The sequence below is a fragment of the Ceratotherium simum genome, chromosome 15 (assembly GCF_057802395.1).
Source record: "Ceratotherium simum simum isolate JZ-2026a chromosome 15, ASM5780239v1, whole genome shotgun sequence".
Classification (NCBI taxonomy): domain Eukaryota; kingdom Metazoa; phylum Chordata; class Mammalia; order Perissodactyla; family Rhinocerotidae; genus Ceratotherium; species Ceratotherium simum.
In genome coordinates, this window is record NC_141914.1 from 12,438,132 (window position 1) to 12,510,220 (window position 72,089).

General features: G+C 39.6%; 2 protein-coding genes and 1 long non-coding RNA gene across 10 annotated transcripts in view; 1 reads left to right on the forward strand and 2 right to left on the reverse strand.

The window, feature by feature from the left end:
* Positions 1-21,963: 21,963 nt before the first annotated feature.
* On the reverse strand, positions 21,964-32,089 carry DPPA2 (developmental pluripotency associated 2). Its single transcript, XM_014792192.2, has 7 exons — positions 31,986-32,089; positions 30,142-30,289; positions 28,317-28,477; positions 28,174-28,227; positions 27,200-27,458; positions 24,815-25,010; positions 21,964-22,876 (listed from the first exon to the last, which is right to left on the reverse strand). Exons 1-7 carry the CDS (start codon positions 32,016-32,018, stop codon positions 22,774-22,776), a joined length of 954 nt encoding a protein of 317 aa, XP_014647678.2. The 5' UTR covers positions 32,019-32,089; the 3' UTR covers positions 21,964-22,773.
* An 11,866-nt stretch (positions 32,090-43,955) lies between these two features.
* On the reverse strand, positions 43,956-53,833 carry DPPA4 (developmental pluripotency associated 4). Of its 8 annotated transcripts, none has more exons than XM_087439566.1 (9): positions 53,710-53,833; positions 53,135-53,287; positions 51,954-52,016; positions 51,717-51,876; positions 50,543-50,703; positions 50,406-50,456; positions 49,872-50,181; positions 48,359-48,554; positions 43,956-45,468 (listed from the first exon to the last, which is right to left on the reverse strand). In XM_087439566.1, exons 3-9 carry the CDS (start codon positions 52,014-52,016, stop codon positions 45,438-45,440), a joined length of 972 nt encoding a protein of 323 aa, XP_087295692.1. In that variant the 5' UTR covers positions 53,135-53,287; positions 53,710-53,833; the 3' UTR covers positions 43,956-45,437. The 8 variants fall into 8 exon arrangements, with proteins under 8 accessions (XP_087295692.1, XP_087295698.1, XP_087295696.1 ...); XM_087439572.1 differs by having other exon boundaries at positions 50,088-50,181; positions 53,090-53,287; XM_087439570.1 differs by lacking the exon at positions 51,954-52,016.
* Positions 53,834-61,742: 7,909 nt separating this feature from the next.
* The window catches only part of LOC147915122 (uncharacterized), a 16,185-nt gene continuing 5,838 nt past the window's right edge, over positions 61,743-72,089 (forward strand). The window contains exons 1-2 of the long non-coding RNA XR_015554429.1: positions 61,743-61,958; positions 64,413-64,464. This is a non-coding gene — a long non-coding RNA (uncharacterized LOC147915122). The remainder of the gene's footprint in view (positions 61,959-64,412; positions 64,465-72,089) is intronic.

Sequence of the window (72,089 nt, forward strand, 5' to 3'; positions counted from 1 at the left end):
ATACTATCCTCTAACTTGAAGGGCAAGTTCAATTTTTAAAAATAGGTATAGGGCCGGCCCCATGGCTTAGCGGTTAAGTGCACGCACTCCGCTACTGGCCACCTGGGTTCGAATCCCGGGCACGCACAGACCCACCGCTTCTCCGGCCATGCTGAGGCCGCATCCCACATACAGCAACTAGAAGGATGTGCAACTATGACATACAACTATCTACTGGGGCTTTGGGGAAAAAAAAAAAGGAGGAGGATTGTCAATAGATGTTAGCTCAGAGCCGGTCTTCCTCAGCAAAAAGAGGAGGATTAGCATGGATGTTAGCTCAGGGCTGATCTTCCTCACAAATAAATAAATAAATAAATAAATAAATAAATAAAAATAAATATAAACTTTAATTCTATGAAACATTTACTGCTTATATTTAGAGTTTCAGAAAGTACATTTTGCTAATTGGAAGGTGTCTGCGGGCTTTTTAGAAAGCCTCCTTTTTTTATTTTTTTTTAAACCTAAAATCACTTTTGAGTAATGTTAGGCAATTTATAATTTTGGCCATATATCCACTAATTTGCCGTCATAGAATAGATGATAAATAGCAGAAGGTCAGGTGTGTTTTCATAGAGTTGTTAATCTTCTTCCCTGACTTGTGCATGCTTAGTATTACAGATCAATAATACCACAACTCTGATACCACACTCATTTTCAATTACCTGTTAATTCATCTGTAACGCGTCAGAAGACATGGCACTTTGCTTTCTTTCTCTTGACTTCCTGAGAGGCTTACTGGGAACTAGCCTGGGAAGAATTCTAAGTCGTATTTGAAATGGAATGCATATAAATGTTCGCATGTATGTGCACAAAACATCTTTAGAAGGCCATTTAAGAGACTTCTAACATTGATCTCTCTGGGGAGAGGACCAGGCAGATAGAGGACAGAGGTGAAAAGCTTTTCACTCTTTGGTAACTTGAATTTTGAATTGAGTGAGTGAATTCTCTATTCAAAAAATAAAAATAAGACTAAAAAAGTCACACTTGTTGTACCTATTCTTACTTCCAGATTGAACTCCTGCTAAAACAGCCTTTGATTTTGGACAACGGTAGCACTAAATTTCTTTTGCCAAGATTCAAAGAGTCTCATTCTAATTATACAAAAGAAGAATTGCAGTCCACAAAAATGCAGTTCCTCAAAAGAAAAAAGAGTAAACTTCTCAAAGTTTAACCAATGGAAGCAAATGAATGAGTATTTTAAACTCCGTACTAGCAGTTAAGGCACATAAGATCTTTGTGGTATGTTGTTGTGATAATGGCCCTAATTTGTTCACATCTCTCTACATCCCTTGCTCGGGTAATCCCCTCCTTCTCTGAGGTTGTGCTTGGCTGTGTAACTAGCTCCGGCCAGTTGGACAACAGAAGGTGTGACTTAAGCAGAGGGTTGAAAAGTGCTTGTGCACTGAGACTTGCCTTCTCTTGCTGCAGGGAACACTTTGGCCACCATGGGAAGGAGCTTGGGCTACTCTGCTAGATGATGAAACTTAGGTGGCCATTGCCCGACTGACACGGAGCCAGCCTCAATATTTATGAGTGGGGGTTCCCTAGACCAACTAGCCTGTCATCTCCAGCATGTGAGTAAGGCATCCTGGACAACTCAGCTCAGTCTACACAGCCCAGACCAGAGAACTACCTAGGGATTGTTTTCAATGGCTATGTTTGGGGTGGTGGTTTATTAGGCAGCAAAAGCTAACCATTAAAGTCTACAATATGCATTAAGATTCATTTAGAAAATATAGTTAAGAAAATCTTGGAGCTATTTTAGAAGTTTCTCTTTTACTTACTACGCACCATATAGCTTTCATATCAGTAGAATTACCTCATTTTTTTTAATAGCCCATTATATTCCATGGTAACATGATTTGACATTCACTATTTGATGTATATGGATTTTATAACTTAAGAAGAATGATATTGTGTAAAATTTCCCCTAACCCACAAGCATCCCATATTAAGTTCTTTCCAGGGTAAGGAGGGAGCGCTAACAAGGATTAGCTCATGCCAGCTCTCCAGTAGTCTCAACTATGTCTGAATTTCTGGATCACATTTGCAAGCAACATATTCCCCATATCTCCCATGGAAGCCTCTGTCTCTTAAATTGATTTATTAAGATTTGTTTCCTCTTATATGCCTATATTATACTAGACTCTTTTTTTTCTTTTTTGTGAGGAAGATCAGCCCTGAGCTAACATCCGATGCCAATCCTCCTCTTTTTTGCTGAGGAAGATTGGCCCTGGGCTAACATCTGTGCCCATCTTCCTCTGCTTTATATAGGAAGCCGCCACAGCATGGCTTGACAAGTGGTGCATTGGTGTGCGCCCTGGATCCGGACCTGTGAATCCTGGGCTGCAGAAGCAGAGCGTGTGCACTTAACCGCTGTGCCACCGGCTGGCCCCTGTACCAGACTCTTTTTAACCCCAAGTGCTCTCCATCTTTCCTGAAATAGATATACATTCAAGATTCAACTTCAAGACTCAGGATTCTATCAAATAGCCAAATTCTAGCCACTGAGACTTATGATAGCTATAGAATTTAAAACAGGTATTTTCACATGAGACATACATCCACACCAATGTTATCAATTTGTGTTTCCTTGTTTGTTAAGCAAGAGAGACAGGATCTAATGATTCATCTACATGTCACCTGTTTCTTCAGCTGAGGATGTGCAGTTTATCAGTTTTGAGACAGAATTTATAGATTGATCACCTCTGTGTTGAAGGAAATAAAATTTTATTTTTTTAATCCCACTCTTGCGGGCCGGCCCCGTGGCTTGGGGGTTAAGTGCGCGCACTGTGCTGCCGGCGGCCCGGGTTCGGATCCCGGATGCACACCGACGCACCGCTCCTCTGGCCATGCTGGGGCCGCGTCCCACATACGGCAACTAGAAGGATGTGCAGCTATGACAGACAACTATCTGCTGGGGCTTTGGGGGAAAAATAAATAAATAAATAAAAATCTTTAATCCCACTCTTGCTTTATAGTTTTAAAAAGATTTATATCCTACTATTTGTATGAAATTTAAATATTATGTCTTAAAATTAGATTACTTCTAAACTTTATATTTAATTAAAATATAGCCAAATGGTTATAAATGCATTTATTTTATTTGGGTCAAAATTTTCAAACAGTAAATGGGAGAGGTACTCTCTCTTCACACAGAATCGTACATGAAATCCATTTAAATAAAGTATAGCTGCCTGATTTAAAAGGACCCATTTCTTGGCCACTGAGAAACAGCTTAAACTTTGCTGGTTCAGGTGGTGCCAGAGAATGTGTAAATATGGATTTTCAGGTCCCTTTTTCTCTTTTAACAAATTTCTCTACTTCTCCTGGAAATTTAGCTTCATAGTCATGAGGTCATGTGTCACTTTGGAAAGGAGAGCTTCTAAGTTCATCTCTCTTCTAGGAAAAAAGGAAGCAGCACAGAAGCTAGCTCTCCTTCCACCATGTGAGGATACCAGGAGAAGTCAGTTGTCTGCAACCTGGACGAGGGTCCTCATCAGAGCCCGACCACGCTGGCACCCTCATCTCAGACTCCCAGCCTCCAGAACTATGAGAAATACGTTTCTCTTTGTTTATAAACCACCCAGTCTCTGGTACTTTGTTATAGCAGCCCAAACTGACTAAGGCGAACCTACTCCCAGTTGATTGCAATGCCAAGTTCTCATCTCATCTCTAACTGACCATTTTCAGTCTCCTTTGCTCACCTGCTTCTAAAATACAGAGATCTTTAGCACTTTTTCCTTAAGACAAAACCTTCTCTCCGTGCATTCTAAGCAACCTCATCCATCCCATCAGTGTCAGCTACCAGTACTTGCTGGCGTCTCCCAGAAGGATCTCCAACAGAAATTTCTCCCCTGAGTTCCAGACCAAATTACCTCAAATAGATCTGAACTTGAACTCAGTGTTTTTCTCACCAATCTGGTTTGCTGCCTCTATTTCCTATCTCATAAATAGTAACTCTAATCACCTACATCACTTAAGCCAAGAAGCCTAGAACAGGGCCGTTTCATTCCTCAATGACACTACCCGTATTTCAAAAGTCCAGTGATTCTTTCTACCTTCCAAAGTTCTCTTGGGTTTGTCACTTTTTTATTCCCTCTACTACTTCCCTAGTTTGGGCCCTAAATTATTTCTCACTTAGATTCCTGACTAATTACTCAATAATTGATTCCTCCTAATCGATTTTCTTTTATCCTCTTCTGGTCTTTCTCTAGCATGCAAGTCAAATCAGTTCGCTCCTTTGTAATCACCTAACCTTTCAGCGCCTGTACCTGAGTGTTATGACGAGGGATGCATACAAGTTCTTTAGGAGCTGAAATTTTATACAAGAGTATGTATTTGCATTTTTTATTGCAAGGAGATTTATAAATTTTATCAGATTATCAAAAGGGGTTTAGGTCCCAGAAATGATTTAAAAATTGGCCCACAGGACAAAACATATGATTTTCTTAGTTCTTCCACTACCACGATACACCAGGTTCTAGTCTTATTAGAGTTGCTAAAATGGATCACATTCTTCTCACTTTCATGCTTTGTGTGTACTGTGCCCTGTATCAGACTACTTTCTATTTCTCTTTTCATCCAAAACACTATTTGGTTCCCGGACCTTCCTTCTGGGAGATTTCCTTCCTTTCTCTGGTACCTGAAGTACAGTTAGGTACATTCGTTGGATTCTCATAGTATCTGTGGCTGTTGTATTTTACATATGTATACACATATGTGTGTGTGTGTGTATATATATATATATATATATATATATCTGTCCTCTGAGACTGTGAGTTGCTTGAAGACAAGGATTTTATCTTGATGTGATACAGAGAATAACCAAAGATGCTTCACGTCCTATTCCCTGGAACCTGCAAAACTCTTACCTTACTTGGCAAAATTGATTTTACATATGTGATTAAGTTGAGGATCTTGAGACAGGAAAGTTATCCTGGATTATTCTGGTGGGCCTAATATAATCACAGGTTCCTTGTATGAGAAAGGGATGATGGTCAGAGTCATAAAAGGAGATATGACAATGGAAGCAGAGGTTGGAGTGATGAGAGGAAGAGGCCACAAGCCAAGGAATGCAGACAGTGTCTAGAAGCTCAAAAAGGCAAAGGAACAGATACTCCCTTAGAGCTTTAAGGTGCCCTGCTGACACTTTGATTTCAGGACTTTTGAATTCTGAAACCATAAGATAATTTGTTTTAAGCCATTAAATTTGTAGTAAATTTTTACAGTAGCAAATAGAAAGTAGTGCACTTGGTAACCTTTGTATTCTAGATGCTAGTAGAGTACCGAGTTTAGAATAAGTAAACAAGCTTTTCTGGAAGAATATCTCTCTCAAGCTGAGCGTGGCTGAAGTCCTGACCATGTTGGTTACTCACTTTAGGCCTAAATTAAGTAACTGCTTAACTGATTAATAATTTAATCAAACACTCTTTTTTGTCTACTTTTGTCTAATTAAGAACAATCTATCTTAACCCTCTTGACCCTCTTGGAGGAGGTAGGAAAACATTAAGGATTGATTAATTAAGAAAAGTGGTGAACTGTGGCCCTTTCTCTGAGAAAGTGAAGTTTGATTTAAGACCTGAACTGTAAGTAGCTTTTAACTAGGCAAAAGTTTGGGAAGAGTATCCAGTCATTGGAGATGAGAAGAAGGCTGATAAGTCAAAGGAATGAAAAGGAAATCCTTTTAGCTGAATGCCAGAGAGCCAGAAAGAGAGGGTGTGAGACACAAAAGATACAGAAGAGGAAGACTTTGTAGAGCCTTGTAAGGGGTTCCCATTGGCTAAGAACAATGGGAAAATGTTGAGGCAGGATTTTAGCAAAGGGTGAGGTGGGGATGGGGAATCACAATCCAGATTCAGCTTTTGAGAAGAGCTCTCTGGCCTCACTTTAGGAATCTGGGTATCGCATTAGGGCTGATGTGTGCTGAAGCAAGGAGATCAGAGGATTTGCTTCTTTGCTCTCCAGACAAATTTTTTTTTTTTCTTTTTGGTGAGGAATAAGGATCTGAGCTAACACCCGTGCCCATCTTCCTCTACTTTATATGGGATGCTGCCACAGCATGGCTCGACAAGCAGTGCGTTGGTCTGTGCCCAGGGTTCCTAACCTGCGAACCCTGGGCTGCTGAAGCAGAGCTCGCACTTAACTGCTATGCCACTGGGCTGGCTCACTCCAGACAAATGTTTTTAATTGAAAAAGATGAGCTCATCTAGAAATAATAATAAAAATTCTCCCTCACCACACCTTCGAATTCCTATCAAGGAACATCTAAAGCCATTTTATTAGCGCTCCCTGAAGAGAAACTATATTTACATCAAAGACTATATCCACTCAATTTTCAGGGCAAGTGGAGATGGTGGCTATAGTAGTGAGCCTAAGAAGTGACAAAATTAAGGTTAGAAGAGAAAGATAGCCAGCTCTGGTGGCCTAGAGGTTAAGTTCAGTGTGCTCCACTTCAGCTGCCTGGCTTTGTTTCCTGGGTGCAAATCTACATCACTCATCTATTAGTGGTCATGCCGTGGTGGTGGCTCACATACAAAAAGAGGAAGATTGGCAGTGGATGTTAGCTCAAGGCTAATCTTCCTCAGCAAAAAAAAAAAAAAAAAGGGGGAGAGAAAGGAAGATAAATCATATTACATGTTACAATAAATTGTTTACACTTGTCACCACCATTTAAAAAAATCCACATTACTTATTTTCTGGCTTAATTTATTGTCTTACCCCATGAAGCCTAATCAATGTATTGATCAACTGACTTATTTTTCTGATTTTCATTAAATTAGTTCCCACAAATTTTCCATGAAAAAAATTTTAAAAAATACTTTTTATTACAAATTTATTAACCTCTATTTATTTTCAAATGGTTTTTATTCATAAACATGATAAAATAACCAGTTACAAAATATATAGAAGAAAAAAATAAGCGATAGTTATGTGTGTATGTGCATATATATTTACAAACATACATATCTATAAAATACAACAAAAGAAACCCCACTTACAATGTGAACAATTTATATGAATAAATTTATAGAATACTCCTGAAAGCCATAAACGAAGATTTGAAAAAATGGAAAGGTGTAACATATTCTAGGAAGGCAAACTCCAAGACCTAAAAATGTCAAATCTCTTTCAATTTATCTGTAAATTTGATGCTGTTCCAATAAGAAATCTAAGGCATTTTTTATCCGGGGAGCTAAACAATTTTAAAGTTCATATGTAAAATAAACTAAGCAATTGCTGGGAAAAAAATTTCTTAAAAACAAGAAGGGTGGCATGAGCTGTAGGCACTTGAAAAACAACAAATGTAGGGAGAGACTTTCTCTGAACTCCGCTTATCTGCCTAAGGACAAAGGGAACTCAGTTGTCACAGATCCCCTGCCCAGGAGTTTCATCAGCCAGGGAGGGACTGACCCTTATCACAGGGGAGACTAGAAGTCAACACCACACCCAGACAAACTTTGTCACAAACTATCATACCTCCCATCTATTCTTCTAAGGGCCCATCCATCTTTCCTAAAAATCATTTACTCTCCCCTAAGAGACTTACATCTCCCTTCCCCTTTCCCTGTTAAGATGATATTTAATCCTGAATTCTAAGCCATTTCTCAGAGTTATTCATTTTTCTTGGGATATCTCTCATGTATACAGGAAGTATACAAGTTAACAAACTTGTTTTTCTCTCGTTACTCTGCCTTTTATTATGAGTCTCAACCAAGAACTCAGAAGAGTAGAGGGAAAACTATTTTTCCATCCCTACAATATTAAAATTAATTATAAATCTACATTTAAAGAATGCCAACCTAAGAATATCCATACGAATCAATAGGATGAATAGAAAACCTAGATATAGACCCAAATACATAGATGCATTTAGGATATGATAAAAATAACATTTCAACTCAGAGTTGAAAAGGTGGATTATTTAAAATGGTATTGGTAATTAGTCTTTAGGTGGTGAATATGATGTAATCTACACAGAAATCGAAATACAATGATGTACACTTAAAATTTATATAATGCTAAAAACCAATGTACTGCAATAAATAAACAAAGAAATAAATATCAATGGGAAAGGCAATAAATAAATAAATAAATAAATAAAATGGTATTGGTACATCTGGGAACCCATCTTAGAATTAAAAAAAAGTAATTGAATCCATAGCTCACACCTTACACCACAAAAAATTCCATATGGATCAAATATTTAAATATTTAAAATGAAACCTTAAAGGTAATCAGAATAAATCACAAATATTTGTATATTTGTGTGTGTGTATATATAAAATCCAGGAATGAGGAAAGGTTTTTCAAGTATGACGTAAAATACAGAAATCACTAAGAAAAAAACATTGATAAATTGGGCTACACAGAACCAAAAAGTTTTGTTATGGCAAACAAAACAAAAAGCCCAGATAACCTGATAGAAAATGGACAACAAATTTGAACAAACAGTTTAAAGAGAAAAGAAATAAAAATGACTCAAATTTATGAAAAAATGCTCAACCTTGGGCCAGCCCCGTGGCTTAGTGGTTAAGTGCTCACGCTCCGCTGCTGGCGGCCCGGGTTCAGATCCCGGGCGCGCACCGACGCACTGCTTCCCCAGCCATGCTGAGGCCACGTCCCACATACAGCAACTAGAAGGATGGGCAGCTATGACATACAACTATCTACTGGGGCTTTGGGGAAAAAATAAATAAATAAATAAAATTATTAAAAAAAAAAAGAAAAAAATGCTTAACCTCAATAATAATCAACAAATTAAAACTATACAGATAATCTCCCATGCAGAAGAATTCCAAATAGTGTCTTTTTTTTTTTTTTTTTAAAGATTTTATTTATTTATTTTTCCCCCCAAAGCCCCAGTAGATAGTTGTGTGTCACAGCTGCACATCCTTCTAGTTGCTGTATGTGGGACGCGGCCTCAGCATGGCCTGAGAAGCAGCACGTCGGTGCGAGCCCGGGATCCGAACCCGGGTCGCCAGCAGTGGAGCGTGCTCACTCAACCACCAAGCCACGGGGCCGGCCCCCAAATAGTGTCTTTTGATATTCCTTCCTCAAAAAGGTAGAGCATAGGGGCCGGCCGGTGGCGCAAGCGGTTAACTGCGCGTGCTCCACTGCGGCGGCCCGGGGTTTGCTGGTTCGGATCCCGGGCATGCACAGACGCACTACTTGGCAAGCCATGCTGTGGCGGCGTCCCATATGGAGTGGAGAAGGATGGGGAAGGATGTTAGCCCAGGGCCAGTCTTCCTCAGGGAAAGAAAGAGGAGGATTGGCAGATGTTAGCATAGGGCTGATCTCCTCACAAAAAAAAAAAAAGTGGAGCATAATTCCTCACTCCTTAAGGATGGCCTGTACATAGTGACTTCCTTCCCAAGAGTAAAGTTTGGAAAGAGGATAGAGGAAAACTAACTCTATGGTGGAGAGATCTAACAATTCTTTTAGTCAGGTGATCAAGGTCAACGTGAATAGTGATAAGTCATGTTGAGAGTAAACTCTTCACATGATGTGATGAGAATGGAAATTTACCTCTGTCGTCTTCCTCCCCAAAAAGCTTAATCCCAGTCAAGTCATGAGAAAAATATCAGACAAATCCAAATGGAAGGACATCCTACAAAATACTTAAGCAGTACTTCACAAAACTGTCAAGGTCATCAAAAATAAGGAAAGTCTGAGAAACTGTCATAGCCAAGAGAAGTCTAAGGAGACACGATAACTAAATGTAAAGTGATATCCCAGATGGAATCCAAAAACAGAAAAAGGACTTCAGTAAAAACTAAGGCTAGGGGCCAGCCTGGTGGCATAGTGGTTAAGCTCGGCGCACTCCACTTCGGCGGCCCGGGTTTGTGGGTTCGAATCCCAGGTGCAGACTTACACCTTACTCTTAAGCCATGCTGTGGAGGCATCCCACATACAAAATAGAGAAAGATGGGCACAGATGTTAGCTCAGGGCTACTCTTCCTCAAGCAAAAAAGGAAGATTGGCAACAGGTGTTAGCTCAGGGCCAATCTTCCTCACAAAAACACAACAAAAACACTTAAGGATATTTGACAAAAGTATGGACTTTAGTTAATAATAATGTACCAATGTTGGTTAATTAATTGTAATAAATGTACCATACTAATGTAAGATATTAATAATAAGAGAAATTGGCATCGAGTGTACAGAAATTCTCTATCTTCACAATTTTTCTGTAAATCTAAAACTGTAATAAAAAATAAAGTTTATTTTAAAGTAAAAAATCCTATACAGATATACCATTTTCAGTTATCAGATTGGCAATGCTTAAAATTAGATTTTACCTTCCGTTGGTGAGAGTGTGAAGAAAAAGACTTTCTTATACACTGTGGGATGAGTAGAAGAATACGCTGGACTCATCTCCATGGAGGGCAATTTGGTAATAAATTTTCAATTATTAGTACCCATACTTTTACTTAGCAATTCCATTTCTAGGAATTTATTATAAAAATAGACTCATGGTAGTACAAAATAACATATACACAAAATTATTTATTGCAGCATTTTTGTAAGAATGAAAGATTAGAAACAGTAAGTTTACCTGAATAAGCATTTAATATTTTGGAGAGATAAACAAAAAATTTTAAACCCTCATATCCTGTATGAAAAAAGGACAGAGACAGACAATGCCCTTTCTGCAACTTACGAGTTTTGAACTACAGTAATGTAACATACGCTATACACACGCACGCACACAAACATTTCTAATCCTTAAACGAAACAGTTCATTACAGAAAATTTTCTCATCTTTAAATTTTATTTTGATCTTTTTTCACTGTTTATTTTTAGTGTTATTTTATGTAATATGTTCTCTCTAAACATAATCCAAATGATGTGAATATTTATCCCTAATTCTCTTTCACCAATACTCTCATTTAATTATTTTATTTATTTATTTATTTTTTTTGGTAAGGAAGATTGGCCCTGCGCTAATATCTGTTGCCAATCTTTCTCTTTTTGCTGAGGAAGATTAGCCCTGAGCTAACATCTCGTGCCCATCTTCCTCTATTTTGTATGTGGGATGCTGCCACATCATGGCTTGATGAGCGGTGTGTAGGTCTGCGCCCCGGATTCGAACTTGCGAACCCCGGGCCGCTGAAGTGGAGCACGTGAACTTAACCACTATGCCACCGAGCCAGCCGCAATACTCTCATTTATTTATTTCCTTTCTAACACAAATTGTCTAGTACGTTTGTCAAAGATTTGAAAACTGGCCTCTCCCTCCTTCTGAAGCATGATTATCATAGTGCCTTTAATAGTGTACTCTTTTCACCTATAAAAGTCTCAATGTGTCAAATGCATTTATTCAATAATTCACTAAGTGCCTACTATGTGCTGGATGTAAGATAGAGTGATAAAAATACAGCTTCTGCTCTTGAGAAGTGTATTTTCTGGGGAAATGTTGAATCATTAAATAGCAATTACGATTTTGGGGCCAGACCAACTTGACTTGAATTCTGGATCCTAAAGGTACTACTTCTGTTTCCTTAGGCAAATTAATTAGCCTTTCTGAGGCTCAGTTTTCTGAATGGCTCCTTTTCCTTCTGTAGGTCCAGATGTGATTTATTTAAAAAGCCTTTCTCGGACAAAGTAATGATATAAGATCCCCTCTACTACTGACCCTTGTTCGCCCCTGGTCTCTTTCTTCATAAACGTTGGATCTCTATTTGTACATTGTATAATATCAGTCTTCCCTATCATACTCTGAGCTGTATAAGGGACGTTGCTTTTTTTTTCACTAGGGTCTACCCAGCTCCTAAGACAGCCCCTGGCACATAGAGGTCACAAATAGATACAAGCCATTCTTGTTCTTTTTACCCTGGTCTCCAGGATTAAGTTTGAACAGACCCATTTACTCTGTTTCTTCCTTGCTTGAGTCAGGCACCGCTCCCTCATCTGTCCCATGTGCAGTGTTATCTTGCATTGTCTGTGTCCCCAACCACAATGTCAGCACGGGCTGTGTTTCCAATCAGTTTGTACCATCAGAGACGAACAGAGTCTGGTTCCTTGAAGGATCATTAACACACATTAAAGGCACAAATATAAGACTGATTGCAGTGACTTTATTTTAGTGGCTTTTCAGGCCCTTAGGAAGGGTCTCTTTGGATGGGGTTGTGTCACTCAGGCAACCATCTACACTATGGAGTCCTAATCACTATGATTCTGTTTCATAGGTCACAAAGATTCATTAAAATGACCTTCTCTTCTATTCCTTCATTTTAGGTCACATGGTCTGAAAGTACATCCCTCTTTCTCTAGTAGCTAGAGGCAAATCTGAAATTGTAAATACAAATCAAGAGCAGCTTCTAGCTATACACATTGATTTTGAGGTCAAGAAGGTTAGGGTCTTTTGTGCACTGCAATAAGAAAAAAAATAGAGTGACTAGAGCTTTTAATGAAGAAAGAAAGATACACTGAAATAGTAGACATAGACTAACATATAGCCAGAGTTGGTTTTCTTTGGGTTATTGAATTAGACTCCTTCTTAGTTATTTCAAAGACTGATGATATCATGTATTTTAATCCTGTGCTGGTCTCCAGGCCAGAGTCTTTAGGCAAGAAATTTTTACACTAGAAGACAATTCATTCGTGACACTTTGCCCGAAGTCTATTTTGCTCTGAGAACCCAACTAAGCACTCTACTGGGAAGGCTTCCAAGTGATGTTTGATCTTTCTGTTCTAGTTTCCCTGCCAGTTCGGGCTTCCTCTAAAATGGATTGATTATTGGACAACTGTGCCATCAGCCATCAATAGCCTGAGTTCAGGATAGCCTCACTTTAATTCTACAAAATATGTTACAGGTTGCAAACACTCATATTCTCAAGCCTGCAGAGTTCTAAATGTAAGCAATAAAAGTGTATAGGGTGAAATTAAGTGCTTACTTGGGACTAGAACATCTTATTTCTCTGCCCTCTTCTCCTCCCCCCGCAGAGCTGAGGACAAATATGAGAAATTACAGGCAGCTAGCTTTAAAAGCGTAGGTATGAAATAGAAGCATTTGTAGAGAGTACAAAAACTAGAAGCCATTTGTTGTGTTGAAAGATTGGATATAAATATTGATGGAGAAGAAGAGCAAAGTAATTTGGAGATCATAGCTGAGATAGAGTAACCATAATATGTGCTGGCTTTTCTCCCACTTTGGGTGATCCTGGAGGTGGTGGGAATTTCACTGAGGGCAGAGCTACTGCCTTTCATGGTAGCATGAATTTATTCTGGGCATTTACATGGCTCATCTGACAGAAGACAGCGAAGAATCTGGGAACTTCTTGTTCAGGACTCCCTCCATTTGGCAGATGCTTATCAGTTGTGGTCTTCCAGACACAAACTCAAGAAAAAATTATGTAAGAAAAGTAAACTATATGAAGGAAGAGAGTTAACAATATTTAATAAGAGCCCTGGAAGAGGAGAAAAGAATAATACAGGGGAAAAAATGTTTTGCAAAAATGACTGAGAACTTCCCAGAATTAGAGAAAGCAGTTCTTATGAGGAAATTTCTGGCTTTAAAAATATAGATCAGAAAACAGGATTGAATACAAATGAGCTAATAATTTAACTCAAGGAAAATTACAACTCATGCTTGGAAAAAAAAAACACAAAAAGAATAAATTCAAAGAACTATGGAGGAAGGAAAAAAATAAAGATAATAACAGAAATTAAGAAAATTAGAAAGCAAAAAACAAGGCGGAGAATGATCAAAACCAGAAATTGATGGTAGTGGACTTGGACATGAGTTGTCCAGATTTCCCTTCAGTAAAGGAGGGCGTTGTCCAGGTGTCAGCCCTTGGGAGAGAGCCTTTGTGGCAGAAGAATGCCCTTGCCAAAGATCATGTCCTTCCCTGAGCAGCCCACAACCAGTGACTGACTTGACTAGAGCATAGGGCACAAATATTTGACCCAAAGTGGACCAACCCTGATGTTTTAGCTCCAGAACCTCCCCCAGGGGTTGACCAAGGCTTTGATTCTAGCTCTCATTGCAGTCTCATGTCTCCCTCTCCTCAATCCTACTTTCTTCCCTTCTCTTCTATGGGTGTCAATCCTGTACTCTACCCTGTCTCAGAGTCTGCTTCCTGAAGAACCCTACCAGGACATGGTTCTTTGGAAAGATTAATAAGATGAATAAATGTCTAATGAGACTGAAAAAAGAAAACATGAGAAAATTCAAATAAAATATAGGATCTGAAAGAGAAAATAACTACTGACAGCACACAAAAAATAGGATGATAATTTTGAAAACTTGGAAGACAAAGTTTTGGGAAAATATAAGATGAAACAAGTAGCATAAAAATAAATAGAAAACTTAAATAAAGCAATAATGATTAAAGAAATTGAAGTGATAATCTCATATACTTCCTCTCCTCATTACAAATCCTTGCCTAGGTGTATTTACTTGAGAATACCACAAACTTTCGAATACTAAATAATTTCCTTACTGTACAAGTTGTTCCAGAAAATAGAAAGGAGATAATATTTCCAAATTCTGTTAATGAAACCGGTATAATCTTTTCCAGTGAAATCAGTATGTGAAAAATATGATAAAGCTAATCACTCATGTAAAGCAACAATTTTAAATAAAATATAAGCTAATTGAATCCAGGAGTATTTTAATGCATCATAATAATCTTAGTTTGTCATAACACATAACTAAAAGTTAAATTTAAAAACAATTTTTTGTGTGTGTGTGTGAGGAAGATCAACCCTGAGCTAACATCCATGCTAATCCTCCTCTTTTTGCTGAGTAAGACCGGCCCTGAGCTAACATCTATTGCCAAGCCTCCTCCTTTTTTTTTTTTTCCTCTTTTTCTCTCCAAAGCCCCAGTAGATAGTTGTATGTGATAGTTGCACGTCTTTCTAGCTGCTGGATGTGGGACATGGCCCCAGCATGGCTGGACAAGTGGTGCGTCGGTGCGTACCCGGATCTGAACCCAGGCCGCACACTTAACCGCTAAGCCATGGGGCTGGCCCTAAAAACAATTTTTAAAATTAAAATAATAAATTAATTATAAAAGGATTTTTAGTCCATAAGGCCATAATGGTACTCAAAAAGGAGAGAGGGAGAGGAAAGGTCTTTTTTACAGTAGAATGCCAGCTGAAAAATGAATAAAGACTGATAAGATTTTGCAACCATCAGTGTAATAATTGATTCAGGCATGAATGACCATTGGATGCTAAAATTCATTGGTTGAAGAGTTGTTGAAAATGATCAAGATAGTCACATGGCGTCGAAGTATCACCCTACAGAGTATTTACAAATTCCAAAGTGAAAACTGCATGTAGACTGTGGAGAAATCTGGTGGTCATCACTTTAACAAAGTGATAACATTTTGAATATAATGGTGAAAGAATCAGAATTATGTACTTTCTCATGCAATGCAATATGAAGTTCCCAACCTCATGCATGAAACATTCTTGCTAAAAATGTTTTATCTGAATCTAATCAAACCTCCAGTCTTAATATTGAGTTTACAGGAAATACAGAGAATTAGTCAAAGAACACCATGAGAGAGCAAACAATCCAGAATATGGTATACTGTACAAGAAAATTGAACTTTTCTCTTCAAAAAGTCAATATCATGAAAAAATACAACAGATCTTTCTTGATTAAAAAGAACTAGACAGATATTACAATCAAATACAATGCCTGAAACTCTATTGAATCCTGGATTTTTAAAAGAAAAGTACATATTTTTGGGACAATTAAGCATATTTGAATATGAACTAGATATTGGATGCTATTATGGAATAACTTTATTTCTTAGGTTTGATAATGATACTGTGATTATTATTCTCATAGAAGAATGTCCTTATTCTGAGAAGGTGCATGCTGAAGTATTTAGGGGCAAAGAATGTGTCTGTTTACTCTATCTATCTGGCAGGGTAACCAATCAAAAATAAATGGAAAAAGAGGTTTAATGAATGTGGCAAAAATGTTGGCAAATGATGAGTTTTTCCTATTCTTTCAACTTATTTTGGTGCCAGATTTTCCAAATATAAAATATAATAATAAAGTTCATCATTAATGATAATCTAGCAGTGTTAAAAAAGTACAAGTGGGTTTCTACATTTGAAATTGATCAGTGTTTTTTACTACACTAACAAATGAAGTGGGAAAAGTAATTTCTTTTAGCAAGCTTTTGTAGTTTTCAGTGTATGAATCTTGTACCTTCTTAGTTAAGTTTATTCTTAGGTATTCTATGCTATTCTGGATGCTATCGTAAATGGAATCATTTTCTTAACTTTCTTTTTAGATCACCATTTTTAGTGTATAGAAATACAACTGATTTTTTTGTGTTCATTTTTGTATCCTGTAAATCTGCTGTATTTGTTCATTAGCTCTAACAGTTTTTTGAGGGATGATTTAGAGTTTTCTACATGTGATATTATGTCATCTGTGCATAGATATAGTTTTACTTTTGCTTTTCCAATTTAGATGACCTGTATTTCTTTTCCTTGCCTAATTGCTCTGGCTAGAACTTCAAGTTCCGTGTTGAATAAAAGTGGTGAAAATGTGCATCCCTGTCTTTTCCTGACTTTAGGGGAGAAACTTTCAGTCTTTCACCATTGAATGTGATGTTAGTTGTGGGCTTTTCATATATGACTTTTATCATGTTGAGGAAGTTCCCTTCTATTCCTTGCTTATTGAATGTTTTTATCGTGAAAGGGAGTTGCATATGTTAAATGCTTTTTTCTGCATTGGTTGAGTTGTGGTTTTTTTCCTTTACTCTATTAATGAGTATATTCCATTGATTTTCATATGTTGAACAACCTTGTATTACAAGGATAAATTCCACATGGTAATAGTGTATAATCCTTTTAACATGCTGTTTAATTCAGCTTGTTAACATTTTATTGAGGATTTTTGTATCTATATTCATAAGATATATTGGTCTATAGTTATCTTTTATTGTCTTTGACTTTGTTATCAGAGTAACACTAGCCTCATAAAATGAGTTAGACTTCATCAGACTAATGAGCTTCTGCAAGGCAAAGGAAACCAGGATCAAAATGAAAAGACAACCCATCAACTGGGAGAAAATATTTGCAAATCATATATCTGACAAGGGATTAATCTCCATAATATATAAAGAACTCACACAACTGAACAACAAAAAAAACAAATAACCCAATCAAAAAATGGGCAGAGGATATGAACAGACATTTTTCCAAGGAAGATATACAGATGGTCAATAGGCACATGAAAAGATGTTCAACATCACTAATCATCAGGGAAATGCAAATCAAAACTACACTAAGATATCACCATACAGCGGTTAGAATGGCTATAATCACCAAGACAAAAAATAACAAATGTTGGAGAGGTTGTGGAGAAATGGGAACCCTCGTTCACTGCTGGTAGGAATGGAAACTGGTGCAGCCTCTATGGAAAACAGTATGGAGATTCTTCAAAAAATTAAAACTAGAAATACCTTATGATCCAGCTATTCCACTACTGGGTATTTATCCAAAGAACTTGAAATCAACAATGCAAAGAGGCTTATGCACCCCTATGTTCATTGCAGCATTATTCACTATAGCCAAGAAGTGGAAGCAACCCAAGTGTCCACCCACAGATGATTGGATCAAGAAGACGTGAGATATATATATGTGTGTGTGTGTGTATGTGTGTGTGTGTACACACACACACACACACACACACACAATGGAATACTACTCAGCCATAAAAAAGACAAAATCGTCCAATTTGCAATAACATGGATGGATCTGGAGGGTATTAGGTTAAATGAAATAAGCCAAATAGAGAAAGATAAACACTGTATGATTTCACTCATATGTGGAAGAGAAACTAACACATGGACAGAGAGAACAGCTTAGTGGTTACCAGGGGGAAGAGGGTTAGAGGGTGGGCACAGGGAATTTATATGGTGACTGACAAATAATAATGTACAACTGAAATTTCTCAATGTTATAAACTATTATGACATCAATAAAAAAATGCAAACAAACAAAAAAATGAGTTAGGAAGTGTTTGAGATAGATTGGTGTTATTTCTTCTTTAGCTGTTGGGTCAACTTTAGCAGTGAGCCATCTAGTCCCCAGCTTTTCTTTGTTGGGGGGTTTTGATTACTGATTCAGCCTCCTTGTAATTGGTTCATTCAGATATTCTATTCCTTCTTGAGTCAATTTTGGTAGTTTTTGGGTTTCTATGAATTTTTCCATTTCATCTAGGTTATATTCAATTTGTTGGTATACAGCTCTTCATAATATTCTCTAATCCTTTCATATTTCTGCAAAGTTGATAGTAATGAACCCTTTTTCATTTCTGATTTTAGTAATTTGAGTCCTTTGCTTTTTTTCTAGCTATGTTTGTTAATTTTGTGGACATTTTCAAAGAACCAACTTCTGGTTTCCTTAATTTTATTGTTTTTCTGTTCTCTATTTAATTTTTATCCACTTTAATCCTTATTTCCTCCATCTCCCAACTTAAAGTTTAATTTGCGCTTCTTTTTATAGTTTTAGGTGTTCAGTTAGGTTATTGATTTGAGATCTTTCTTCTTTTTAAATGTAAGAGTTTACTACTATAAATTTCCCTGTGAGCACTGCTCTCACTACATCCCAAAAGGTTTGGTATGTTATATTTTCATTTTCATTAATCTCTCAGGTATTTTCTAATTTCCCTTGTGATATCTTTTTTGATCCATTGGTTATTTTAAACTGTGTTGCTTAATTTCCACATATATGTGAGTTTTCTAGTTTTCCTTCCTTTATTGATTTCCTCTATTATTGATTCTATTGATTTCTTCATTCCATTGCAGTCAGATAGTTTACATAATTTTGGTCTTTTTGAATTTCAGAGTTGTTTTTGGCCTAACATGTTGCCTGTCCTGGAGATTATTTCAAGTGCACCAAAGAATATGCATTCTGTTGTTGTTGGATGTTCTCCGAATGTCTCTTAGGTCTAATTGGTTTGTAGTATTATTAAGTTCTCCATTTCCTTACTGACCTTCTGTCTTCAATCCATTATCGAAAGTGGGGTATTGAAGTCTGTAACTATTGTAGAACTGTCTATTTTTCTCTTCAATTCTATGTTTGATTCATGTTTGAAGCCTCTTTTGTTGTCTTGATGAACTGACCCTTTTGTTAGTATATAATTCTTCACTGTCTCTTGGAACAATTTTGGATATATAAGTTTTACTTTCTAAACTTAATTTTTTTTCATGTAATGAGCCTGTGTTGATTTTATAATGGGAAAAAAGAACAAGGCAAAAGGGGGAATCTCTATGCTCATTCAGAACGCAGAACCTTCTACAAGACAACTAGCTTAGACACGTCAAAAAAATTGTCGTAGAGAAAATGGGGGAATTGATCTTGAAAAAGCTTTAATAACCAAATATAATGTGTAAACATCAACTGGATTGTGTTTATAAAAGATCTGGACAATTGTGAAAATTTGAAAAATGTCTGGTTATTAGGTATTATGGATATATTTTATTAAGTGTGCTAATGCTACTATGCTCATGCAAAGATTATTTTTCTTATGGAATACAAGCAGACTTTTTTTGGTGAAATACAAAGTAAGTTCTAAGTTTAAATAATTTAGTGAAAAAATATATTCGTGTTACAATACATATCAAATATAGAAAATATTAACACACTGAATTTAGGTGGAAGGTATACAGGTTTCATTGTACTGTTTTCAGCTCTTCTGTGCATTTTAGTAATTTCATAATAAAAAGTCTGGAGGATAAATGAGATATATGTCATGTCTTCAGAAAATATGCAAGCAAGAAGGAACTGGAGTAATATTTAAAGTGTTGAAATAGCAACAACAAAAAAACAGAATTTTGTGCCCAGCAAAATTATCCTTCAAAAGTGGAGAAATACTTTATCAAAGAAATAAAAACTGAGGGAATTGGTCACCAGTAGATCTGCCTTACGAGAGATGTTAGAAGTAATTCTTCATGGGGCCGGCCCCGTGGCTTGGCGGTTAAGTGCGAGCACTGTGCTGCCGGTGGCCCGGGTTCGGATCCCGAGTGCGCACCCACGCACCGCTCCTCTGGCCATGCTGAGGCCGCGTCCCACATACGGCAACTAGAAGGATGTGCAGCTATGACAGACAACTATCTGCTGGGGCTTTGGGGGAAAAATAAATAAATAAAATCTTAAAAAAAAAAAAAAAAAAAAAAAAAGAAGTAATTCTTCAGGGCCGGCCCCATGGCTTAGCGGTTAAGTGCACCCGCTCCGCTGCTGGCAGCCCGGGTTCGGATCCCCGGCGCCCACCGCTTCTCCGGCCATGCTGGGGCCGCGTCCCACATACAGCAACTGGAAGGATGTGCAGCTATGACATACAACTATCTACTGGGGCTTTGGGGGGAAAATAAATAAATAAAATCTTAAAAAAAAAAAAAAAAAGAAGTAATTCTTCAGAAAGAAGGAATATGATATAGGTCAGAAACTCAGCTCTACATAAAAGAAGAGCTTTAGAGAAGGAATAAATGAAGGTAAATAGATTCTTTTATTCTTCTTATTCTTAACTGATCTGACACTTAAGTTTGTTCAAAATAAATGAGTACAGCTCATAGATAAGTGAAATGAAAGGAATGTTATAAAGGACGACGAGGAGGAATTGGGAATACTGTATTACAAGGTACTTACCATACTCATGGAGTGGTATGGTGTTATTTGAAAGAGAACCTGGATTATTTGTAAATAAGTATATTGCAAACTCAAGGCAAGCACTAAAAATGTAATGCAAGTATAATCGATATACTAAGAGCGGAGAAAAAATGGAATCACATAAAACCCAGTTAAAACCAGTGGGAGAGAAAGAGGGAAACACACAAAAAAAGAAAAAAGAAGAGCAATAAAACCAGTAGCAAATATAGATCTTAATCCATCTATGATAATAACTACTTTAAACATCAATCATCTAAATATACCAATTAATTGAGGAGAAGACAAGCCAACACTGGGAAAAATATTTTCAAGACATCTGATAAAGGACTGTTATTTAAAATATAAGAACTCTTAAAACAGAACAGTAAGGGGCCAGTAAGGGAACAGTGGCACAGAGGTTAAGTGGGCGCCCTGTTGTGGCAGCCCGGGGTTCACAGGTTTGGATCCCGGGCGCGCACCGACGCACCGCTTGTCAAGCCATGTTGTGGTGGCGTCCCATATAAAGTAGAGGAAGATGGGCACAGATGTTAGCTCAGGGCCGGTCTTCCTCAGCAAAAAGAGGAGGATTGGCATCGGATGTTAGCTCAGGGCTGATCTTCCTCACACACAAAAAAGAAAAAAACATAACAGTAAGAAAATGAACTACCCAATAAAAAAATGGTTAAAAAAACCTGAACAGACACCTCACCAAAGATATACAGATGGCAAAGAAGCATCTGAAAAGATGCTCACATTTTATGTCATTAAGCAATTGCAAATTAAATCTATGGTGCTACTACACACCTATTAGAGTGGCCAAAATCCAAAGCACTGACACCAGCAAATGCTGGTGAGGATGTAGAGCAACAGAAACTTTCATTCATTGCTGGTGGCAATACAAAATGGGACAGCCACTTGGGAAGACAGTTTGGCAGTTTATCATAAAACTAAACATATTTTTTTTTTGGAAGAAGATTGGCCCTGAGCTAACATTTGTTGCCAATCTTCCTCTTTTTTTCTCCCCAAAGCCCCAGTAGATAGTTGTATGTCATAGTTGTACATCATTCTAGTTGCTGTACGTGGGATGCCGCCTCAGCATGGCTTGATGAGTGGTGTGCAGCTCCAAGCCCAGGATCCGAACTGGTGAACCCCATGCCACTGAAGCGGAATGTGTGAACTCAACCACTACACCACCAAGCTGCCCTCCAAACTAAATATACTCTTATCACAAGATACAGAAATCACACTCCTTGGTATTTACCCAAAAGAGTTGAAAAAATATGTCCACACAAAAACTTGCGCATGAATGTTCAGAGCAGCTTTATTCATAACGGACAAAATTTGGAAGCAACCAAGATGACCTTCAAAAGGTGAATAGAAAAAACAAGTTGTGGTACATTCAGACACTGGAATATAATTCAGTGCTAAAAAGAAGTAAACTATCAAGCCATGAAAAAACATGAGAGGAACCTTAAATGCATATTGCTGTGAAAGAAGTCAATCTGAAAAGTCAATCAAAATTGTTTGATTCCAATTATATGACATTCTGAAATAGACAAAGCTATGGAGACAGTAAAAAGATCAGTGGTCAGAGATTGGGGGGAGTGTTGAATAGATGGAACACCGGGGATTTTTAGGGCAGTAAAACTATTTTATATGACTATAATGGTGTGTATCATACATCAAAACCCACAGAATGTACAACACAAAGAGTGAACCCTAATGTAAACTGTGGGCTTTGAGTGATAATGATGAGTCAATGTAGGCTCAACAGATGTACCTCTCTGGTGCAGGATGTTGACAGCAGGGAAAATGGTAAGGGAGGGGCAGAGGAGGAATATTTGGGAACACTGTACTTTCTGCTCAATTTTTCTGAAAGCCTAAGACTTTGAAAAAATTTTAAAATCTATTAATAAAACAAAACCAAGCTATTCTATGTAGCTAAATACTTGAAGCAGCAGTAGCAGTCACTTTTTGGCTAACCTCAAGTACACAATCGCAACACTCCTATCTGTACTCAAGGCATCAGGCAACACTGAGGGTAGCTAGGAGACGATACAGCCATGATTGAGATGCAAGTCAGTTTAACTGTGGGCTCCCCACCATTCATTCTTTATTAAGACATGGCCCATTCAAAAGGAACAACGTGTTCACACCAGATTGCTTCTTTTTCTTCATTGTATTGAATCTCCTCATCATCTTTCTATTCCTATAAAGCAAGTCAGAAAAATTGTTGGAATAAGATAAACCGTTCGTTCTATACCAACATGTTGAAAATGACAAATAAAATAAGGAATCCCTTTCTGGAGTTCCTGAGTAGTTTGCCCCATCACCTAAGGATAGTGGGTAAAAAGATTTTATGTAGTAAACAAAGGAACAAGATTGTCCGCTCATCCTCAGGGCTCATATTCTGTATGCTACGGTAGGTTCCACTTCCTTTATCTTTATACTCTCCCGTCCCTTCCCACAGCTTCTGGGCACATCCCCTCTCTGTTCACACATGCTAATGGGGTTCTCATTAAAAAATAAAAAGAAGAGAAAGAGAAGGAAGGAAGAAAGCAGGATGCAAGCAAGCTCCCTTGATATTTCTGTCTCAACTAATTGCTATCTCCACCTCCTTGGCCCAGGTGGTAGAGATTATCAATACGTCCTGTTCTCAGTTCTTCACATGTTCTACTCCAACTTATCAATCACATTTCTGCTTCTCCTGACCCTCTCAACCTACTGTCAAAAAGGCCACCAATGGTGTCCCAAATTGGCATTCCCGACAGTACTGCAATATTCATAATCTTACATGGCCATCTCACTGCCAACATTTCCTTCTAAAACTCTGCCCACAGCTTCTTTTCCTCATTTATCTCCCAACTTCTAATTGTATACTTTTTCAGTCTCCATTGCCCACCAGCCATTGATACGCTGGTTCACTTTAGGTTCTTTCCTAGGTCCCTTTGAATTCCTACATACTCATATGTACAATTTATATGCTGATGACTCCCAAAGATGTTTATCTCTAACCCACATTCTCAGAACTCTAGACCCTTGTCAAGCACGTCCCACATACCACACATTCTTCACCACTGATCTGGACTTCTACCTTTCCTCCATCCAATAGGACAGCATCCTGTTCCCTTTACTCCTACACCTCTTCAATTTCTCCCATTCCTCTTAAATTCTTTGCCAAGGTCCTGAGTTATATCTTTACAGAATTATTACAGTAATCTACTACTTATCTTCCAATCTAGTCTCTGTTGAGAAATTATTCCATTTTCTAAAAAAAACAACTTAGTTTCCCTCCACAACTGTCTCACATCACCTCCACACAATTCCATCACCAAAAGCTGAATTTTGTACTCATGAAGGGACATTACGAGTTCTACGATTCATATAAAATCCATGGCAGTGTTTATGTGTATGCCCAATGTATATTTTCTTAGAGAAGGGTGTGTAGTTATCATTAGATCTCAAAGGAGTCTGTGTCCCAAAAGTGACTGAGAAATAATGACCCACATGACAATATGTGAGACCTTTATACAGATATAAAAGATTCCATGGTCTGCCTCTCCCTTTCCCAGGCTTATTTCTCAACATAAGCTTCAATAATATTGACCTATTTGCAGTTTATAAGTATGTCATATTTTTTCATTTCTGTGTGTTTGTATGGGCTATTTCCATTACCAAAATGCTGAAATTATTATTTTCCAACCGGTAGGCTCTTCCTCAGTACATCTGAAGCTTGCCTAAGCGGCTCCAATATAAGTACTATCCATACATTTTTACAGCATCTCTTACTCATTTTCATTCCAGTATGCTACATGGATTTTGTCTTACTAAGTTTTGTATCCTCTGCTAAGTGTCCAACATGGTAAGAACTCTAATTTTTTTTTCTTTTTCTTAAAAATGGTCTCTAAAATTGAGGCAGTTAAGGTCTTAATTTGTCAGATACTTTGTTAAGTTTCCTAAGAAGCCACATTTATCTGAGTTCTAATCCACCACTAAGTTCTTTTCGCTTCCTATTTTTGCCTGATATATATGGCAAATTAAGAAAACAGCATGTTTGTCCTCTGCCTTCTCCTACTAAATTATTCAGAAACCCAATTAGACATCTACTTTTCTGTGGGCCATGCTTAGAAAGATACTTAAGAGTTACCTCTGAGTGCACTCAGGACATAACATATTATCTTCTAGGTCTGGGGGTGGGAACGTGCAGGCTGGTAGCAAGAAGAGGGAGACCATCTTTCTGGGAGTGTCGGGTACCCAGGTCTGACCTGCACGGAAGTGCAGGCGAACCCAACCCTGTGTGTCTGCCCAGAGAGGTCTGCCATGGACCACACACCACCTGACACCTGGGGAGGGAAAGAGAAGGAAATATAAATAGCTAAGATCAAGTGACAGCGCCTAATCCAACCTCTCAGAAAGTCACTCTTTTTTTTTTTTTTTTTTGGGAGGAGATCAGCCCTGTGCTAACATCCGCCAATCCTCCTCTTTTTTTGCTGAGGAAGACGGCCCTGGGCTAACATCCGTGCCCATCCTCCTCCACTTTATATGGGACGCCACCACAGCATGGCTTGCCAAAGCAGTGCGTCGGTGTGCGCCAGGGATCCGAACCAGCGAACCCCGGGCCGCCACAGCGGAGCGCGCGCACCCAACTGCTTGCGCCACCGGGCCGGCCCCAGAAAGTCACTCTTGATTTTGCTCTTATATTCTATTGATGAATCAAGTGAATGAGAAACATGAAAAATCTAGATCAGGGCCGGCCCGTGGCTTAGTGGTTTAGTGCGTGCGCTCCGCTGCTGGCGGCCCGGGTTGGGATCCCGGGTGCACACCGACGCACCGCTTCTCTGGCCATGCTGAGGCCGCGTCCCACATGCAGCAACTAGAAGGATGTGCAGCTGTGACATACAACTATCTACTGGGGCTTTGGGGGAAAAATAAATAAAATTAAAAAAAAAGAGAAAAATCTAGATCAAAAGACACTATTGTCTAACTTCACAAATTATATAGCATGGGGGGTAATAACAATTAACTTTTTGGAATGCTTGCTTTGTGCCTAGGATTTTGCTAAGTGGTTTACATGTATTAATACATTTATTTTTAACATTATTAATATTTACTTTGTATTTATTTTTCTTACTTACAGGTAAGGTAACTGAAGCTTATGGGGCTAAACATCATAATTTTCCCAGAACCAAGACATGGACCCAAGTATTCTGATTCACAGCCAGTTCACCAAACCATAACATTGTACTGCCTCAGCTATAGAAAACAGGCAAAAGGGTCTTTGTTTAAAAGTATAAGGAACAATCTAATTGGCAAGATGGGATATTGCAAGAAAATAAGGTAAGTTCTAAAGACATCAAGTATCTGAAATTGAAAGAAGGAGCAGTCACTGTCGGCTTAAATATCTATAAATACATAGTATTTGCAGTGTTCTGTCTACCTAGTCAGACTGTAAGATGAGAGTAGAGATTATGCGTGTTTAGCACAATATACCTAGAGCTAGGCACACTCCTGGACCACAGTAGGTGCTTAATAACTGCTGAATGAATAGGAACTAAAAGGATGAGTAAGTGTGGGATGCCACTAGCTCATATGGCACATCAATGAAAATTAGAAAGTGGAGTCATTTTTGGGGAGGCGGTCCTCCAGACACAACTTTGTGGCTAGACAGCGCTTTTGCAAATTAGCAAAAGGTGCCCATTCCTCCTCACAGAAGGAGTGCAGCTTGAGGAGAAGACAGCAGGCCAACTTGAGCTCCTGGTCTTCCTTTCGGCTGGGTTCCTTGTGTAGTGAACAATGTGCCTTACCATACAAGTCACCTCTGAATAAAAGAGGATCCAGAACACTTCTGGGAATGGGGTAGAGAGAGGAAAAAAATTCAAGCCAGAAAGGAGTGACTTTGTGCTGGCCTGAGATACGGTCTGCTGGAGATGAAAACAAAAATACCAAGGAGAGAGGGCAGGAGTTGGAGAAGCGTGGTGCTAAGTTATTCTCAAGATTTCTTAAGAGGACAAGGACCCCAAACATTTTAATTATTATTGCCTACTTTTGATGTGCCAAGTTGAATCTACGCAGTAGGACAGTTGTAATCTTCATGTTACAAATCAGGATAACTGGGCTTAAGGTATGTAACTTGCCGAGGCCATATACCTAAGAAGTGGTAAGACAAGGATTCCAACCAAAGCTATTCAGATCTAAACCCCACACTCTTGTTCACTGTGATGAAGGCCTTGAAGAAGGGTGAGAGGGGAAGACCTCAGGCTGCGGCTGACCCCATTATCAGATTATGCTTTCTTCCCACCTTGGAATCCTGTTTAGTGATGAGAAACGGTCACTTCTCAATCACCTGGCTTCCAGATCCATTCAGGCAAATCTTGGCTATCTGTCAATCAAATGATAAGCCCTATATGAACCTAACATCCAATCTACAGACACTTGCACTAACTCTTTCCCTTTTACTACCTCTCAGCATTGGACTAACACAAGTTAACCTTCTTTCTCTGGAATGGTACTCACTCTTTAAGGTTGATCTTACCAGAGGCTTGTGGCAGAAAGGTCTCGGCAGAAGTAGGAATGGGACGAGAATTCATAGCCTTCGGTTGAACGGCTCTGGCAGCAATTCTTGCCCATGCTGCCAACATGGCTTCCTGCGCTGAAGTGATCACTTCAACTGTATTAGTCCCTTCCTCTCTCTCACTCTTCTTACTTTTCCGAACCCTTGCTCTCTTGGTCTCCATCTTGCATTTCCTCGAACATGACTGCAATCGGGCCTCCTGTGATGTTTCAGGAACATTCTGCAAATGGCATTCATGATGAGTAGTCAGTGAAGTGCTCCTGCCGTTAAAGACCTTGTGTCCATTTTACAGTTCTTTATACATGGGCCCACATACATCAGCGTGGGTTTAGGGATGTTCCCTCAGAGCAATGTTTCTCAACCGGGAGAAGTTTTTAATTGTTAAAACTGTGTGTGTTGGGGCCCACCCCATGGCTTAGTGGTTAAGTGCGCGCGCTCCGCTACTGGCTGCCCGGGTTCGGATCCCGGGCGCGCACCGACACACTGCTTCTCCGGCCATGCTGAGGTGGCGTCCCACATACAGCAACTAGAAGGATGTGTGCAGCTATGACATACATCTACTGGGGCTTTGGGGAAAAAAAAAAAGGAGGAGGATTGGCAATAGATGTTAGCTCAGAGCCAGTCTTCCTCAGCAAAAAGAGGAGGATTAGCATGGATGTTAGCTCAGGGTTGATCTTCCTCACAAAAAAAAACAAAAAACAAAAGCTGTGTGTGAGTGGAGGAGGGGTACCTACTGACATCTAGTGGGTAGAGGCCAGGGATGTTTAGGCTGCTAAACATCCTAAAATGCACAGAACAGCCATCAAAACAAAAAGAAATTATTTGGCTGAAAATTTCAACAGTCTTGACTGAGAAATCTTGCCTTAGAGATACAACATATATAGAGACGGTGGGCAGGAGGAAGAATTCACACTGTCATCACACTCCTCACTCACCTGTTTTTTTTCAGAGTAAGCATGTTCCTGGAGTCTCAGATATACCTCTATTTTCTAAGAAATTAAGAGGGGAAATAAAAATTAAAAGTTGACAAGGCTTCCCATACTTTCTCCCAGCAGGGAGATTCCCACAGCGTACTTACCTCGCCATCGGTACTCAAACTCAATTGTTGGCACCAATTCCGCAAAGTGTCCCGACGCACTTTATTAATCGGAGGCAAAATGGCCGGCAAGGGAAGGATTGGTACATTACGACTAGGTTTGGGGCAAGTTTTGAATTGTTCATTCGTTTGAGGAAGATGAACTGAGAAAAGAAGGGAACCAAAGGAGTGACAGTTTAATATTTGTAAGATTCTCTAAAATTTTACAGCGTTCTGACTTATTTCTCACAGCCCAATTTGCACATATACATATCAAATATTTTCCCTCATATTAAAAATAAGGTAATAGATTCAGTGGGCCGGCCCCGTGGCCTAGCGGTTAAGTGCTTGCGCTCTGATGCTAGCGGCCAGGGTTCAGATCCCGGGTGTGCATCGACGGGCCGCTTTTCTAGCCATGCTGAGGCCACGTCCCACATACAGCAACTAGAAGGACGTGCAGCTATGACATACAACTATCTACTGGGGCTTTGGGGGGAAAATAAATAAACAAATAAAATTAAAAATAAATAAATAAATACTGTAACTTTAAAAAAAAAAAAAAGGTAATAGATTCAGAAATTAAAGGATTAGCCCAAGATCACACTGCCATTAAAATGGCAGACCTGGGACTTTAACCTACATTTTGAAATTCTAAATTCTATGTTTTTTACACTATATACAGCAACATGTTGTGTTTCTTGCAGGCATCAGCAACCACTTGGATAGAATATTATATTGAATTGCTCCTCCAAAATGTCTAGATTCTGGACTACAAAATATCAGCTCTCCCTATAGAAATCAAAGAAACCACCCCAAACAACAATGGTCCTCCATTCTGCCAGCCTGCCTTATTTTCTCTGTAGTACCCTGTTCTACCTCACTGTGCTTGGCTTTAACCCACCACGATCTACTTCATCTTGAAGTCCTTGTTGCTGGCCCAGAAAATAAAATCATTCTGAAAATACTTATTTGATGCCTTTATGTGAAGCACTGAGAACAAATACAAAGGGTCATTATATTAAAAGCTGGTAGATATTTAATCAATAATTACTCACCAAGCAAAATACTAGATATCTTTCAAAATCATTTAGTGTTCTAAGTACTGTATGATCTCATTTATATGTAGAATCTAAAAAACCTGAACTCATAGAAACAGAGAGTAGATTCATGGTTGCCGGGGGTGGGGGTGGAGAGTGGAGGAAATAGGGAGATACTGATCAATGGGTGTAATTTTTCACTTATAAGATGAATAAGCTCTGGGGAACTAATGTACAGCATGGTGGCTATTAACAATTTTATATTATATGCTTGAAAGTTGCTAAGAGAATAAATCTTAAATGTCTTCACCACAGGGGAAAAAAAAACGTAACTGTGTAAAGTGACACATGTGTTAATTAACCTTATTTTGGTAATCATTTCTCAATACATACGTGTATCAATCATCACATTGTACACCTTAAAATTGCACAATGTTGTGTGTCAATTATATCTAAGTAAAGCTAGGAAAAATTATTTAGTTAAGAGGTATGTAAAGTATGTATTAACCAAATGAAGAGAAGATTGAGATTTATGGGTTGGGAATTTGAACTTATATCTAGCTGCCCCATAAGACCATGCTAAAGCATTTGTTCAAAGCACTTCACATGCCTATTTTTGGTGCCTAGCAAATGAGAAGTATGGGAGTTTGAGAAATCTCTTACCACAGATAATCAAGGTGAGATTTAAGCTAGGTGTCGTATAGTCAAAGGATAGGGAAGAAAAAATCTTACTTTTCCTGAGCTTATCCGAGCTGGAAAGGCAGCACACTGAGCAATCCCTGTCTTCATACCTTTATCATTTGTCCTAGGGGTCTTCGGGTTGACTTCTGAAGTTGAAGAAACACTTGATTCCATTTGACGTTCTCCATTAGTTTCCTCATTAACTGGAACCAATGTGAGAATGACATTTTCTTCCTCTAATTCCTCCTCAAAAATATTCTGGAAAGAGAAGTGTCAATCACTGATTCTCATTTGATGTCATACAACTAAACTGCTTACTTTCAAGGATCAACTAATGAATAAGAAACTGAGAAGCCAGTAGGTGGATGGAGAGAAGACTTACTTAGATTCCTTAAATGTGATGTTGATTAGCAGACCCTTTAATAGATAAAGAGAAACAATGAGGGTAGGTCTTGGGTTTGGAGGAACCATTTCCCTCATGGCCTTTCCTCTCCATTAGCTAAAACACCAGACACTTTCATTTTATCACCTAAATCTGTACGGACTGCATTCCTGCCTTCCCATCTTCTATCACAGGATTCTGGTTCAAGCTGTCATCAACTCGCACTGGCAGATGCAATAATCTTCTGTTAGTCCAAAACCCATTCTGACTCCATTCTTCCTGAAGATTTCTCTCCTGCTTGTTTAAGATACTTCAATGACATGTCATTGCTATTCAGGTTAAACATAAAACTCCCTCATGTAGCCTACAAGTTCCTGAACGGTCTGGCCCCTGCCTGCCTCTCCAGCTCACAACCCTCAGGCTTTCTGAGCTCCAGCCATCCTGGCCTTATTTCAGCCCCTCAACCTGAAAGGAACAAAGGTATGTTGTACTCTCTGTTGCAATCACAGTAACTAACACAGGACCCAGCAGAGTGGGCACTCAGTGTTCCTTTAATGATCCAATGAATGAAAGAGAAAGGGGATAGGCTTTTATTAGTTTTCCTATTTTACAAATTAGGCAACTGAGTCTCAAAAATTAAATGACCAGTGACATAGAGTAACATATGCTTGAGTTTCTGAACTTAGCCTTTCCTCTCAAATCCAAGGGTGAATAAACTCCATTCCAGCCCTCTTGTAACACTCTCTTGCCAGAACAGTAGAGTGGATCTGATACAGCCACGCCCCTCCCCCTATTTAAATCTCTTCAATGGCTTTCCATTGCTCTCACAATCTTAGTTTGCATATGGGGATTTTGCATTTGTATACTGCTTTTTCAAAGCACTCTCACACACATTCACTGCTCGGCTTCAAAAAAAAAAAATTGACATTATTGGGGGACTATTACTCCACTCTAGAGATAAGTGGGGCTCAAAGCAGCTGTACCACTTGCCTACAATCATATGCTTAGTACGTACCGTCCAATTCAGTCCTCTAGCCTGGTGCAGTGATCCCTGCCTGTAAATACCTATGAAACCTTCTCAACTTATTTTTTTCTTCCAGTCCAGGACTACCCAAGCCTAGTCTGGAAACCCACTTGGTACCAAGGCCATTGGGAGGAGGTTACTTCTTACTCCTGGAGGAAATAAACCAAATGGTCACTTCACTTTCTGGCCCTCTTCACATTAGCCTTTTCCACTTTCTTTTTACCATAGCTCTCCATTTCTTTATTTTCTTTCTTCCTTTATTTTATCTTGCCCAGTTACAACATGTCTGTCTACAAAATAAATCTCTTACTTTGGACGAGGAACGAGAATCTTTACTCTCTCCTTTTTACTCTCATCCAGATATACACAGAACCACAATCACATGAAAGACCAGTAACAATCCACTTGCAAAGAGGAAGGGATTCCAAGATGGAGACTTCTTACATCCAGAAATTAAGATTCGTAGCAAGAGGAAAACATAAACCAGCTCTAGAAAGGCTTTAAAAAGTGAATCTGGGGGAAAATTAATTCATTTGAACTAAACTTACCTTCTCGCTGCCATCGTAATTTGAGTTTGCCATTTCCAGGAACACTCAGAGGAAGGCAAAGTCAGCAATGTTAAGGAATCTGCAGTTTTCTCCTTTTAACCTGAGGGTTTCTAGCCTGATTTCTCCTTTTATAAGCAAATGTCTCCTTCTACTTCCTGTTTCCCAGAAGCGCTGTTTGCCTTCCTCCCTTTTTTCCCCTCCCTCATTATCTGACAGTGTGATCATTTCATTAGTTTTATACTGTCTTGTCTATTAGGTGAGAGCTGATTTATTGAGTAATTAATATCACTCCTAATATTTAAAAAAGAAAGGTTTTTGTCTTTATTCCTTTAAGGTGAGACTTCGGAGAAAAATGGAAGTGACAAACTCTTGCTGACAAGTTACAATTGACTAAACAATATTTTTTAACATTTCTAGGGCAATATTAGTGATGGGTTAAATGATGTTATTATGGAAAGAATAGAAAAAATATTCAGAGGTATTTTATAACTGATTTATGCCTATGGGTGTGTCACTCACTGAGAGATTAGATTTAAATTGTTGGGATTGGATAACATAATCTCTCTTGGATCTAATTCTAAACAGAAATATTAAACCTGCCATACTGGTGAGCTGGGTAGAAGGCAAGGGTTTGGCTGTTCAGAATAGGAGCTTTAATACCAAAACATTAAGGGAAGTGAGGGACTAATAAAAGCAGAAAGAGTGTAAGCGCTTGGGAATTACTGAGGCATAATGTTGGAGGCAGGATGTGACAAGAGATGAGGCTGGCGAAGTCATAGATGTTTTCATAGGTCCTTCTATGGAGCCAGAGCTACTAAAGGAAAATATCATTCACAAGCAATATGGCAGCACTGGCATCCAGTGCTCTCACAGTAGGGTTTCTCTGCCCCTAGGAAAATGATCTGGACCGTCAGTCTCAGGACCCAGGGAGGGGAGCCCAGGTCAGTTTAATTTAGTGTTATACTATAATCAAAGTGTGGTCTGCAAGGGCTCAGCTTCAGTTTACTGAAGAACTGGTTGGAAAAACAAATTGTGAGACTCTACTCCAGACCTCCAGAATGGGATCTTTGAGGGCAGGACCCAAGAACCTGTACTTCAACAAGCCCTCAGGGTAATTCTTATGCACCTAAAGTCTAGAAGCAGGGGCTGGATCAGGGTGTGGCCAAAGAATTTTGGATTAGGCAGAGAATGGTTGGAATCCTGGCTCCTCCCTTCCAGGATGGAAACTATATCGGCCCATGGAGATTCAGCCAAGGAAGCACTCCTTCTACCCACTTGGGTGTGGCCCCATCTGATGGGCTTTTTCTGCATGATTTAGAGGGGAACTGAACTGATCCCAGTGCCTCAGGCTAGGACAGGACTGCAAGTGGGAAGACCATTTCATTACCATATTTTCTTTTCTTCTTTGCATGTTTTACAATATACTTACCTGATTTGTTTTCTTGGCTTTTTTCTCTTGCTTTTTGAAAATGTTATATTGTGGGAAAGTTCAAACATGTACAAAAGCAGACAATAATATCACAAATCCTCGTGTATCTGTCATCCAGCTTCAACAACTATTGACTCCTGGTCAATCTGATTTTTATGTAAACCACCACCTATTTCCCCTCCCCTGGGTTATTTTGAAGGAAATATCTGACCTTATATCATTTCATTCATACATTCAGGAAAAAAAAAAACAAAAGAGTGTTTCTAACTATAATTACATCTTTTTCTTATTTAAAAATAATTTTAAATAACTAACATTATCAAACTATCCAGTCTGTTCAAAAATTCAGCTGTATTTAAATATCCAATTGTCTCACATATTTTCTCTCATTTTCTTGTTCTAACAATCTGTTTGAATTAGGATCCAGATAACGTCTACACATTGTGATTAGTTGTGTACCTTAAATTTTCTTTAATCTATAAATTCTCCCTCCATTTTTTATTTTCCTTACAATTTTTTGCTGTTGTCCTTGTTGTCATTAAAAGAATTGTGTGAATTTCCAGTAATTTCCTATCTGAATTTTGCTAATTTTATTTATTCCTGTGTTTAGCCTATTCTTCTATTCTCTGCATTTATTGTAAATTGGTTTGATCAGATTCAGGGATGGCTTTTTTTTTTTTTTAACAACAAGAACACTCTTTCCCTCCCTCTTCATTCATCTGACTCCTCTTTCTTTAAACTTATATATATATATATTTTAACTTAAGTATATTTTACGTATAACATTGTGTAAATTTAAGGTGTACAACATGTTAATTTGATACATTCGTATATTGTGATACTGTTGCCACTGTAGTGACAATTAGCATCTCTATCATGTTCTTTAAGCTTAAACGCCAGTTTCTTGGAGTGACTCTGAGTTTGCTCCTGTTATTCGCTCCCTCTTTTCCTTCATAGAGTTTATTTGAATGTGTAATTCTGTATATATTTGGGATTTTACTTGTTTAACTTCATCTCCCCAATTAGACAGCAGGCTCCAGAAAGCAATGGCCAGATTTATTTGGATCACCCTTGGTCTACCCAGACCCTTGCACCGTGTCTGGTTCCAAATAGAGGCACAATCAATGCTAGTTATTCAGACTGCATCAGCCTCCACCTTTCCCCCACAGCCCACCCAATCCCCTTTTGAGTAGATGTCCTTCTCTGTGCTGCTGCTAAAGGATGTGGTGTCAATGCTGATCACAGACTGACATGACTCTCTCCTACCAGACTGTTACGCTCTGAAATTCTCAGACTCATCTTTATTCTCCTGACGCTCAGCACAGTGCCTGGCTCAGAGAAGGATCTTAATTAGGTACAACAAATGACTCTAAATCATATTACACTAACTTTAGTTTGGGGCTTGGTATATACCTCAAAGCTCAAAAGCAGCCACTGTAAGGATGCAAAACTATAAAAAATAACCTAGGCTGTAGGATAGAGATTTAAAAAAGAAAGAAAAAATTGTTGGGCCGGCCCGGTGGCTTAGCGGTTAAGTGTGCGCGCTCCGCTACTGGCAGCCCGGGTTCGGATCCCAGGCGTGCACGGACTCACCACTTCTCTGGCCATGCTGAGGCCGCGTCCCACATTCAGCAACTAGAAGGATGTGCAACTATGACATACAACTATCTACTGGGGCTTTGGGGAAAAAAAAAGGAGGAGGATTGGCAATAGATGTTAGCTCAGAGCCGGTCTTCCTCAGGAAAAAGAGGAGGATTAGCGTGGATGTTAGCTCAGGGCTGATCTTCCTCACAAAAAAAAAAAAAAGAAAGAAAAAATTGTTAATGAACACGTGTTCTAATATTTATTCTAATAATAGACAGTAGTTCTGAAATAAAAATGCATTTTCTATTTCAAAAATATTTTGTATACTATAAGTTAAATATTTATAAATGCTTTGTATTTCTTACCTAGATAAGTGCTTTTCAAAAATCTTTTTTTTTTCTTTTAAATCAGAAGAATGTGCTCTCTAAGAGTAAATGTTTATGGGGCACTGAAATATAATACATAAAAGCAGAGCAACTCTGGTTGAGAAATAAAAACCCATAGGCATGCCACAGAACCCTAAAGTTCTGAGAAAGTCTGGAAACTATGATTCAGTATCACCACCAGGTGAAAGGGACAACTACTGAGTTTTTCAGTTTTCCGAGGAGAAAAATGAAAATTGCCCTGAAACATGTTCCCAACTTTGCCACAGCTGTCATTTCAAGAAATTCCCACTTAAAAGGACTATTAAATTCATTTCTACTTTAGAGCAATAGTTACAGATCTTCACCCTCTGATAATAAATAGGCGTTTTTGCTTTTTTTTTTTTCTTTTGAAAAATAATCTCTTCTGCATCATGGAACAACAGCCACTATTAGGATCTTAAATTCAGAATTCAGATGAGTAAGGTCTATGATCCTCTGATCTGTATAACTCAGAGGAGATGGTCAGGACAGAGCATGGCAGTGATGCGGAGAGGAAGTGGGAAGGGCAACTTTTGATGACTAGACAGGAAATTGATTTGGCTGTAGATTCTCCAATAATGGTTGCAAATTTAGGCGTAGCCCCACCGGCAAGTGTTCTTGGCTGGTCAAACCAAGTCCTTTCTCAGCCTCCTCTTCGCATATTGAATGCATATTGCATTTTCATAAGATCCATTGCCTATGAGACAAATGGAATATGTGTTAAACACATTGGAGTTGGAAAGCTCAGTTCATGTTGTCCACTTGAAGGGGCTGACGATTGGTGTTAAGAACTTTTGGAGGGCCGGCCCTGTGGCTTGGTGGTTAAGTGCGCGCGCTGCGATGCTGGTGGCCCGGGTTCGGATCCCGGGTGCGCATCAAGGCACCACTTCTCCGTTCATCCTGAGGCCGAGTCCCGCATACAGCAACTAGAAGGATGTGCAGCTACGACATACAACTATCCACTGGGGCTTTGGGGGGAAAAAATAAAATAAATTTAAAAAAAAATCTAAAAAAAAAAAAAAAAAGAACTTTTGGAGCCCTGAGCAATTGCCCTGCCTTCTGAGGATTGTGGATGAGGAACGATGGGGACTCAGGCCGAGTAATGAAAACCCAGGCTACTCTCTCCTACGTCCCCATCGGTCACTTGTTCTTTCCTGAGTTTTCTGCCTCTCCTTCTTTACAAGTTCTTCCCACCAGCACACAAATATTTCTAAGCCTGTCCCACTTAAAAACAAAACACACACACACACACACGTCTTCTTCAACACCATCATTCTATTTAACTACTATCCTCTCCTCTCTTTCACAGTTCAACTTTCTAAACATATCTTCTTACTCTACCAAGTTTCCTTCCCTTTCTGGTCTAATGGTTTTTCCATCTCTTTTCCCCAACTAACTCCTAAAACATTGATGTTTCGTAAGGTTTATTTCTCTGCTCTCGATCATGCCTCATGCTTTCCTAAAGCGGCCTCATTCCTTTTTCCAATTTCAACTGCCACCTACATGCTGACAACTCCCATACATATGTTTCTAGCATAATCTTTTTGCCTGCATTACTAACCCAAGTTTGGGCATATCCTATTACGCACTTCAAGCATATTAAAAAATGAACTCATTGTCTTCCTCACCAACTTTCAACCCCTTTCTGTATTTCGTCCCTTTTGAGACATATTATCATCCACCCAGTCATCTAAACAACTTGATTGCTTATTCCATCACTTCCTTTCCACTTGAAGCTAACTGAAATTGAGCTTGTTCCCTCTTCTGAACCAGCACTAACTGTTATCAGTCTCACCAGGGACTGTTTGAGTCCAGGACTCAGAAGTGGTAGTGAAGATAGCTGAGGCTACTGCTACAAGGTCCTCTAATCTTGATCCTTTTCTTGAATATGGTCTGAGTTATTTCTGACAAATATTTTAGCCATGTTAAGTGTAGCGGCCACTTCAGTTTTCTTCCCTCTTTTAGGTCTGTGCTGAGGCCTTACTGAGCTGGTCAATATCACACCTCATTGTGAATATGACAATTTCTGGACCACTTCTGTAGAGGTGAGCATATTCTGCAAACAAGTCTCATAATCAGTGGCCAAAAGTGAGGTATCACTATGATGTAAAAAAAATAAAATGTTACTTATCTCAATAGTTCAAAACAGGTGGAAGTGGGACAGAGTGTGGAGAGAGTAACGTATGGGAGTAGAGATCAAGAATAGTGTCCCCCCTTATCTGTCCCTCTGCTTTCTCTGGCCTTGCTTTATACCAAAATTAGGCAAAATGATTCAGTATAAGAATTATGACTTTAGGGGCCGGCCCCGTGGCGTAGTGGTTAAATGCGCGCGCTCTGCTGCTGGCAACCCGGGTTCGGATCCTGGGCGCACACTGACGCACCGCTTGTCAAGCCATGCTGTGGCGGTGTCCCACATAAAGTGGAGGAAGATGGGCACGGATGTTAGCTCAGGGCCAGTCTTCCTCAGCAAAAAGAGGAGGTTTGGCATGGATGTTAGCTCAGGGCTGATTTTCCTCACAAATAAATAAATAAGTAAATTAAAAAAAAAGAAAAAGAAGAATTATGACTTTATACCATTACTGCCTTCCCAAAAAGTGACTTTTTTTAATACGTGTCTTTACAGTCTCTCACAAATTACTTTTTTCTGCGGAGAATAAAAGGGAAATAAAAGTTGATAAAAGGACTCTCAAAATCCCAATTTACTAACCCCACTCTCAGCACTCAAATTCCATTGTTGGCACCAACTACATAAAGTGTCTTAAGACAGCCCATCCATAGGAGGCAGACTGGTTGGCCAGGGAAGTATTCTGTTTGGGGCAACTTAACATTGACGAACAGAAACTAAGAAAAGATGGCTGAGTCATACGTTAAGTGTATGTTTAGCTTACAAGAAACTGCCAAACTGTTTTCCAAAATGGCTGTGCCATATTGTATTCTCACCAGAAATGTTTGATATTCAGTTGCTTTATATCCTCATCAACACTTAGTATGATCAGTCTTTTCAATTTTAACCATTCTAACAGGTGTATGACGTATAAATTTGCCCTCTGTATATCTTTTTGGTAGAGTAGCTGTTAAAGTATTTTGCCCATTTTTTATTGGATTATTTGTTTTCTGTTACTGAGTTTGGGGAGTTTTTTAATATATAAATTTAGAAGCAGCATGTCACCTTTCACAACAAAAATCCTACAGGGATTTTGATGGGTTTTCTGAGCCAATGAGTAATGGGAAGTATAACATACTGCAGACCCAAGAGGGTGATACAACTCTAGGAAAATGATATTTGGTATTGCGTTTTAATATGTTAGGGATATTTATTTTTCTTGCAAGAGGAATGCATTTAAGTATGTTCCTCTGTAAGAAAATACCTAGAATTAAGCAGAGTGCAGAGGTGAGTTAGGAGTTCTGCAAAGTGGAAGAATGCAGTGACAGAATGCAGTTGGGTTGTGTGTGGTGCAGAAGGTATTGTGAAATGAAGATAATGGTCAACTGAGTATTCTGTGTCAAGTTCTAAGCCTTCATTGCCATAGATGGTTACTATAACACAGCTACAATTTGGCGCAATAACCTGACCTGTGAGTGGGAGCTACAAAAACAAAAAGGATGGCACTAATGTATCTATCTTGGGTGAAGTGTTGATGACCTGCTGCATCTCCCTTCTTGTGTATTTACCCCAAATGAGTGAAACTTGAATGTTTACACAAAAAACTATATACAAAGGTTTATAGCAGCCTTATTTGTAATCACTGAAACCTAGAAATAACCAAATATCCTTCAACTGGTGAGTGGGTAAACAAACTTGGTACATCCACACAAGGGAATACTGCTATTCATCACTAAAAAGGAACAAACCAATGACACATGCAAAAAAGAGTCAATCTCAAATGCATTATACTAAATTAAAGAACCTAGACTCATTGCATTTATAAGACATCATGGAAAAGACAAAACTAGAGGAACAGAAAATAAGTCATTGTTTTCCACAAGATGGGGGAGGGAGTAAGAGTTGACTACAAAGAGGCAAGAAGAATTTTCTGGAGTGATGGAAGTTCTACCTCTTGTGATGGTAGTGACTGTATTTGTCAAAATTCACAGGACTGCACATCAAAATGGGTGAATTTCACTGTATGTGAATTATACTTCAATAAACCTGACGAGGGCTGGAGAGATTAAATAAATTCCCAAAGGCACATAGCTACTGAAATTGTTAAGTGGCAGGTAATCCCTCATCACCTCAGTGCAGGAAACAAAAACAGAGACAAAACAATAGGAATTACATCGATTACTCTTGGCTGAGTACCTGTCACTTGCCTAACACCATAATTCTTTTACATACATGATTTTTTTGAATCCAGTAGCCCTGCAAGGGTGGGTTTTTATCTTCATTTTAAAAATCAAGTAAGCTGAGCTTCAAGGATGGAAATATGAAGGAGGAAATTCACGGTGGAATATATCTAGCTGCCCCAAAAGCTTGGGCTCTTGTGATTCTTAACAGAAAGAAATAAGGGGTGACTTTTAACCAATCTGGATAAAAAAAGTAGTTTCAAGAGTTGGAATGTACCAAAGAAGGTTATCAAAGAAGTAAGATTTAAGCAGGGCTTTGAATGAAGAGCAGAATATAGAATGTTCTGACCTTTGTTTTCTAGTGTTATAGCTGCATGAGTTCTGGAATACCGAGGAAATCTCATCAGTCTCCGTGAACCTCTTTTATAACTCTCCTTGTTGTTATAAATCTCTCAGATGAATTGGGGTCCTCCTCTTCATTATCTATCACGAGAATAAACAGGACTTCCTCAATCTCTATTTCTGAGGTATCTGTACAGAAATCCTAGGAGTAGAGTCGTGTGACAGATACCATTTCCTCTTTATCTCCAAACTAAACTTTTTTTCTTTAATTGAGGTAAAATTTACAATGAAATGCATAGATCTTAAGTGTACAGTTTGATAAGTTTTGAAAAATGATAGCCAACTCCCCAATCAAGACAGAAAATGTTTCCATCACTATAGAAAACTTCCTTTGTGTCCCTTCCAGTCAATTCCTACCACTTCCACACTTTGGGAAAGATGGATAAAGAGAAATGTCATCTTATTTACTTTGGATATGTGGATAATCCTCTAGTTTCTCATCTTGCTTCCCAGACGGTTTTTAATATACAAGATGATGGAGAAAAAGAATTAAAAAAAATGAACAAAGGAATTGGTAATTTGTGGATGGACATCAGTTTTAGAATCACTTTTTCTTTACTTTATGCATTATCCTACCCCCAACATCCAGTCCATTCCTGAGTCCTGTCAAGCTCACCTCCATCTCCAGATGTCCAGAGTCCAAGCTGCAAACATCTCTTGCTAGAAATAAATACCTCTAACTGGTCTCCTCTAATGCACATCCTCTGCCTTCTGGTCCTTTCTCCACACTAGAGGCAAATAATCTTTGTGAAATGCAAATCTGTCATTTCAGCCCAACCCCTTGAAGTCCTAATGACTTGTTAGGAGTTTTTGTAAGATAAAGACAAAACAAGGGCCTTGTCTTGTCTGGGCCTCCATTCCTCTCTGGACTCATTCGATATCTATGTTCCTTGGCTCTGAACTCCCAATACACTGGCCCTTTGGTTTTTTTGTTACCTACCTCAGGATCCTCACAGGCCCTTTCCGCTGGCTGGAATGTCCTCTCTTCTCCTTGTTTTTAATTTAATTCTTACTTGCTCTTCAATCTGATGTCAGCTCAAAACTCTTTCTCAGGGAAATCTTCCCTTAGGTGATGGACTCAGAAATGAAAAATAACACTTTTTGGAGTGATTTGCCTCCTTCAGGCCATTCCATGGTCTAGGTATTCCATGGCCAGGAACAAAAGATAATGACCTAAGCTAATCCTTCCAATGCAAAATGTCTTCTGGGCCCATTTACTTCATTTTTGTAAGCCAATGTCATCTCCTACTTCCTGTCACCCTCAGTCCTGGAAATTCTTTCTTCTTCCTTATTCTTCAAAAAATATCATAATTTCAGCAGTTTTCTTATCCTTCAAGTAATGGTCCTTGAAATATCGAGTGATTACTGCTCTTATCATCTTTGGACTTCACATTCTAAAACAGAAAGGTGGGGCTTTGGGAAAAAACCCCACAATTCCTGCTAAGCAGTTTAAAAAGAATTTGCTAAAGACCTTCTAAAATAGTATTTTAGAAGGGATTAGAGTATGGCATTCAAGGAGGACTAGAAAACAGAATTCTAGGTACTATACACAACAGTGAACTTTTTTCTTTCCAAGAGGTGTCTCACAGCAAGAAATTATTTTCCTAGAGAATATTGAGTAAAATTAGACAGTGAGTACGTAGTAATACATGAGAGGACAGATACTGATTTTATATTGATTTCTAAGTAACTTGCAATCCATTTCCTCTTATAATCCACTCCAAACTTTTCCATTCATCATTCATTGAACAAGTATTTATTGAGCACCAACTATGTGTCAGGGTCTGTTCTAGGAGGTTGTGATAGCTAAGTGCACAAAACTGACAGATATCCTTTTATACTATTAGGGGAAGATAAACAGATAATGAATGACGTATTATGTTAGAGGAGTTAAGTTATGGAAAAATAGAAAGCTAGAACAAGGTGAGAGAGGTAAATGGTGCTGGTTGGGGTGGAAAAACCGCTTTTGATTTTAAATAGGGGCCAGAGTATGCTTTTTTGACAAAGTGACATTTAAAGAAAGAACTTGAAAGTAAGGAAGTTTACCATATTGATCTCTGGGGAAAGAGCATTCCAGCCAGTGATGAGGCCCTAAGATGGGAGCATGTTAGCCGTGGTCAAGGAACAGCCAAGGCAGGGTGCTGGAGATGAGGTCAGAGGTGAGGGGTCACAGGGTAGGAGACTTTAGGTAAAGCCTTGGAGGTCATTACAAGGACTTTGGCTTTTCCTCTGAATGAAACGGGATCTGTGGAAGGGTTTTAAGCAGAGGAGTGTCATGATCTGACTTTTATTTCAAAAGGATCTTTTCATATATGCAATTGAGTATTTTATTTTAAAATAAAAGTTTTTATTTAAAAATTTTCAAACATAAAAGTTGGAACAACACTTGTGTATTCTGTATGTCATTAACCAATCGTTAATGGTTAATGCAATATTCTTTCCGTATATTCTGTATGTGTGTATATATACACACACAGGCTTATAATAACAATCATAATAACAAAACGTTGGAGATTATAAACACATATATATAATCCTATATAACCACGATAGTTATCACAACCAAGACATTTAACATTGCTGTAGTATCATCTAATATCCACTCTATATTCAAATTTCCCCAATTATTCCAAAAACATCCATTTAACTAGAGAAACTATAATTTATCATTCAAACTAGGACTTTTAAAAAATGATATGTAACTTACATATGGTAAAATACACACATCTCAAGTGCATAGCTCTGAGGACTTGGACGTATGGATACGCCTAAGCAACTGCCACGCAAAATAAGGTGAGCTCTCTTAATATACTCAGTCAAAAGGTGTAAGCAGAACTGATTGCTTCCTTGTGAGTAGATTCACTGTAAATCTTTTTTGGCAACAATATCAGTGACATATTGGATCACATCAGAAAACATATTTCCGTTTGTACCATTCCTGGTGATAACTTTGAATACTTCATTAAGGTGGATGTAACCAAATTTCAATTTTTGCCTATAAGGTCCATCTTGCAAAACGTGGAAATTTACTTGAAGCAGTTTCAGGTAACTTAATTTCAATTTAGTGATTTAGTATTTAAAAAATGTCCCCATCTCCTTTCTCCTCCCTATCTCTGCTCCTTAGGGCTGGGGCCCGTAGATGGGGATGTGGCCACTTCCAGTGTTGCTTCCTGTCAGGGAGTTCACAGGCTTCCTCTGGGCAGATCAGTTCGCCTCAGCCAGCAGTGTCTTGGCAGGACCTCTCACTCGAGCTGTTACTGCAGCACCGACTCTTGGAGTTTTCCATGTCCCTTTGGAGCCAATGGAAATTTGGAGGGCTGGCTCCATATTTCTCACATCACCATCCCTGTTGCACCTCACGCCTACACACACACGCACACACACATGTGCTTGTGGGCACAGACATATCTGCACGGCAAACATCAAGATCGTCATATCACAGGGTCCCTTTGCCATGGAATTCATCTGAGGCACATGGAGTATATAGCTCCAACTTGTTTGTGCCTCTTCCTTGTAATAGTATTCTAGGAGCATGGGAGGGAGACAGTGAGGGGGGATAGATTAGGGTGGTTAAAATTTTATAGAATTTGGGGGATGATTTATGAGGATTAGAATTGAGGAATAAATGTTAACTTTAGAGATTTCATTTTGCCAGGGGCAGGAAAGAGGGGTAAACAAACCATCTCTAGAGAACTTTATTTAAGTGTGTTAGAACCAGGAGCTATCTACAAGCAGAATTAGAAAGCAAAGTAAAATTCTCAAATTAATGAAGAGAGGAAGGAAATAGAACAGAAGCTTGAGCAAGCCAATAACAATAGGGATAAAGTTAAAAAGGGAAACAAAATTAATAATACACATACAATAAGATACAAGGAATAAAATGTGTGTATTATTTATTACACTGAAAAATTCTGACTACTAATGAGTAATTGATGAGGAGTCATTGCAGGGCCATGAAAATATCTTGATCAACAAACTTTCCCCTCCATTTTTTAACATTTATTGAGGATTCATGCCTCTAAATCAGTCTGTATCATGATGGCTACAGAGTTTCCAACTCCACTGCTCCTTCCAGTCCATTTTGTAGGGGGAAAAAGTCCCCATAATCCAAAAGTCTATAATAATAAAACAATGTTCGAAACTGCCAGGAAAACATAAAACAAGTGAAAAACATCAGGTCTTTTCTAAGACTTGCAGGACCATAAATTTAGGAAGTACACAAAAAGTTAAAAATGAATCAAACTCATCAAGTTGCATACATTAAATATGTACAGCTTTTTGTATGTCAATCATACCTCAATAAAATGGCTTAAAAAAATCATGCAAAAGAAAATCATACTTCTTGGCTTAATCCTACTGAGCTAAGAACATTAATAATTTACATGCAATTAATATGGTCTCCTAAATACAAGAGATGAATTATTTTATATACACATTTAAAATTCAATATATTATATATTTATGATTTGGAAGTAACTTTATTTATTTATTTATTTTTTTTTTTTGTGAGGAAGATCAAGCCTGAGCTAACATCTATTGCCAATCCTCCTGCTTTTTCTTTTTTTCCCCAAAGCCCCAGTAGATAGTTGTATGTCATAATTGCACATCCTTCTAGTTGCTGTATGTGGGACGCGGCCTCAGCATGGCCAGAAGCGGTGCGTCGGTGCGCGCCCGGGATCCGAACCCGGGCCGCCAGCAGCGGAGCGTGCGCACTTAACCGCTAAGCCACGGGGCCGGCCCTGGAAGTAACTTTAAACATTTATAAGTGGCAGCAATATACAAAACAGTTACAAGTGAAAATAATACGGGCAAAGTGTCCTATGTTTTTATCCCAGACACACCAAAAGTTTCAGGTTATTAAGAAAACTTGGATAAAGCTTGTTTTGTATAGTAAGAATGTGTTTTTGGGAGTAGGGAGAGAATAAAAGCTTTCCCTTTGGCTTACAATACGCAGCAGTTTGAAGTCATTAAACCTAGAATTAGGAGGCAGCAGCCCCTCAAGGAGTCAGAATTCTGAGGGGGGAGATCCAGCACGAAGCACACTGCTCTTTCTTCATTCAACCCCTTCACAATGCTCTGTTCAGGCTCCCACTGTAACTGGAATGAATGGTCATCTGTGAAATGCTTTTCCTTTTTAAAAGGTCAAGAGCCTCTGTATCCCAACCCATGAAGCCACAGGCATTGCTGGGGGTCTGAGGGTAACATCTGCAGCTCACTGGCCTGTGCACCTGAAAGCAGGAGGCGTGGAGGGTGTGGAGCAGCCCAGAGTTCAGCTGTCGGTGGCACCATGTTGATTGTAGTCGCCCTTCTAACATTAATGGCTGTACCCTTTGTCCTGGTATTGTAATCTCATTGGAGGCTTTTCATTAACACCTTATTCCTACAAAGCAAAGGAAATGTTTGTTTTAAAAAGATGAGAATCGAGAAGAAATATCGAGTTACATCCTTGAAAATAGCCAAGAAACCCACTGCTGGAATGCCAATGAAATTATCCTTAAACTTTAGAGTTATGAGTGACAAGCATGTGGCCATGTCATCAAGGAATGACAATCAGCCAGGTTATCACATCTCTGTGATATGTTCCCGTCCTGTGTAGCCCATGGGCAGGAGAGGCCCCAGAGTGGATCTTTTTATTATTTGCCCAGTGGCCCACGTATGCCGTTAAAGGGCTAGCCAAAGTGGCCTCAGTTCTACTCAGCTTGCTTGGTGTAGAGAGCATTGCGGCTGGAAGGACAGCCAAAAGGGAGGAAAGACAATGCACATTTGCATACTTCTTCCTACAGGAGATGGTGACTGTGCCAGGGCCCAAGGGGCTGCCACTCCCGGCTGGGGGAGGGGGAGTCTAGCCTGAGGGACCCATTCACTTTAGCTCTGCCAGCTGCCCTAGACCTCTAGTGTTTGGTAATCATGACACCAAAGGTGGGCCCCCAGCAGGCCATCAGGGAGCTCAGGATGGTTCCTGAACAACTGAAGGGTGGGGAGATGGACCCCTGGGAGCCAACTGTAGCTGCACCAAGTCTCCCTCTTCAGAGATCATCTTCTTTCTATCCTCCCTTTCCATAGGCCCCTCTCCCAAGCTAAGCCCAGAAGCATACGTAGGCTCACCCTTTGCGATACAAAAGCAAGGAAAATTCCTTGTTAAGCATCCTACTGCTTCACCTCTCCATTGTACTTTCAGAAAATACTTCCCATCGCAGTCTACTTCTCTCCTCCCCTTATTCAACCAGCACCAAATTATCTGCATTCCTTACTGCTTTGAGTCTCTGATATTATTCAAACAAGTATATTATTCGTACCTTCTTCAGTGTCATTTGATCTTGCTAAGATAAATTCCCCATGCAAATTCTCCCCATTGACTTCATATTGCAGCTTTTCTTTTTTGTTTCTTTTCTTTCTCCGTAACATGACCCTGAAATATTGCTGTCTCTTGAAAACTTTTCCTCAGCCCCAATGCAACTCCCATTATCCTTATCAATGTTTAAATCACCACCAAATAATTATCTAGAGGCTAGATTTCTCTTCTAACACCTACAAAATGTGCTAGGCACTTTAAACATAGGAAAAACTGAATTTTCCCAGAAGAATTTTCTAATAGATCTTATACTCCAAATATATTTTATATCCTAATAGATCTTACACGGTAATAGACCTTATCCCTCCATGGCAGTGTAAGCCTCAATCCATTTACTTGCTTAAAGCCCTTCAATGGCCCATCACCCAGGGATGAGCTGCCTGACTTCTGACTCCTTGTCCCTTCTCCAAGTCCTGGAAATTGTTTGGGTTCTCTATAAAACTAAACACAATAGTGTTTTGGAATAAAAGTTCCTTTACAGGCATATAAACTTCTTGTGGACTTCTTAACTTTAATATACTGTAGGCGACCTTCACATACCTTCTGGTCCAATTGGCTCCTCATATTAGAGATGTACAACTGAGGCCCAGAAAAGTTAAGTGTCATGTGTAAAGTTATCGAAATGGTTGCCAGTAGAAATAGGACTGTGGTCCAGCACTGCTCTTTCTTGTGCCAAACAGTGCTGCTGCATCTGCTTCTTCAAAACAACACTTCTCCCCCCTCCCAGTTTGTCAATTTTGGTAGCTTATTTTAATAAAAATATTTTCCATCCTTATTTAGATCTAGAAATCTTAATTAGATAGCATAGTTTATGCAGAGAACAACAAACTTATCAAGGCCCTTCCCCCAGATCTATGCCTCATCAATCATTTTCTTTAAGATGTTGGTTTCAGTTTGGCTTGGAACTTAAATTATAGAGGAAAGCCTTTCATAGCCTTCCTTCTGTTCTCTTCATAACCGTGCTTCCAAAATTGGTTGTTTGGGGATTACAAAGATATTTCATTGATCACATCACATAACTAATAAAATCTTTCAAAAGAACACCATTGGCTGCTAGGTAAACTCTAAACTTCCAACATTCAAAGCTTACTATAATTTGACCCCAAACTAATAATATTACTTAACATTTATAATGCTCAATTTGAGCCAAAATTTTCTTGCATACATTGTTTATATTTCCATCTTCATGACTTTGCTCAAACTAATCCCACTTGGTGAAATAATTAATACCCACAATTTTTTTTGAGTGCTTGCTATGTGGCAGACACAGTGCTAAGAACTTTACATACATTAACTCATTTAATTTTCACAATATCTTCAGATAGGCACTATTATACCCATTTTATGTGAGAAAACAGGCTTATTTTTCACTAAATACTGTCACCGAACCACATGCAATTTCTACGTTGTTTTATGTTCTTTCACAGTCTTGGCAACGGTCCCTATCCTGAAAAATGACCCTACTCCTCTCTTTCCATCTAGTTAATTCTTTCCTTAAGAAACCTCTCTGGTACCAGCCATCACATGGTATTACAGCTGTTTACATACCAGTCATCCCCATTGACTGTAGGCTACTTAAAGGAAGGGGTTTCTTGCTAGTCATTATTTCTGTGTAGTGCTGGAATATAGTACATGTATATGTACTATACATATATTATATGTATACCTGGAATATAGTAATTATACAATGTTTATTTCTCTAGAATTATGGGTCTCCAAGTAGAAGCATTAAGCCCTGACATACAAGTGCTCTTTCTTCCTAGGAAGACACTTACCTGAGTAATAATTTTTTTGAAACTCTTGACTCATAACTTGTGCTTGAAATGCAGGGCTGACTAGATTAATACGTATCTCCTCTCTCCCCCAACTGAAAACCAGGTGCCCACTTTTAGTTTGTAGAAAAGCACTAGGTAATTACCTATGAACACATTTGGGGCACAACATATTGTCCTCCAGGTACGGGGGTGGAAAACTGCTGTCAGGTAGCAGGAAGAGGGCACACACTCTCCCCGGCTTTTCAGGAACCCAGGCTTGTCCAGCATGAAACTGCAGGCGCACCCAACCCTCCGCGCCTGCAGGGAGACTCTTCCCGTGGACCACGCACCACTTGACACCTGCGGAAGGAGACAGAGGTAAAGCGTGAGATCAGCATGACCAAACTCTAATGTTCGAGACTGCATCACGGCCTTTGATTCTGCTCTTTCTCAAGTGCCAGCTCTAGGATATGAACCCTGGAATCCTAACTTAACCTACTCTGTCTTGTTCCCCTTTAGAAAATAATGCAAAATAGTTCCTGTTAAAACTTAAAAAAGAAACAAAAAATAAGAGTTAGAAGTGGTGTAAGCTGCACATGCGGAGGATAGTGCAGGGGAGGCAGAACTTGACCTCTACCCGGCTTAGGTTTTCAGCTGGGACTCTTTAACAAGATTAACAGGAGAAAAACAGTTTATGAACACGTGCAGGGCACACTGCAGCCAACAAAAACTAAGTCAAAATGGTGGCTTAGAATTCCAGCTTATATGACATCTTCGACAAAGAGCAATAAATTCGTAGAGAAATGACAGGGCAGAGGAGAGCAGATTTAGGCTCCCAAAGGCGGCAAACGTGGGAAGGTCAATACGTGAGAGCGAACTAATGGAGTAAGGTTTGTTTGTAGGTTCCTTTGGTGCCATCTCTCCATTGATAAAGAGTCTGTCTCCAGCAAAAGCAGAATTTATAAGCTGCCTTTAGGCAGAAAAGGGGGAGCTTTTTTTTTCTGCGTTTGCTGCTTCTTAATTGCCCTCAGTTCAAAATAATTTTTATGTCAGAGACCTATTTTGGGGTGATGTGTTCTGGTTTCCTTCACTGGAAAGGCTAAACTGAGTGATCTGGGAAGGCCTTCATGAAATGGTTCAGGGGTCTCAATTCTTAGCAGGCATTGTATTATGTTAAACAGTTTATGGTCTTCCTTAATTGTATCTCCCGCAATTCTTACAACAACATTATCAGGTAGGTAGATATTATTATCAGTCTATTTTACAATGAGGAAACTGAGAGCTAAACAACTTGTTAATGTCCCTCACTTAGATGCTAGAAGATCCCTGGCTTAAGCTCAGGCAGTTGATTTTAGAGCCTGCCTTTACTTTTTAATTTCTTAAAGGGGAAAGAAATGATGCCAAACGTATTGCTATCCCCTCCTGATGACATCAGTAGCCTAGAGCAGTGGTTCTCAAAGTGTGGTCCCTGGGCTGCCTCATGGGCGGTGCCTGGGAAATTGGTAGAAATGCAAATTCCCAGGTCCTACCTCAGACCTGAATCAGAAACTTTGTGGGTGGGGCCCAGGAATTACCAGCCCTTCAGGTGATTTTGAATATACTGGAAAATTGATCAGAAGTGAGTAGTAATTAAACTTCCTCATCTGAACCAGAACCAACTCTTAATCCTGGGCTTACCATAGGCCTCTTGTCTCGATTCCACTGCGTCCATCTTCCCTGCCCTGGCTGCAATTCTGCTCCAGGACGCAAACACAGCATCCGGGGAGGAAGTTGTCACCACAACAGTCTCAGCTCCCTCAAAGAGAGCAGTAGACCCTTGGAGGGTGTGTGCCCCCTCCTCATGGGGAGCAGCCCCTTCAGGAAGACCAGTCCCAGCAGAAGAAATCTTTTTACCACAACTTTCCAGAAACGATTCTCCCTTGTCCATCATCAATTTTCTCTGTGATCCTGGCAGGATCTTGGCCTCCTTTGCTGTGACAGGAATGTTCTACAAACAGGATTTGAAAGGTGAAAGCGCTATCAGAAGGACAGCCTCATTTGTATTACTCTTTGCTCAGAGTTGGTGAAAAGTGACGACAGGGGGATGTGGTTCGTCCTTAGAAGGAGTAGAGGGGCTGACACAATTCCTCTACTTACTGTTTGATGCTAAAATAGGTAATTAGGATGAGAACTAAACCTTCCACTCTGCCAAATTTTCTACAAATTACTCACCTGTTGATTGGGATAAGCATATTCACAGAGTCGCTTATATGCATCTAATTTCTGAGAAAAGAGAAAAATGAATTAACAATGAAAGTAAGATCCCTACCCTTTCTCCCAGCAGCATCGTCTCCCAACCCGGCCCTCACCTGGCCTTTGGTGCTCAGTTTCAGTTGTTGGCACCAGGCTCTCAAGGTGTCTCGGTGAAGCATGTTGGCTGGTGGCAGTTTAGAGGGTAATGGAGGAATTGGTGTCCTCTTCCGAAGTCTTACATCCTCTTTGTCTTGTTCCATCTTTTGAGGACAGCAAGCTGAAGGAGAATGGGATGAAACCAGTGCAGTCACTTTTAGCTCTCATAGTCCAATCCCCGTTGTACAGTTCAATGACTTGCCAAGACCACAAAACCGCCAAAGGTCAGAACCTCAAACCTAGGACTTAATATTTCTGAATTGCACACTTTTTGCTTCCTAAAACTCCCCACCACTGATACGCACTTGCTCCTTTGTGAGCTCTGTAACCCACAGGCTCCAAGGAGGGTGCACTAGAGATTGCACTTCCAATCCAGGGAAATGGTAGAAGTTGTAGACCTGAGATCATAAATATTCAGTGGTGCCTTGTCCTCTCACCATAAAAGAAAATAAACCACCCAGCAATGCCACACACACCCCACTATTACCCATAATTCTGCCAGCCTACCTGAGTCAGGGCAGCACTCCAGTCTCATTGCACACAGGTCTCCTGCTGTGCCTCACGCACACTCAGCATTCAAGGAAGACTTACAGAACACACCTCCAGAGAGGACACAACTATGACGACTACACGGTAGTCGCTAGGGTTTACTGAGCCCACATTACTAGTCAGGTATAGTGAAGGTGTTTTATCTAATTATTCTATGTAAATTATAACCCACCTTCCACCGGAACCTCTGACTCAACATGGTAGGTATTATCCTCACTTTTTAGAACAAGAAGTGAAGTTTCAAGGATGGGATTTCAAACTTACATTGGTCTGTCCCCAAATCACTGCACTTTGAGATCCTTAACTCCATGCAGTGAGTGAAGGCAAAATGATATCAGAACCAAAAATGTTGTGGGATTTGGAGACAGGAAGAAATCAGTGTTAACAGGGGTGACCAAAAGAAGGCTTCAGGGAAGTGAGATTTAAACTAGGCCTCGAAGAAATTTCTTTTCTTTGAAGAAAATTCTGTAGGATTTACAGAAGAGAGGACGAAATTTCTTTCCTACTTTTCCTACTCCTTCAGAAAAATTCCTCAGGCCTCTTAGACCTGAGGAAATGAGATCCGAGGACTTGTAGACCTCTTACCTTTGTCATCCTTCACAGATCTTTTTCGTTTGGTCCCCTTCATGGAGGCTTGTTGTGCATTTGGTTCACCAGAAGCCTGCTGTTCCTCTTCGGGTTCTACTGACTGAGGTTTCGACTTGCCAGTCATATGTTCTTCCCCTGATTTCTTTTTGGAATTCCACTGGGGATTAGAGGCACCAGTCAGTCATTCCTCTGGTCCCACCCACCACACACACTACCTGCCTTAAGATAACTCACATCCAAGGCACCAAGACAGTCAGCGAACTCCGCTGGCGGTGTGGATTCCTCTCTGGGTGTCATCTTAATGCCCAAGATCGGGAAGCAATGATGGGGAAATGGGAGAAGAGCAATTTAAAAGTACAAAAAAAGACAGAAAATATGGATACAAACAAAAGAAGTAGAAGAAAATAGGGTCTGCTTTGGGGGAAGTCGTTACATCACCCATGATATCCATCCTCTCTCACCTGGAAGATTTTCCCCCATTCCTTCACTCTTGACCTCTTTCACATAAGTTTCCTATACTATTGCTGGAGGGATGCTATCAGACCTTTACATCCATTCGAAGATTTATTGTTCTTAGCGTAAAGATAGAAAGATAAACAAATGTCTTTCATATAACCCACCAGCCTCTTCTCACACTACTCTCCTCTGCCCCAAGCTCCAGTCAAAGAATTTCCGTCCTTCCCAACCTAGTTACTTTGGCCTGAAGTGGTATCACTCAGCTCCACCCCACCCCACCCTACTTCTATTTACATTCTTAAATGTTACTCCTCCTCCGGAATTCACTTCAAGCGTTCATCTCTAAACCCTTTTCAGTTTTTACAGACCAAGTCAAATCTACTACCTTTTGCCTCATTCCCACCACTGATCAGTTGCAATTTTACATTTTCTTGTGTCATTTGGTCAATGCCTATTATTCCATTTGATTGTAAGCTTCACAAGGGCAGAATTTCTTTCCCTTTCATCATAGGCACTCGATAAATGTTGGTTAATTGCATCAAAAGAAACAAGAGAACAGTGGGGATAAAGTTGTTTGTACAGAGAATCTGACATTTGTTGAGCCTCTCTCTTCTATTAGGTATTGTTTGACACATTCCTTATTTTCTTTCCTTTAATCTGCACAGCAATCTGGTGACAGTTTGTTTTTCAGATGCAGAAGCTGATGCCTTACATAACTAAGGGCGCGCAGATAGGCACGTTAGATAGGAATTAAATCCCAGATCAACTTGCTCCCAAACCTAATTCCTTTCCATCATCCCCAAGGTGGGAGTACTGGACAAATTAACATTTGTATGGCATTTTTACATTTCTATTGCAGTTTTACATTCGTATTCAAATTTTACATCTACATAGCCCTTACACAAACTACTCACTTTTGGGTCTCACAAAAGTCTTAAAATTGAGAGTGCAAAAATGACCTGGTTCTAGGAAAGAGACCCTGAGAGTGTTCAGGTTTCCCAGGCAGGGGAGTTCAGTTCTTCTGGAACAAGCCTCAAAGCCTCTCCACCTCTTGTTTCTGTCTGCAGTGCTTGTCAAGATGTCTGGCTTATTATTTCTTGGCCCTAACGACCCTGGGAAAAGAAGATGAGTTCAGACTCAACACATTTGCTTTAGGATCTGTGTCTGTTGAAGGGAAATTAAAGGGTCTCGTTCTTTCCCCGACTCAGCTCATACCCCTTCCTGAAGTCTTGCCCTCACCTCCTCCTTGCCCTGTTACCATTTCCTTCCACCCCTGATACTGGATTCTTCTTTCTGATGGGATAAAGCATCTCTTCAAAACCAAAACAGGAAACCCCATTTCTTATTATTTCCTAGCTCCAATATAACAGGTTGCAGTCATATCCAGGACTTTACTTTTTTTTTTTTTTAAAGAGGAGGAAATTGAAGGCACATTCTTTTCTCCTCAAAAGAAGGATCAAGTGTGCTCAGGGGAAGAGAGGAATATGAGGAGACTCACAAGGACAGAAAACAAACCCACTAAGATTGTACTTACCTGCTTGCCTTTTGCATTCTCCATACTCAGAAAAGAAGTCAAGGTTGATAAAAAGAAAGTTCTGCTTACTTCTGAAATGGCCCCTGGCCCAAGATTGCTCTTTTAAAAGTCTCCTCCCACTTCCTGCCACCCAGAAGGAACTCTTCTTTTTCTCCTCCCCTCTGTTCCCTCCCCCACAATTTGTGAATGCTAAATTTGTGTACTGTCTTATTCACAAGGCGACTATTGTATGAATGAATTAATACTATTCCTGGCCCTTTTCTATGAGCTTTTAAACATAATCATGTACAGGGTGGTTCAGGTGACATTGGAAAGTTTAAAACTCCTTCAGAGAAATTCCAAGAAGAAAAATAAAAATTTCCAGAGACTTGTGAATAGGATGTGTGAAAGGATTTAATGATAGAACTTGTGGAAACAATAGGATTCCGGACCAGACTGATGGCTTTAAGAAAGCAAAGCTGTTTTCATGTACCATATACATTCCATTTCTTAAGCAAGTTACTCTACCAATTAAAACTCCAGCGTTCCGTCTGTGCTAGTAGTAACTAGCACCTTCCCATCTGCCAACAAAGAATTATAGTAGTTTTTAAAGTCTATTGAGTATTTATGTACCAAATTCTAGGCTTAAAAGCTCACAGCCATTATTTTATTGTTCTCCATTTTATAGATGACCAAAGTATGTATAACATCGTATTGGTCACTTGCTCAATAGCACAGTGAGAGAACCAGAAATCAAGTGTAGGTGGACGGGATTCTATCCCTCGAGCCCTAACCTACTGACTCCCAAACAAGGTCCAGATTCTCTCAAAAATAGTTTCAAAAATCCCTCCTTCTCAGATCATCCTCCCTGCCAAACTGTCAGGATTAGAGATGGGAGGGGAAGGAATTTCCTGGGTTAAGAACCAGTGATTGTGAGATTCAAACCTTTGTCAGATTACAAAGTCTGTGCTGTTTTTCCTACATCTCATTGCTTTGCCCTAAAATGATGAAGAAGAAATGATCCTTACCCAGAATGGAGGGGATAATCTGCTCGCAGGATAGAAATACATGGACATAGGGAGTAAGTAAATGGGACCTAGGAGTAGAGAAGGAAGTGTACCTGTGGACTGGGCATCCGGCAGAGCACCAAGGACGAAAGTGAGTATTTAGAATGTAGATCATCTGGGAGGTCGCACCGGGGCTTTGACTGATCAGTTCTTTACTCTGGCTCAGAGACAACAACTGGTAAAGACTTACCAGTTATCATCTTCCTTTTCCCAGTGTAACTGGAAGTAACGTTGCTGAGACTGAGACATCTAATCCCAGGCAAGGTACAATCTCTAAAGCATGTATAAACAGAGCCAGTGTGTGCTGGAATTTGATTTAGGAATTCTTAGTCTCATCACCATTTGGGGGAACACAGTTCTAACAAGTTGCACCAACCATTCAAAAAACATGGGTTAGTTGATGTCCTATGTATAAAGAGGATTAGTACAATTTTTTTTTTTTAAAGATTTTATTTATTTATTTTTCCCCCAAAGCCCCAGTACATAGTTGTCTGTCATAGCTGCACATCCTTCTAGTTGCTGTATGTGGGACGCGGCCTCAGCATGGCTGGAGGAGTGGTGCCTCGGTGCGCACCCGGGATCCGATCCTGGGCCGCCGGCAGCGGAGCGCACGCACTTAACCGCTAAGCCACGGGGCCGGCCCAGGATTAGTACAATTTAAAATATTTGAGCATAATTGGAAACGGTACTACTGGGCTCTTGAATGAAGCAAAAAGAAGCCAAATATCTTTCTAACAGGCTTGTGGGAGTTGTGATAATTTATAAGCAATCTTGGGCAAAGTACGATACCTTTCTGCTTTGGTTTCTCAAATGTAAAATAGGGATAACTGTAAATTTATTGTGTTTTTTAGAGAAATAACTAACACAAATTTATGAGTAGTTTCTTATTAATGTTTAGTAGTCAAAAGAAAAACTTTTTATTGCTTTTTAAAAATGTTATGTCAATGCCTAAAGTTCTATCTACCCTGAGTTCAAAAAATATTCATAACTGAATCTCTTATTCATTTATTGAACAACAGTGTGTTGGGTGTCTGCTGTGTGCTCTGCCTGGGAGACACAGAGGTGGACAATGGCAGACAGGGACCCGGCCCACATGGGCTCACAGCTGGGGGAGAGGACAGATGTTAAGCAAATCATATCAGTAACTAATAATATAAGGAAATGCTCTTTTACTTGATTTTTAAATGCATTATATTCATTTATATGTATTATCAAAACAAATGTAAACTATTCAATTATGACACTTGAAAAACAGAAAAGCTCTGCATGTATGACAGCCTGCAGTGGGGGTTTTGACCTCATCAAGGAAGTCAGGACAGCGGCGGGTCTAAGGACCAGGTGAACTGAACTAACTGAACAGAGGAAGGATCCGCCCAGAGAGACTGCACTCCTGAGGCAGCCCACCTCGGTTCAGGAACTGAAAGGGGCTGCGTGGGGCTAGGAGAGGGAGGAAGAAAATGTAAGCTGAGTCTGGATAGGTTGGCCTTTTGATCTTTAGGCTAAGAACAATGGAAAAATTCAGGGTGGGGTGGGGATGAAGGTGGGAGTGGGGGTGGGCAGATTCTGAAGAGCATTTTGTAAAGATCTTTCAACAGCAAGGAGGAGAAAGATGAGGTGATGGATCAGAGTAAACATGGGAAGGTAGGTTAGGGGGCTACCGAGGCAGTGTTAGGTCTGAGATACTGGCAGCTGGAGTGGGAATGGAGAGTTGTGGCTAACAGCACGGACTGTCTTTAAACCTCAGCCTCCCCGTTACCAGCGTGTGACCTCAGGCAAGTTGTCTCACACCTGCAGGTCTCCCTTTCCTCATCTGTAAGACGGGAGTGGTGAAAACACTAACCCTCACTCAGAGGGTTGTGGGGTAGCGAAGAGGGCTCTCCCATGTCCTGAATAAACAGTGTCTAGGGCAGCACGTGTTGGGTCAATGTTAGATGTTTCTATTGTTACAGCATTGGAGAGTGTTAAAAAACAAAATTCAACTGAGTAAATGATAAAGATCTTATTGGCTTTATTCCATGATTCATGAATCAGGCAGCATCCAATCTAGCAGATAGAAAGGAGCTCTGAGGAGCTGTACAAAATGAAAGATTTTTATAGGCAGAGGGGGACAGCAGGAAGGAAGTTGTACTAGACAAAAAAAGCTGGTTGGTTATGCAAGGTGACTTTCCTTTAGGGAGTGGCAGGGGTCTATCAGGCAGATGACCTGACTAGTGCTGATCAGGCGATTCCTGATGGCTGGTGTAAGATTCCATTTCTGGGAGAGCCAAAAGTGTAAGTTAAGTCTCTGTTTGGTGACATGGGGCTTAGCATAAGTGACTCCATTTTGGCCTGTCTTGTTTTTAGCAAGAAGAATACATATTTGAGAGATGGGGAGTACTCCTCCTATGGTTTCTTTTTTCTTCATTTTCTTGTGTATTTTCTTTTCCAAAAAAAATTTTAATTGAATAAAATGAGCTGAGTTAATGAGGCTTTCAGTTGCTTACCTGGAGGCAATGAATCTTCCAAAGTCATTAATCTGCATTTACAGAAGACAAAACAGGATAGTGTCATACATAACCACCATTTCATATTTGATGGAAGGGAGAGATTTGGCGGGAAGTGGAACTGTGGAGGCTGGTTGGAGGACCTGTCTGGATCTCTCTGTGCTGTGTATTCTGAGAAGTCCTGGGTCAAAAGCTGGGCTTTTAAAAAAACTTATATATAGTTCAATTCATATCCAGAATGATTTTACAAGTTTATAACAGTGCACGCGAACACCTCTTTCTCCATATCCGAGAGACTGGTATTTTAAAAAATACACTAGAATTTGACACACCTAATGTATAACAATTTACCTTTTAAGTCTCTCCTATAGTGAGAAATCATTGCTTTTTATGGGGTTATTTTATTTTAGAAACAGGTGAGTCATTTAGAAGTAAATCTAGAGAGTAAGGTAGGCCATCAGGTTAGTTAACAACTGGTTAAAAAAGGGAAAAGTTGGAGGTAGATGGTAAAGCTGGTATCTATCATGAAGTTAAACAAAACTAACCTGTTCCTTTGTTTATAAACTCTCTCTTCCAACTCCCCCCCCATTCCTTCCTTCCTTCCATCGTGTGTTAGGCACTAGTCATAAAAAGGTGGGTCTGGTCCTTAATTATCTCACAGTAGGAGGAGTTCCAAACATGTGAGCAAACGTAGTGTTATTGGATTACATACCGAGTTTCCTTAAGCGTCTACCTGACGGAACAGAACATGCTAATCAGGGGCAGGTTCACCTTGAAGCTACTGAGGCTTAAGCGTCAGGAACTTTATTTGCACTGGCCCAATCCAAGCTCCTGTGAGGACTCTAGAAATTTCGCATGCATAATTTTATATCTTTTTCAAAGTTGCATAAGCTTCAGGCCCCACAGATCTGCCCCAATGATGATTCATAAATACTGAAATGTTTGTGTAACAAAACAACAACGTTCCTTGACAATCTCACCTAATAAGCTCTGCTTTTGCTTCCCCCTACCAGCTCCCCCTCCCGCCTCCCAGTTAACTGTGCTCCAGGAGAATCGTTCCTTGGTTATTAGGTTTCCAGCTCCTGATCCTCCTGTATGTGCTAAGTGCCAATGCAATTGTATGTCCTACGGCCATCACCAGCACATATATAATTTAGTATACATTCAAAAAAGAACACTTTGGGGCTGACAAATTACAAAAAGCATCCACACAAGTGGACCGATTAGAAAAAAGTTGTCACTTCCTCCAGGCTGATGCCACTCTGAGTGAGGCCACAGGGCTTGGCAGGTGGCCCCCGAGCTTTATTTCAGCCTCAATTCATGTTCCTTCCCTGAAGCGTCTACTTGGAGACCACAGTCTATACAATTATCACGGCAGCTCTGGGTCCCTAGTTTGTTTCAAATATGTTACTGAGGACATATGCAAATGCTTTTTGAAGCCAAGATAAATTATATCTATCAATACTCCAGAAGATTCATCACTGCTGTAGAGCATATTGATTTAAGTTTCCCAAAGTTCTCCAAGCCCACTGCCAGTGCCTGTAGATTGATTAGTGTTGAGTTCCCAAGTCGTTTGGTGGTATTTTGCTGGGGAAGAGGCAGCTGTGAGCCTGCAGGCCTTAAGGAACCACTTTCATTTAACAACGTGGAATTAGCTGGCTCTGTACTAGTCTTTGTGATCATAAGAACTCGCCTACATATGATGACCTACTTTGTAATTTTATTTTTATTTATTTTTCCCCCAAAGCCCCAGTAGATAGTTGTATGTCACAGTTGCACATCCTTCTAGTTGCTGTATGTGGGACGCGGCCTCAGCATGGCCAGAGAAGCGGTGCGTGGGTGTGCGCCCGGGATCCGAACCCGGGCCGCCAGCAGTGGAGCGCGCGCACTTAACCGCTAAGCCATGGGGCCGGCCCCTGATGACCTACTTTGAAGTGAAGGAAGGAGAAAACAAAGATTTAGACAAGATGTGGTGACGGAGAGCATCCCTTCAGTTCCCGGTGTAAGGGCAGAATCCTTACTTCCTCCTTCTCATTACATACCAAGTCCTGTTGAGGCCAGTCCCAAAGGTTTCACAGCACTAATTCCTCATCTTCATCCTCACAGCTACTGTCTGCGTTCAGGATTTTATTTCTTCTCACCTGCACCACTGTAGTATCCCCCTTCTTGATATTTTTGTCTTCATTCAGTGTCCCCCACGTGAGGCCTGCTATGTAAGGCTGTGCTGTCCACGGCCAGGGACACAGGTGTGACTGAACGGCACCCCCTGGAGTCCTTTCAGCTCTAGCATCCCAATGACACGGGCCATAGAAAACAGGAGAACATGAGGCTTTTTTACATAGATAACCATCCCAAGGTATTTAGGAGTGAGAGTTTATAAAAGCAGGCTTAATTTAATTCTGCAGCATGCATGCATTTTTGCACAGAAACCTTAACTCTTGTTAAATATAATTCACTTTCTCGTGGCTTTAAATTTTACCCTGCTCTGAAATAGAGTGGCTTTTATGATAAGAATTGCCTTCCTCCTGAGCTAGAAGCATAACCATGCATAGAACAGTAAGAGTAACTGAAATGAGAATGATTACTAAATAAATGCAGCCTCAAAGAGAAGATAGGTAATACTTTGCATTCATACAAGCCTGCCTTTCATCTGAGTATCTCAAAAGAAGGCAAAATGTAGCTGATGCTGTGTTATGGTTGAAAATTACAACTGTGCAATTGCCTTATTCCTGAGTGTTTCCCTTCTCAAATATTATACTGAGTTAAAGCGTCTCTAGAATTCAATGTGTATTGATTTTGAACACAGGTTTCTCTCTCTTTTTTCCTACCCCTCTAACAACAACACCGAGTTGCAAAGGCATTGATGGATCACCTGCCCTTGTGGCTTTGAAGCATTTGCTACCATTGGAGAAAAACATAATCATAAGGGATGGATGGGCATCTTTCTGAGCTCTTCTAAAGTCATGGTGGAAAAGTACAGAGATGCAGATAGAACATTTTCTGCTCCCCCAGAATCAATTCAATCACCGCGCTGACAAACACTTGAAGCACTCGTCAGGGAACTGGCCTGTCCACTCTGCTGAAGCGAAAGTTTTACAGGATGTGCTCAGTGGTATAAATGGAAATTAGTCCAATTAGAGTCTTGCATTACACTACCATAGATGTTCAATGTTCTGTATATTGATGGTGGGTCTAGAAATCCCCAGATATACATTGCTACTAAACCTCTTTACACGTTTTCTATTCTGAGGTTGTGACATTGTATTTTTTTGGTGGTTTTATTTTTTTTTTTTAATTTTATTTATTTTTTTCCCCCAAAGCCCCAGTAGATAGTTGTATGTCATAGCTGCACATCCTTCTAGTTGCTGTATGTGGGACGCGGCCTCAGCATGGCCGGAGAAGCGGTGCGTCGGTGCGCACCTAGGATCCAAACCTGGACCGCCAGCAGCGGAGCACGCACACTTAACCGCTAAGCCACGGGGCTGGCCCTTTTTGGTGGTTTTAAAATGTTCATGTAATACCTGTCGATAGGCACATACATTTTTGACTCCTGACATAAGTTAAACAGTGACTCTCTAAATCTCTAAATAGATAGGAAAAGAAGAACATTTTTTGAAGGTTAATCACTCACAGAAAAAATAATATAAGCAAAAGGTAAACAAATTTTTTCCCAAGGTAATTAAAATTTTTCATGATGAATAAGACCAGGTCTTACCATAAAGTGAACCAAGAGGTTCAGGCTTCAGATTCTCAAATAGCCTCACATTTAGATACTTCAAAGATTTTTTATTTATTAATTTTTTTCCTCCCCAAGCCCCAGTAGATAGTTGTATGTCATAGGTTCACATCCTTCTAGTTGCTGTACGTGGGACTCGGCCTCGGTTGGACGGAGAAGTGGTGCCTCGGGGCGCGCCCGGGATCCAAACCCGGGCCGCCAGCATCAGAGCGCGCGCACTTAACCACTAAGCCACAGAGCCGGCCCTAGATACTTCAAATGATCTCCAAATGAGGTTATCTAAATAGCCAGCAATATACCATAAGGATTAAAAGAAAAATATGTCAGTTGTGCAACCTTGTTAGAAGTAAACATTTTCTACAATTATATATTTTCTGTAAATTTATGTTGTCATGTCTTCATTTTTTAATATACATGGAATCTCAAAAAATGGAAGCATCTTGGTCCTTTCTCATTGTGATGTTGTGATTTATAATAAGAAATGTATACTTAGTCTTGTCCCCATTTCTGGCACAGTACTCCTAAAACTCTTGGAATTTCCTAAGTGATAAGAGCAGTAAAGGAGTCCTTTGTTATGTTAATATGACTTTTGGAAAGTACCTAAGGACGGGGGTTGGTTGCCAGTGGAGCCAACCACGTGATTTAGAGGGTTGAAATTTTCAATCCCCCACCTAACTTCCGCCCTCCCTCCTCCCACACCTCTTTCCCCCACCCCCATCTGGTAGGGAGGGAATCTGGAGGCTGAATCAATTGCCAATGGCCAATGACTTAATCAATCAAGCCTATGTAATGAAGCCTCCATAAAACCCCCAGAGGATGGGATTCAGAGAGCTTCCCGGTTGGTGAATGTGTGGAAATGCTGGGAGAATGGTGCGCATGGACAGGGCATGGAAGCTCTGCACCCTTTCCTCATACCTTGCTCTGCGCATCTCTTCCATCTGCCTGTTGCTGACTTATATCCTTTTACAAGAAACCAATGATCTAGTGAGTACAGTTTCTCTGAGTTCTGTGAGCAGCTCTAGCACATTATTCAAATACAAGGGAGAGGTCTTTGGAACCTCCAATCTATAGCTGGTGGGTCAGAAGCAGAGGTGACAACCTGGACTTTCAACTGTCATCTAAAGTGTGGGGATGAGGCAGTCTTGTGGGACTGAACCCTTAACCTGTGGGATCTGATGCTATCTCTGAGAAGACAGTGTCAGAATTGAGTTAAATTGTAGGACACCCAGCTGGTGTTGAAGAATTGCTTGTTGGTGTGGAGACCCCCGCCTCCATGATGGAAATGGGGGCAGAACTCTTACTCATTACAAAATAAGTCAATAATATATTATTATTACTGAAAGAGAGAGGATAGGAAGGGAAAGAGAGAAAGGGGAGAGCAAGAGAAACACACAGAGACAAAATAGGAAAAGAAAAGAAGCGCAAAGTGAAAGAATTTCAGGGAGGAATATAAACAGGGAAGCAAAGAATAGAAACACATGGGAAAAGAGAAGGGTGGGGACTAAGTGTTCAATAATAATTATGTATTTCTGTATTGTTTGACTTCTTATAATGAACACATTTGAAAATTACAGTTGAATACTACAGCTGTGCATTTTCCTGATTGAGTGTTTCCTGTCCAGCATGGTGCAGTCTGTGTAGCAAGGGAAAGACAAGTGCTGTCTACTATTAGGGCCTGATGACAGGAGCCTTGGAGAACCTCCAACAACTCTTCGCTGTGTTTTCTCACTCACCAACTTGCACTCCATATAAATTTTCTCCCTATGAACATTTAGTTGGAAAGAGAGAATGACCACCCCAAAGGAGCTCTCTGATTCTCTTGAGAATTACATTTGTCCTTGTAAATTGGCGTCATTCTGGTTTATACCTTGTCTCCTGTGAGGTTTCTTACTAAGATTATTTACTTAGAGCCAAAGAACTTAGATTTCCATGCATTTAAGCTGGAGTATAAGGCCCTAGAATTCTGTGACAGCAGAGCTCTGACTGTGGCAGAGGGCTGCACTCATTCCACCTCCCTCTTATCTGTGTTCTTTTTTTTTTTTAATTTAATTAATTAATTTATTTTCCTCCGAAGCCCGAGTAGATAGTTGTATGTCATCGTTGCACATCCTTCTAGTTGCTGTATGTGGGACGTGGCCTCAGCATGGCCGGAGAAGCGGTGCATCGGTGCGCGCCCGGGATCCAAACCCAGGCTGCCAGCAGCGGAGCGTGCGCACTTAACCACTAAGCCACGGGCCGGCCCTTATCTATGTTCTTCACATGCATTCATTCAGAATTATTGATAAGATAAGTTCACTTGAATGAAGAGTCTTAAGTACAGAATATTTCAAAGAAAATTAGTGTATTTTTCAATACATCACAAAAACAAAACATAATACATTTGAAAAGTAAAAGTTTTACTGAAAGAAAATGTTGCAATATATAAAAATGTTGCAAAATATGAAATTTATTTAGAAATTATTAAATAGTGAAAAACTTAAAATAGCCCAAATGTCCAGCCTATCCAGATAACTGGATAGGTAAGTCTGTGATGCATTCATACAATGCAATGCTTTCCAGCCACTAAAAATAATGAAGCAGATCAATGTATTCTCACATAGTAAAGAAAACTTAGGTGTATTTTTAATTAAAATAAGCAAATTTCAGAGCAATGTGCATCATATGACATCATTTTTGTACAGTAATAATATGGAGCATGGGGGAAGGGATTATAGGGCATTGTCATTTTCTATGTCCGACATTTCTGTAATACTTGAATACTTGTAATTAGCATGCATCATTTTTCTAATTGAAAAGAACATTAAAAAGAGGTAGCCCCTGTCTCCTGTGTTAAGAGCCTACTTTAAAATAAAGTATTTCTTTATCTAAGAATATTTTAACCACCTGACATTCAAACTACACAACATGAATGATTGTGCAGTAGGGTGAAAGATCTTTTGTTTGGAGAATGGATTCAGGCTAACCAGAAGAAAGAAAACATAACCTTCCAGTTCCTCAGGCAAGGTCCCTGAATGGAACAGCCACCCTAAATTTTGTTAAGTGTGAGAGGTCAGGACATCCTTAGAAAGTGGTGAGGCTGGTACACTTTGTGTTTGGTGTCGCCATCCTCTTCTGATGTTTCTGGGCTCCTCTCACCTTCTTTACACAGTGACACAGGCAGCACCCCAGGAGCCCAGAATCTTACACACTAGGACACTCTTCTTAGGGACCAATCAGAGAACACTAATAATGGTTACTAGTACTTGCTTCCCACTGATCCATCAAAATCTACCCGTTTTTTGAATGATTTCCTCTAGCTGCGCTCTTTGTGTGGGAATCCATTAATAATAGGGAAACTCTAGGCAGATATAGATACTTATAACAGTTAACATTTATTGAGCATGTATGTGCTAAGCATTATATTTACATTATCTCATTGTTATTATTCCTGTTTTATAGATGAGAGAACCGATGATCAGAAGGTTACTCAGCATCATACGGTTAATGAGAGGTGAGCTTAAGATTCAAACCCAGATGTTTCTGTCTTGGTAACCTGAGATGCTGACCCCTAAGCCAGTGGTTGTCAAAATGTGGACCCTGATCAGCATCATCAGCATCACCTGGGAGCTTATTAGAAATGCAAATTTTCCGTCTCTACCTCAGATCTTCTGGGTAAGAAATTTTGGAGCCTAGAAAGCTATTTTTTAAAAGGCCCTGTGGTGATTTTAAAGTACACTAATGCCCTAAATTATAGAGCAGAGTTGTCCACTTGTACTTTGTGGGATGAAGGACATGTTTTATACAATCTGCTGTCCAATAAGGTAGCTACTAGCCACCTGTGGCTGTTGAGCATTTGAAATGCAGCTAGTGTGACTGAGAAGCTACATTTTTAATTTTATTTAATTATAATTAAAATTTAAATAGCCACATATGGTTAGTGGCCACTATGATGGATGGCAGACCACCGTCTCCTTATATCCTTGACTGTGGTTCTTTTTTAGATCATCCTTCAACTCTAAGGAGCACGACTAATGCAGTCAATTAGCACCAAGTGTAGCAGAATGGCGTTAGAAATATATTGGAATAAGTTCAGTCTTGTGTAGGACACATTATTCAGGAAGCTTCCCACGTTGTCTATATGTGGAGTTAGTTATAAAAAGAATAGATGAGAGCATTCAACCCACATGACCCTTATATTAGTCCACACAACACCAAATGTAGTGATTAGGTTGTTTACACAGATTGATGATCCTATATAGACAGTGATCAACGGTTCTCATGCACAAGTAGGATGAACCACCCAAATATTGACTTAGATATGACTTTGGTAAAAGGTCATAAAAAAATCCTTATGGAATACCTTCTTCTTTTTTAAAGTATGTAAGAACATTCAGGTATGATAACTCATTTGATGTGATTCAAAGACTATTTTCTGACAAGATGTTGGTTCTTTGTACCACTAGGAAGTAGCCACCTGAAATGCAGTAAATGTAAAAGAGTCTGTAAACTTCAAGATTGTAACCTGGTGTGAAAACGGTGGAAATGAAGAGAGGCAGTGTGTCCTGTCCTGTTATAAACCAAACAGTAGGGTGGAGAAAAAGAATATGTCAGTGCTTGAATTTATTTACAGCTGTCCAAAAGAGAGAGAAATCCAGCTAGTGGACATCAGTATTCTTGATACCACAGAGAAGCAGAGACTAAAAGTATTAAATCCCCTCTGCTCACCTTGGGAAGTTCGTTGGCAGGAGCCAGGGGTCAATTTCAACAAATATTTATCGACTCCTTATGGCTCAGTACTGATGAGAATTCAATGATGAGCAGAGTTGTGTTCCTGAGAGAGGCATGATGGGAGTTTTGCTTTAGGAAAATTACTCTGACAAGAAGCTATCCTGGGACTCCCTCCTGGGGACCATGAAGACCAGAATGAAGTGGTTGTTGGTGGAACTGGAAAGGCAAGGAAGGTTATATGAAGCATTGCCAAGATAGAATTCCATGGGAACTTATTAGATATGAGGGGTTGAACTTTGTTATAAGAGTGAGGTTTAAATTTGGGTACCAGGAAGATGGTGGTGTTGTTAACACCACATTTGAACCAAAAAGATGTGGAGGAGAGGAGATGTGTCATGGATTTAAGGAATTTCAATACTTAGTAACTGTTGATAGGTGATATTTCCTGCCATGACTCAGCCTGGCAGAAAATGAATCCAAGGGTATATAAACAAGTATCTATCAGGCTTTGGGCAAGATTCTGGAGACAGCATAGAGGAGAGAACCATAACATATCTTTTTTGTTAAAGAGCTGGAATTGCAAATTCTGGAGTCCGTTTAGTGGTCCAAAGTATAGCCAGCCTGATAAAATGTCCTAGTTAATTATCTTGCAAATTGTTTCGCCCCAGTCAATTCCTCCCTCCTTGATTTTTGCAGATCTTGCACAACTCTTATTCTATAGTGTAACAATTTGCTAGATTGGAGTTCCTTGATTAAGAGGATTGTGTCTTATTTAACTTTGTATTGCCAGCCCTAGTCTAAGAACCTAGCATACAAATGTTGGCTAAGTAATAAATAAACGACCAATGGATGAACAAACAAAATGCTCTAGGGACTTGGTTTGGTCCTCCTCGTTGATGCCAAGGCTAAGTTTGAGGGTCTGGCCGCACGAATACTGACATTGGCTCAAATTGCTTCACCAAATGGGCTATATTGATGTTGGGTATGTGTGACAAGTCAGGACTTTGGTTGGCAAGTGGTGGTGATGATGGTGATGAAGGTATGTGGTGTGAGGTTGTGGGAGGGTATGGTGGTGAGGGGCATAGGAAAAATAGAAGATATCTAAGTAGGTACATTTAATTTTACTTCTACTTCCCTTTCTATCACTTTGATCAAATTTTGATTTTCCTTTTCCAAATTCTCAGATACCTATATCTAGGAGGTAATATGTGCCAGGCACTGTGCTAAGTGTTGGGATACAAAATACAAAGAGCAAATCCTGGAGGGTGAGGTACTCCATCCCTGGGCCTGCACTGTTCTCTGGTAGCTCATGTCAGCCTGCCCAGGGGGTCTTTGGTAGCTTGCCTGATTTTTGGTGCAATATGATATTCCAAGTTCATCTTATATCGCATCATTTCTTTTTGAAAGATTTCCCCTTACTTCAAAAAATTGCATAACCCATAATAAAATCTCTTACCTAAAAAGCCTTCCTTTTTTATTCTTCTCAATAATCTTCCGTGTCATGGGGAGAATGTTTCAACCTTAATAAAAATTAACATTGGGGCTTTACTGGTTATAAGATATATATTAACTTTCCTTTTCAATTTAATGACATCTTGATAATTGTCCATAAGACTCAGTGAAGTTCAAACACTGATATTTAATATTTTAAAGCAAGTCTCTTTCTCAGTGATTCTAAGATAGATCCAGTATCTACTTTGGATTTGATGATGATCTCAAGTAATACGTTGGTTAAAAACCAGATTTAAATATATATATTTTTTAAAGCACTGATGTTGCTTTGGGAAGCAATATTTTTTTTAGCCCACTGCTAAACAAATAAGTAGTTACAAATGAACTCTCTCTGCCTTCCTTGTCCCTTATCATTGTCTTCCTGTTTGAGAAATAAATGCATCACATTTTCTTACATGAAAATTGGATCCTTATTTTTATGTTTCTTATAATATTTTACTGATTCTCATTAATTTAGAAATTATGCTAGAAAAATAAAAGAGCTAAAAGTGAGTTTGCCAAATCCTGAGATGAGGTCTTTGAATTGGAAGCAGGAACAAAACAAACAAAGGCAAAAAAAAAAAAAAAAAAAAAAAAAAGCCAGTATGCAATTATGGCCTTGCTGGAAAAGGATTTAAAACAAGCTTGTTATTCTAAAGTGAAGCAGATGAGATTGAGCGGTGTGAGGCAAAGTTATAATAGCAACAATAAATGAATGGTTAATTCAAATATGGTTTAGCCCACTGGTTCTTGAATTTTGGTGGCTATCAGAACCACCCTGAGGGCCTGTTAAAACATATCTTTCTGGGCTTCACTCGTAGTTTCTGATTCAGTAGGTCTGGAGGGGAGGTGGAGTATTTGCATTTCTAATAAGTTCCCAGGTGATGTTGATGCTGCTGGTCCAGGGGTTATGTTTTGAGAACCATTAATCTGGCCAAGCAATAAAACACTAGACACCATTTTGAAATTGATGATATAGGTGTGTATTTATTAATAGACAATGATAAATTCATAATGGAACTAATGGGAAGGGAGAGAAAGAGAGAGCCCCCCTCTCGGTCCTCACCAATCTCATCCCCTCCAGCTCATTGGACAGCATTGGTAGTTGCTAAGACATCAACTTTTTATTTTGTTTTACAATTAAATGTAAAGAATTAAGCTTTCCTTGTACAATGTATCAAGTTAAACAATAGCCCCTGTAAGTATTAGAAAGTTCTCTACAGAAGAGTTATAGATAGTGAATATGGAAGGAATGATAGAGTTAGTAAGTCACTATTTTGCAACTCCAGCGTAATCATGCAGACCACAACCATCAATGGATAAAACCAATAGGTGAAAAGCTGATGAGCATTTTTATGATGGAGGGATTCAGCAGTTACTATGCAAATCCACTGATCAGTCTTAACATAAATATAGAGAAATGATCAGACATCATGGTGCTTGATGTGATGCAACATGAAAAACACCACACACTAAGTATCTTACCAACAATGGTGAACCTGAATTTAATCAAGAGTCTGGAACTCACTTTAATTTACGTAAACTATGAGAAAAGGAAACAAATTAAGTGATGGCACAGGAAAGTAAACAGACACATCCAGACGGAATATTTTACAGGACAAATCAATGACACGGGGGAAAAGTTAGAGAGACTTAAGAAGCGTAACCAGCAGATGTGATATGTGGATCTTATTTAGATCTTGGGTTGAACAAGGTAAATGCAAGAAGAAAATTTTAAGACAGGGAAATGCATTGCCTGAGTATTAGCCAACACCAGAGATTTAGTCTTAATTTTGCTAGGTTGATATTGACATTTCAGTTAGTGTGAAAATGGCCACATTTTTAAGAGATGCATGCTGAACTATGTTGATATGAAGTAATATGGTATCTACAATCTCCTTTAAAATAGTCTTGCCAAGGGAACGAACAAAGGACAGATGAAGGAAAGTGATCAAAGTTGATAAGTATAGTGTCTGGATAATGGGTATACAGAAATGCGTTATAATGTGCTCTCTACTTTGTGTGCATTTAAAAGTAACCATAATAGGGGCGGCCCCGCCCGGTGGCGCAAGCGGTTAAGCACTTGGGCTCCGCTTCGGCAGCCCGGGGTTTGCAGGTTCGGATCCTGGATCCCGGGCACGCATGAATGCACTGCCTGTCAAGCCATGCTGTGGCGGCGTCCCATATAAAGTAGAGGAAGATGGGCACAGATGTTAGCCCGGGGCCAATCTTTCTCAGCAAAAAGAGGAGGATCGGCATGGATGTTAGCTCAGGGCTGATCTTCCTCACAAAAAAAAGAAGAAAAAAGTTAGTTGTTATATAAATAATTGTTTTTTTTTCCCTATCCTTCCAGTGAATCAGGAGTTATTTAATTTCTTTTCCTCTCAGTTTGAGCATTTGTAAGGGACATATTAACTAATAGTAAGGGTGTCGTCTAAACAATTAATTTTAAAGTGATGATCTCCACTGGTATAGTTGATTTATAAGCTTAAAAGATTATTTAAATATATAACATTTGTTAAAGACATTAAAATATTTTCAGTGGGTTTTGGGGCTTGGGAAAATGATTTTAAAACAAACATGCTTTCAGCATTCATTGATGCCCGTGCAGCATGACTTGCTCTTATTTTGCATAAATAATCTATGTGCATTCTTCGGAAAAGGTAAACATCTTTGCTAAAGCTCTTCACGGTGCCTGGCTGAATTTAGAAGTGAGCTATAATCCCAGCTGACTTTGTCAGCTTCAGCTCTATCTCACCCTCACAGATGGGATGTCAGCACTGCAACTGTGATGCTTTTAGCACCACGTGAGGAGATCCTGAGGGTCCTGGGAGGCAAGAGCAGATGACTCCAAGTTCCTTGTGGACAAGGAAGTAAAAGCTAAGAAGTGGCGTGTTTCTTGGGAAACATTTCAACATTGTTATTTAGAGAGGCAGGAGGCAGAGAGCAATACAGCTGGAGAATTAAATGTCGAGATGAGCACACAGATGAGTAAGAAAGCATTGCTTTGCCAACTGGGTAACATCTGGCACATCAGAGTCAAGTTAAATACCTAACAAGTTAAACAAAGGTCCACGCAGCAGATGATCTCTTCATCTTTCTGCAGGAACATAACGGCCAAAAATAAGTCATGTTATACACGAAAACCGGAGATACAGTTTAAAAAATAAAATCCTCCTTTAAACAGATGTGGAATACACAGCTGGAATGAAAGCAGTCCCGAATGTGAGAAGGCAGTTTATAGAAAATGCAAATGTCATATTAACTCTGGCAATGGATTACAGTATAAAATACAGCAAATTTGTCTTCCTCCTAAATTGCTATGGTTTATCAGATTATCAGCAGTGCTTACAACACAAAGCATATACAAATATTTTTTTCAGAAACAAAACAGGAATATATTGGTAACCGATGACTGATTCATGACTATAGTAAAACTTTTCTTTGAGATCACTTGTAATATGTTCTATGAGATATTAATATCATTAAGATGACTTTCATGCCAAAATTTCTCTTCTTGATCCTCTCTCTCTATTCTATATCACCATAGCCTGGGATATCTTTCTGAGACAGTAAATCCAATCTGAGTTTTAGTCACAGTGACAGAAATTAAAATGGCATCAAAGATCCAATCTCTTTTTCGTTGTTCTCTGACTTTGGGGGAAAGAAACTCCTCAGGTTTGCAATTTTACCTCCATTGTTTGATGTTTCATTATTGAAGAACTGTAATTTTCAAGTCTTTTGAAAAGCCATAACATATTAAAAATTTCTATTGTCTTTCTGATGCATTACAGATAAAGATTCATAATGTTTTATTCCAATTACCACAACTGGATGAGATAGTAACAGCAAATCCACAACATTTCTCTGAAAGGTAATCAGCAATGTTTACTGAGGACCCACCATGTCCCAGATAAAATTCTAGATGCTAGAGATACAGCTGTAAGTAGACAGACAAGGATCCCAAGCATAGGAAGCTTCGTTTTAGTGGAAGGAGAGACAAAGAGAGAAACCAAATCATTTCTATAATTTTTATTTATTTATTTATTTATTTTTTCCCCCCAAAGCCCCAGTAGATAGTTGTATGTCATAGCTGCACATCCTTCTAGTTGCTGTATGTGGGATGCGGCCTCAGCATGGCCGAGAAGCGGTGCGTTGGTGTGCGCCCGGGATCCGAACTCGGGCCACCAGCAGCGGAGCGCGCGCACTTAACCACTAAGCCACGGGGCCGGCCCAGCCAAATTTCTTTTTCTTTTTTTTTTTTTTGTTGGTGAAGAAGATCAGCCCTGAGCTAACATCCATGCCAATCCTCCTCTTTTTGCTGAGGAAGACTGGCTCCGGGCTAACATCTGAGCCCATCTTCCTCTACTCTATGTGGGACGCCGCCACAGCATGGCCTGACAAGCGGTGCATCGGTGAGCGCCCAGGATCTGAACCCAGGCCGCCAACAGCGGAGCGTGCTCACTTAACTGCTAGGCCATGGGGCCGGCCCCAGAAACCAAATCATTTCTGACAGTTACCAGGTCTGGGAGTGATGTGCTAGAGTGTGTATGGGGGACTACTTTAGATTGGGTGGTCAGGCAAAGGCTCTCTGAAGAGGGAACATACAAGCTGAGAACTAAATAACAAGAAGGAGCCAGTTGTATCAAGAGCTGAGGTAAGAACATTCTAGGCAGGGGACAGCTAGTGCTAAGGCCCAGGGCAGGAATAAACTTGATCAGGGACAAAGCCTGGAAAATATAACGCATGTGTGATGAAGTTACTGATTGCATTACATATGCTTAAGATGACAGTCCTCATACTAGAAAAACTAGGTTTTAGGAGGGGAATTAAATTCAAAGTATCCAAGAGTGGTGCTGGCGATTGCAATGTGACTCGAAGAACAAGCTAGGCTGGTTGACAAAGGCCCAGATGTTA

Bases quoted from the DNA above. Each gene is read 5' to 3' on its own strand.
- DPPA2 (XM_014792192.2), bottom strand. From the start codon at position 32,018: ATGGCAAACTCAAATTACGATGGCAGCGAGAAG. The intron at 30,290-31,985 runs GTAAGTTTAGTT...TTCTCTTTCCAG, and splicing joins ATTACGATGGCAGCGAGAAG to AATATTTTTGAGGAGGAATT. The intron at 25,011-27,199 runs GTAAGATCAACC...TTCCCTCCCCAG, and splicing joins CTTTCTGCCACAAGCCTCTG to GTGTCAGGTGGTGTGTGGTC.
- DPPA4 (XM_087439566.1), bottom strand. From the start codon at position 52,016: ATGACACCCAGAGAGGAATCCACACCGCCAGCGGAGTTCGCTGACTGT. The intron at 50,457-50,542 runs GTGAGGGCCGGG...CTCTTTTCTCAG, and splicing joins AACTGAGCACCAAAGGCCAG to AAATTAGATGCATATAAGCG. The intron at 45,469-48,358 runs GTAATTACCTAG...TTTGCTTTGTAG, and splicing joins TGCCCCAAATGTGTTCATAG to GAATAAGGTGTTAATGAAAA.